This window comes from Python bivittatus, unplaced genomic scaffold, assembly GCF_059951505.1.
Source record: "Python bivittatus isolate LINGU-HERP-01145 unplaced genomic scaffold, Pbiv_v1 ctg000700_np1212, whole genome shotgun sequence".
In the NCBI taxonomy this organism is placed as follows: domain Eukaryota; kingdom Metazoa; phylum Chordata; class Lepidosauria; order Squamata; family Pythonidae; genus Python; species Python bivittatus.
In genome coordinates this window covers 97,390,833-97,462,921 of record NW_028277098.1, presented here as the reverse complement: position 1 = coordinate 97,462,921, position 72,089 = coordinate 97,390,833, and the positions used below count along the sequence as shown (strand labels likewise).

The 72,089-nt window shown below is 42.7% G+C and overlaps 1 protein-coding gene across 1 annotated transcript; it reads right to left on the bottom strand.

Moving 5' to 3' along the window:
* Nucleotides 1-37,380: 37,380 nt before the first annotated feature.
* On the bottom strand, nucleotides 37,381-69,232 carry SLC17A9 (solute carrier family 17 member 9). Its single transcript, XM_025172456.2, has 14 exons — nucleotides 68,651-69,232; nucleotides 68,322-68,480; nucleotides 56,880-57,077; nucleotides 56,056-56,195; nucleotides 55,423-55,522; nucleotides 53,836-53,966; nucleotides 52,448-52,547; nucleotides 50,790-50,886; nucleotides 47,866-47,953; nucleotides 47,232-47,266; nucleotides 45,455-45,570; nucleotides 44,568-44,623; nucleotides 43,555-43,584; nucleotides 37,381-41,346 (listed from the first exon to the last, which is right to left on the bottom strand). Exons 2-14 carry the CDS (start codon nucleotides 68,471-68,473, stop codon nucleotides 41,183-41,185), a joined length of 1,407 nt encoding a protein of 468 aa, XP_025028224.2. The 5' UTR covers nucleotides 68,474-68,480; nucleotides 68,651-69,232; the 3' UTR covers nucleotides 37,381-41,182.
* Nucleotides 69,233-72,089: the final 2,857 nt, after the last annotated feature.

Sequence of the window (72,089 nt, the reverse complement as noted above, 5' to 3'; positions counted from 1 at the left end):
AGACACTTGGCAGTCTTGAAGAATAACAGATTTATCAAAGCACAGGTTATGCCACAAAATCCTATGCCTGCTACATTGGTTAATCTTAAAGGCACCATACGACTTTTATTTTTAGGTGTATTTTTTCTCACTGTTCAGCAAAAAGGCTAACAAGGGACCTCATTGGTAGAACTGCAAAATTTAAACATTACAGTCAAAAGGGATTGCAAATTCACTTTAATCAGCAATACTGGTGAACAGTGTTGAGGGGGGAGGGAGGACAGAGAGATACAACATGAAGGTTAGAAACTGCCCAGATACTATGAAAAGTAGGCTAAAAAATAAGTAGAAAAAATAAAATAAATAAATAAATAAAATAAGTACAATGAGGGAGTTGGAAAGGCCATGGAGGCCACCAGATCCAGTTGCCTGCTCGGTGCAAGAATAAAAATTGAAACATCCCCAACAGAAGGTTGTCCAATAACAACATACATGGAGCGGGGGGTGAGGGGGGGCAAGGGGAATAAATGACACACTGTGATGTACAAAAGGGGTGGAGCTTGGATCATGATAGTGCAACATTGCTTCCATTGTGGGTTTTTCTGCCATCCAGTCTCCCTGTCAGTGTTCCTCAACTTCAGCAACTTTGAGATGTGTGGACTTCAACTCCCAGAATTCCCCAGCCAGCATGGCTGGCTAGGGAATTCTGGGAGTTGAAGTCTACACATCTCAAAGTTGCTAAGTTTGAGAAACACTGGTCTATGTGAACCATCTAATGAACCATCATGTCTCTGGATAATTGGTTTCACAGTCAAATGAATCTCAATTTTAGGAAGTTTCTCAGCTTCCTAGAAACAAAATCTGCTTTCCTAAAAACTTAAAACCACTATTCCATGTCCTGCAGTCTGGAAAAATAGAGGACGGTCAGTGTTGTCTGCAGGGTGTGGTCAACAAGTCAAGATGGCAGTTGTTCATCAAAATTTCAATATTTTGATAATGCAGAAGATGATTTTTTTTTATCCCACCTGGTTTAAGCTGATTAAGTATGTGCAACCTTGACATCATAACTGTTCACTATCCAGCTTCCTAGCTAATTTTATTACATAAGGTTCTGTGTATTTTGCTTGTATATTCTCTTCACTGTACGGTCAGTGAAGTTAAATAAACTGCTGCTAACTGGGTTTTTAAAAAATTATTTTAAAAAATCAGCTGTCAGAAAGGAGATAATGGGGGTGAATTCCCTGCCTACATGATCCCAAGCCATGCCAGACATCGAAGATCCTGCCTGAGATAGGGAGTCCGAATCCCCTATTGGAAAAGCAAGCTGTCATGCTTGTGAATGCCAGGTGGCATGAGAAGAATGAACCGTGAGAGAATGAGTGATTAGAGGGTTTTCCCCCTTATTTAAATCCCCACTTTTAAAAGAAAAATACATTGCTGACATGGTACATCTGCTTAAATCCTATGGTCATCGGCCACTCTTTTGCCTATAACTGGGTTGATGTAGAATAACTTTGTGCCCGCTATTAAACTAAATAGGCACAAGCGTATATGGGGAAACGTGCACTGATAAACCACAGTTAGGCACTTCAAGTGCAATGACTGTAAAAAGAAATCAGTAGAAGTTAAATTCTTCATTAGGTGCTTAAGAGCCAGGATTTCCAATAAGCTGTTGTTGTTGTTCAGTCGTTAAGTCGTGTCCGACTCTTTGTGACCCCATGAACCATATCGCGCCAGGCCTTCCTGTCCTTCACTGCCTCCCTGAGTTTGCTCAGTTTCATGCTCATTGCTTCAGTGATGCTATCTAACCATCTCATCCTCTGCCGTCCTCTTCTCCTTTTGCCTTCAATCTTTCCCAGCATCAGGGTCTTCTCCAAAGAGATCTCTCTTCGCATTAGGTGACCAAAGTATCTGAGCTTGAGCTTCATTATCAATCCTTCCAATGAGCAGTCAGGGTTGATTTCCTTTAAGATTGACTGGTTTGACCTCCTAGCAGTCCAGGGGACTTAAGAGTCTGGCTGGGGAATTCTGGGAGTTGAAGTCCACTCATCTTAAAGTGGCCAAGTTTGGACTACACTGGCTTAGTTCTTTAACTGCAGGAGTTGATGTCCAGGTTGCCAGGCTGTATTCCTCCTTCATAAGTAAACCTCTCCCCAAAGTTGCTAACGGTTCTCGTGGACGGCTGGATACTGGGAGTCCTGCAAAGAATCTTCTTACCTCCACCGGCTTAGATTCCTACATGAATTCCCATGTGTCTACAGGGCATTCTTTGCACATACAAAGGATGTTGTAGGTTTTGCTTTGCTTTCATACAGAGCAGCTGCGCCACCTGAAGAGGACAAAAGACACTACACGAAGAAATTGGTCGTCTCATTTTCATGATTCTCAAAACATAATGGAAGGTCAATCTGAAACTTACCAAGATTTCCTGTTGGCTGTTGATCAGCCCTTTGAGGTTGTCCAGACAGGAAACCAAAACCATGAGTACTAACAAGTACCTTTACTGTAAGTTCACAGTAACAGAATCTTGCATGTCTGAAAACACTTCCCCCTCCCCTGCCTTTACTTTCCTGAAGACTAGGGAGGGTCTCTTCTGAGATGGTTACTCTAACCCCATTCTTCCTTTGGTCTCAGATTTTGTTTTCGGATCTTGTCTAGGCTGTGGCTCTTCCTCCTGTCTCCCAAGGTTATTCTCACAGCCCATTACACAGCCTTACCTGAAATAAGCTATCTTTCAGATATTATTTCCCCTACCTGATCCCCTTTGGATGGGCTACAATTCTCATCACCCCGCTAGCTAGCATGCTTATCGGCCGTGTCATTCTAACATTTCAAGGATAACGTACCCTGCGTAACCAACTATCAAGTCCCATAGTGCAGGGGTCATGCAGGCTTCAGTGCAAAGTCTGAGTGCAAGGGATAAGGTACAGAATCTTGGAAACCATAATAGGAACCTTCAGCCCTCTTTTAGGGATGAGTTCCTTAAAGTTGAATCTCTCTGAACATTGTCAATTTCTTCTTCTCAGGCTTGATGAGAAGCTACTAACAAACTGCTGTCCTGTCTGTGGAATGTGTATGTCTGTAATTCCTCCTGTTTCTTTCTCAGCCTCCTCACAATCTCTCAGGCCAGCCATTGCTCCTACGGGGGTCAACTGCCTTCAACAGCTGCCATTTCTAAGCACTCTGTAAAGGCAGTTGCCCACATAGCGTGCAATGCAGTAGGATAACCTGGATGTGACTTAAGCTTGGGTAGCTACAGATAGATTTTTTTATAAAATGGATAATTGAGAGCAGAACCCATTTTAAAATCCTACTTGCATTCTGGTCTGATCAACTGTTTGGCCTGGAGGTGGGCAAACTGGCAGGCGACTGCCAGTTCTTGCCCAGACTTGTAAGTGCTTTGGTGACTCTTCTTACTTTGGCCAGTACCTAAAAGGCAGGTTGACTAAAAGAAGAATGAGCAGAAAAGGGTTTTCCCCTAGCCCCTGTAACACCTTATTTATTTATTTATTTTTTTAAATTAAATTTTATTTTATTTTATTTCAATGATTTATATGGCTGCCCATCTCACAACAGGGGCTCTAGGTGGCCGACAAAGTGAACACAACATTTTACATCCTATATCCCATTTTCAACTCGGAGCAGATCTGGATTTAGACAATCTCGCTAGTGTTTTTGACGATGAATGTTGCTCTCTTTCGTTCAATACGTTATCCAGTAACAAATGCTTGCACTTACTTAATCAACTAGGCTGATTAATTTACCTTTCAAGCTGGTCGATTTTACTCTTTCTCTGCCCACTCTTGATTTTCACAATCTCATCTTTGATTTTCCTTTGCCCCTTCTTTATTAGACAGCACACCCACTAGGAAAAGAGGGTATTGCTTCTAGATTGTGTTCAGTTACGAAGTAGATCTTGTACATATTATGCCCCCAGAGCAGTAGTAATCAAGTGTGACATGTTTGGCGGCTGTGATCTGGCCAACACAACCTCACAGCTGGAATATATGGAAATTATGCCATGGCTGGGCAGGTCATCATGGACTTCCAGTGCGGTACTAGCCCAAAACAAATTGCCCGTCCCCTCCTTGTGAACATATGGGGAAGTCCAACTGAAAGATAACAACAGAATAAACCAACAAACAAGGCTTAGAAAGAGCTACTGGCCATTCCTCAATATTGGTTGCCCGGGAGATTCTTGCTCACAGAATGTTTCTGCCATGTGAGGAGCCATGTCTGGTGTGCCTTGAAGGGCAGTGATTGAATTGGTCTTATCTGTGAAGTGACAAAGAGGAAGCCGTCACTAACAAGCGTCTGTCCAAAGAAGCTGTTGTAGCTGCTGGCAAAATGGGTTGGAAAAGATGTTAATTGGGTGTTAACCCCTTTTGTGGCTCTGGAGTTTGCAAACTTGAAGCTGCCAGGTGTAAATCTAACACATTAGCCCAACTTATCTCCCCTGGCAGTGACATCTGGAGAGTGATCATCCTGAGCCGGTGGACGAGATGGCCCTGTAAAGCCAGCGCCGTCGTTCCAAACCAGCGCTTGGCATTCCACTAATGCCTTTCATTATCATGATGGATAGAGACTCCCGTATCATGTCTTGCAGTTGCCGATGTTCATGGAACTGCAGTAAATTACACCGCCTCCAGATGTGGTCTACAAGCCCAGGCACGAAACAGCTGAGAACCCTCAGCAGGGGGACACCAGCTTCGACATCCAGAGCAGGAAAGAAATCATTTCGTTGGACTTTGGGGAGCCCTTCCTGAACACCGATGGCCGGTGGCATGTCCGTGAAAAAAAAGGATACGTGTTCCTTAAGAAACAGAACACGGGCAAAGCGTGGGTGCTATCCGTTAAGCACTCGTGGACCGGAAGAGGTCTTAAGCCGATCGTTTTATCTAATTGTTTTATTTACCTACCGAGGGCCACGCCTACAGCAGGAGCCACAGACACGACTGACCTTCGATGAGCACACCAGCAGCTGCCTTTCAGGAAGAAGTGATTTCAATAGCCTCCGAATGTATGGGTTGCAAATGACCTGGGAGATCATGGTGTCCACCCGCCCCCCTGCCCAGGGTGGGGCTTTGCTGCAATAGCATCGCTGACAGGTGGTCGCCCAGCCTCGGGTTAAATACCTCCAGCGAAGGAAGGCCCACCACTTTCTCCGACGTTCTGTTCCATTATTGAACAGTTCTAAATGTGGGTGTAATTTGCACCTAAAGGTAATCAAAGTTCAGTTCATTGGGGGGCTCTGAGCATTGCAGGCCCAGCTTTTGAGAGTGTGAAGCTTTAAAATATAGCAGATGACAACAGTTCTTCTCAGGGTTTTCCCAGATATATGTGCAATGTGGAGGAAGGCTTAACCTGTTGGATTGGAAACTGTGGAAGCCCCTCAGGACGTGAAAAGTGGGGGGCGCCAGTTTAAACTTAATTTCTCCTTCCCCAGATCAGCCAGCAGTTGCTTATTTACTATGTATTTATTTATGAATGAATGAATGTTCCGTTATAATTTCCACAGGAGTGTTTAAAGCCCACACGGATGCATTCTGGTACTGACACAGTACCAGAACTAGGTTTATTTACAGGGGTTTCAGCTCATTTGCAAGGCTTTCTATTTCTTTTACTCTGTCTTTCCTCTGATCCCAAGACGAAGTTTCATAAATAATTAGCTTTAGAAATTGTGCTCCAAATGAGGATAAATTTAATTTCAGACTCAGAAGCTCATGTCAACTCTGGCTGTCTCTTCCTCCACATCAGGGAGGGAGGGAGGGAGGGAGGGAGGGAGGAAGGAAGGAAGGAAGGAAGGAAGGAAGGAAGGAAGGAAGGAAGGAAGGAAGGAAGGAAGGAGAAGGAGAAGGAGAAGGAGAAGGAGAAGGAGAAGGAGAAGGAGAAGGAGAAGGAGAAGGAGAAGGAGAAGGAGAAGGAGGGAGGGAGGGGGAGAGAAGGAGAAGGAGAAGGAGAAGGAGAAGGAGAAGGAGAAGGAGAAGGAGAAGGAGAAGGAGAAGGAGAAGGAGAAGGAGAAGGAGAAGGGAGGGAGGGAAGGGGAGAAGGAGAAGGAGAAGGAGAAGGAGAAGGAGAAGGAGAAGGAGAAGGAGAAGGAGAAGGAGAAGGAGAAGGAGAAGGAGAAGGAGGATGGGAGGGAGGGAGAAGGAGAAGGAGAAGGAGAAGGAGAAGGAGAAGGAGAAGGAGAAGGAGAAGGAGAAGGAGAAGGAGAAGGAGAAGGAGAAGGGAGGGAGGGAGGGAAGGGGAGAAGGAGAAGTGGGAGGGAGGGAGGGGAGGGGAGAGGAGAAGGAGAAGGAAGGAAGGAAGGAAGGAAGGAAGGAAGGAAGGAAGGAAGGAAGGAAGGAAGGAAGGAAGGAAGGAAGGAAGGAAGGAAGGAAGGAAGGAAGGAAGGAAGGTAGGAAGGAAGGAAGGAAGCCATCCCAATCTGTTGTGACTCTGGGCACCTTACAAAATACAATGATAAACCTACTATAAAAACACAGTCATCGAAATCATCCAGATTTAAATCATTTAAAAACCAACACACTATGCAGGGGGCCATCAGCCATTCTAACTCAAGCCTGGAGAACAAGCCAAGATTTATGCCCTTACTTAAATAAGGCCAGGATGGGGACTGTACAAATCTGGAGGAGGGAAGGGTGTTCCAGAGGGCAGGCCTTGCGTTCATTCTCTGTTAGGTCGATTGACAGAGGAGGTCTTGACCGAGAAGGAAGGGGGTGGCTATGGAGCTGTAGAAGAGCTAATATGGAGGGGTCTGGGGGTGTAATTTGCAGAAAAGCTGCGCTGAGCCTAGTTGTGTCTCCCTTTTCACAATTTTGCAAGGTCTGGAGTGAACAGTTTGTGTCAACTGTTGTTTGATTTACAGGTAGACCTCACTTACCAACTGCCTTGTTTAGCAACCATTCAAAGTTACTACAGCACTGAAAAAGTAACATTACAACCAGTCCTCGTGCTTATGACGGTTGCAGCATCCCGCAGTCATGTGATCCCCATTCTCATGCTTCACAACCAGCTTCCAACAAGCAGAGTCAATGGAGAAGCTGGCAATAAAATCGCAAGTCGCAGTCACGTGATGTCTCACGTTAACAGACATGGGAGATTCACTTAACCGCAGTGGAAGGGAGGTTGTAAGCCCATTGCGGTCATGTGATGTTTCACTTAGCAACTGTGCCGCTTAGTGACAGAGTTACTGGTCCCAATTGTGGTTGCTAAGCGAAGACTACCTGTATAGCTCACCTTTCTGCCCAAACAGGCTTTTTGGGGAGCCCAACATTGTGCAGTGGTTAAAAGAGCTGGACTAGGAGCAGGGAGACCCAGCATGAAATCATGGGCTATCCACAGATCTGCCTAGCCAGGGAAAGCCAAGGCAGTCTAATGGCTAAGGTGCTGGACCACGATAAGGAGGTCTTGTTCTAGTCCATCCTTCCACATGGAAGCCAATCTTAGACTTTCTCTCTCAGCCCAGCCTACCTCAAAGGGTTGCTGTTGTGGGGAGAAATAGGAGGATGGAATGTGATGTATATTGCCTAAAGTTCTAGGAAGGAAATAGGGTGTAAATTTAACAAATAAGTGACAAGGGAGTGAGTGTGAGGAGCTGTGCTGGATCAGCACAGACTTCATAGCATAGGTTCGAAAGTCTTCAGCTCCCAAACCCATAATTCTTATTCTTATTTAAATTTATGTATTTATTCATCCATTTATTCATTTGATTTATACAGCACCCATCTCATATATGTGACTCTGGCCGGCTTACAATAAAATAGATACAAGCAAATAAAATGCATAATGTAAAATAAAAACAGATAGCAGCCGAGCTTCACAGATTCGTATTCCACCCGACTCCAAGGACCCTGGGTGCCTCACAAGTTCCCCAACACATTTCCAAGGCCATAGAAGGGTCCTTGTGTTTCAGGATTCCCCAAAATGCCTCTCTGATTCTGGCTAGGGACTTTGTGGGGGGGGGGGGTCAAAGAAGTCAGGATGGCGCCAACCACCTTGCCGTCCAAACCTCGCCCCTTTCTTAGTGCATTGTAAGAGAAGGGGTCTTTGATCACATGGTTGTAGCCACCATCTTGACCTCTTTGACCTTCCCTTCTGCAGAAACCCCAATTCTGGCTCTAGACAAGATGCTTTTTGACCGGCCCCTCCTAATCGGATGCTCCCTCCTTTGCAGAGGATTGTAGGAGTGTGCATACATATACAGATATATTGATTCTATAAATCCCCTGTTATTATCTTTTACTGGTGATAATAAATGTCCGTATTAATTAACTTAATGGTTTTAACTGCAGTAATGACTTCATATTAAACGAGTGCACGTTCCACATTCCCTATCAAAGCTCTAACAATAAAAATTGGGCTGTGGTATTTTTTTAAAAAAAACCTTCCATCCCATTGAAGCAAAGCAAAGGGTCTGCTGGAATATTCCAAGCGCTTTGATCAAACCATTAATCGGACTCCAACGAGAGTGCATGTCATTCCAGAAATAAAAAGCAAGAGGCTGTTCCAGAAAATTCCAGCCATCTTGTCGAGGATCAGTCCAATCCCAGGCGCTGCTCTGAGTTGTTTAAACCAAAATATTTAAACCTCAGGTTGAATTTTTTCCTTGCAAAATGAAGTGAAGAGGTGTATGTTCAAATGCGACAGCTGAAATTCAAGCAGAGGAAACTTAATTATACTGGCTGCTTATACAGATCTGTTGGTTTAATGGTAAATGCTACTATTTCGTGCTATAACATAATAGCTTTCCAGTCTGTTCGCATTCTTGTCTAAAACGTAGGGCAGGGCATGATAGGAGCATTCGCGGGGTGGGGGGTCCAAAAAGAAAGATGGTGGCCGTGACTGTGCAATAGAAGCTCCGCCCCTTTTTATGTGCATCACGCCGCATACAAAAAAGGGGTGGGGCATCAATCTCCCAGGGGCGGCTGCCATCTTGATTTTTCTGACCTGTTCCCTCCCCTGCAGGCATTCTGAGTTCATGGACTTTCTCAGCTACTTTGTGACTGAAATCTTGTCTTGAGAAGTTGCCCAAATCTGTTTTGATTTGTTCTCAGAGATGGATGTTCTGCTGGGTAGGAACTGGAAAAGATGGAATTATTCCATTATCTAGCATGGGCAAAAAAAAAAAAAAAAAGAATGATTAATAGTGCCTATATCCTTTTTTTTATCAGAACAGGATTCAATTAGCAGAGAAGTTAGACCTCCACGGAGGGAGGCAACTCGCCAAATTTGATAGAAATCGATGCCAATATTTCCAAAGTACCGTCTTTTGACTGTAGCAGAGCACGGATGGTCATAAGAAGGTCCATCTTCTTCTAACTATGGAAGATCACTGGCTGACTTTGGGCCAATCACGTTCACAAGGGGGTTGTGAGGATAAGATGAAGCCAGATCCTCTGAAAGCCACAGAGCTGTTGGAGAAATGGCAGGATAGACATCAGATCAATAACATAGCAATTGTTTGTTCAGATCACGTCTACATCTTTCTCAAAACTCCCCAGTAATCCTTTGATAGTGTAATTTGTTTTTTTACCCCCATCTTCCCTGTGCTGATCTCTCCCTTGATACTGCTACAGTAAGAGAGATACTGATCCGTGGGGCCTGAATAGATCAGAGAGGATGCAGACTCTCATACATTTCCTATTTTACATAGGAAAATAAAGCTAATTAAAAAATGAATGCCAGAGGAATAAATGAATGAAAGAGGAAGACTAAGTAAAGACTAGGAGGGAAGGATGGATGGATGGATGGATGGATGGATGGATGGATGGAAGGAAGGAAGGAAGGAAGGAAGGAAGGAAGGAAGGAAGGAAGGAAGGAAGGAAGGAAGGAAGGAAGGGAGTGAAAGGAGTTAGTTGCAGCACCTGACTAACCTTGTGTGGCCTTGGAAGCTAACTAGGGTTCAGGTCTGGTTATAGAGAAATCTGCAGGGTATGGTCAAGAAAGTCATGATGGTGTCCATTTAGGGCAATCAAAACTCTGCCTGGTTTTTATGTGTCCCACACGTTTATTACACCCTGCAGAAACCCCTGCCTACTTGGATGTGAGACCACAAGGTAAGGGATGGGAAAGGAGGTCAATAAAAAGTTGGATAAACTGTCAAACAGAGAGGATCCAGTGATGGTGCACCAAACAAAGAATGCTGCACATCTGGAAGGAAAGACTACAGTGAACTTTACTGCATAAAGAGCATATTATTTTGTAGCTGAAGTCCAGAGGGGACACTTAGAGCAGGAAAACAGGAGAGATTCCTCAGTCTAAATGAAGCCCACCTTATACTGAGGTGTCCTACATGAATCTGGGCAATTTTCGCCTCCTTTAAAAACAAAGAGTTAAAAGCAAGTTTCTTATGCGATGCATTCTGGCTCTTCAAAATCTGTTTTATTTTCTGATAGCTGCAAGCCAGGTACTTAGTCTGGCAGTTTTATGTAAATATATTTTAAGTGGCGCATCTGCCTGAGTTATCACCAGGCACTTTTGGATTGCTAATTGTTTAATCGGGCAGTAACGATCAGCTTGTGTAAATCAAGGGGCTGCAACTGAACAAGCTTGGAGGTATGGAGGTAAACCAACAGTGTTGGGGAGGACACAAGAAACCTAGCCCCCCCCAATTCCTTTTCGCTGTCCTTTTCTTGATCTCTTCTAGATTTTCTAGACCCCTGGCACCCTGCAGACACCCAGAATTTTCTTCCCTGGTTGCCCCCCCCCCCACTTCTGGATTCACTTTCTAGACAGCTGGTTCGTAAGCAATGTTTCCCAGGACCAAGTTGTCCTTCCCGAATTTTACCATGCCCGCCATCCTCATAAATATTCAACGCCCCTTCCAAATAAGATCACAGTCTTCCTTTCAAGGCTCAAAGTGTGGATTTCCCAGCTGAAACTATTATATTCTGTGGCTTACGCCCACTGTAGAAGGGGTCTGCAGCAGAAAATATTGATCAACACTTGGTAGAATTGGAGATTGCTCAGTGACAGATGGGCCTCCCCTTGAAAACTTCAGCGTATGCAAATCTCCATACAAAAGAGCCCAGGATGTTTTTAATTTTGCACTCTTGCCTCAGGATATGTTTTGAAAATCCCCGTTTACCCGAAGTCCTTGGCTTTTTATCAGTCAAACGCCTTAAGCGCTATGCCAGCGTGGACATCTGGCCTCATATGGAGGTGGGAGGAGAGGAAATCTTTATTTGCTAAAATATTTAGTGATGTGACATAGGTTTTTGCTGGGGAATGATATTGCCAATGGCATATGTTTCATTCTCAGCAATGGCGAGATCAATCTCTAAATACAGGCCACAGTTTATGACCAGAAATATCACAAGTTCACTAATTGTCAAAGATGATCTATCCCCGTTTTCTTTTGATACACGTCCCCAAACTTTTCTTTAAAAAGAAATGTGTAGACTGATTCACTCATCAGGCTAAAGCCATAATGAAATTTGCTTGTTTGTGGCTTGTGATGTGGAAGCCCAGCCATTGTGGTTAATAAACCATGGTTTGAGTCTTAGTGTGATGTGTGCCTGAGATTTATTCATGGTTAAGGGTAGAAGTTTCCACAGGATTCAGCACTGTTCTTATTTTGTGTGTACATCATGATGCATCAACATGCTGATTCTTTCATCATCGGTCCCGCCTTGACACACACACATACACACACACACACACACACACACATATCCCTGTGAATCTCTTTGGTAAAGGGTTAACTTGGTATGTGACCTTTTATTTTCAGTTCTTTCTTGGAAAGTTAATGCAAAGAACTAGCACTCGGTAGAGAAGCCATGAAGGGCTTGGAAAAGACATTCAAATGCTGTGATGTGTCTATACCTACAAAGCTCAGAATCATGCAAGCCATGGCATTCCCTGTGACACTCCATGGAAGCAAAAGTTGGACTCTGAAGAAACAGGATAGGAAGAGTATTGAAACTTTTGAACGTTGGTGTTGGAGAAGACTCCTGAGAATACCATGGACAGCCAAGAAAACAAACAAATGGATCATCGAACAAATCAGCTCAGTGTTCTCACTTGAGGCACAAATAACCAGGCTCAAATTATCCTACTTTGAACACATTACGTGAAGACCTATCTCCCTGGAGAAGGCTCTGATGCTGAGAAAGGTGGAAGGAAAGAGAAGAAGAGGATGACCAGCAGCAAGGTAAATGGTTACAGTTACAGTGGTGATGGGTGTACCATTGGAAGACCTGAAGGACCAGGTCTGGGACAGATTGTCATGGAGAAAATCCATCTGTGTGGTCACTAAGAGTCAATGCCAACTTGATAGCACATAATCAATTAGTCAGGAGTACAAAGTGCTTTGAAATTTCAAATCTTTTTCTTTTCAGTTGCAAAGTTATTTACAGCTAGTTTCCATGCTTTGTTTTGTTTCCAAACTCATAGTCATACAACCAGCTGAATTTGATGTTAGAGGCTTGATAATCATGTGTCAGTTTGGTGTAGAGGTTAAGGCATCTGACTTGAAACTGGGAAATCTTGAGTTCTACTTCTAATTTAGGCATGAAGCCAGCTGGGTGACCTTGGGCCAGTCCCTCTCTCTTAGCCCTAGGAAGCAGGCAATGGCAAGCCACTTCTGAAAAACCTTGCCAAAAAAACTGCAGGGACTTGTCCAGGCAGTTGCCAGGAGTCAAAAATTGACTTGAAGGCACCCCCCCCCCAAAAAAAAATCATGAGAAGGTAACAGCTGTGAGTGCTTTAGATATGGCGACTTTAATGAGCTGCCAAACTATTCCAGAGCCCTATTCTGCTTCCAATTCTGTCATTTCAGATTCAACTTATGCCATGGGGGTATATAATATATATCACATGGTCCAGATCCAGAGGAAACTGAAGCTAAACATTAGGAGAGAGGAAAGAGTAGCCAACTCGGTCATTCAAGTTAATCATTTTCTGCAAAAAGAATGGCACCCCCAGCAGACAACTATACTTAACATTCTGGGGTAGAGCAAGGCCTGAAGTGGGTGGGCTCCTGATGCAAACTGGTACTTCAATGTCATGCCCTTTGGACTTTTCTCTTCCCTAGGCTTTTTGCAGAATGATGAGATGTCCTTCATTTCTTTAAATGTATTTGGTCTATTTGATGGCTTACCCTACAATTACCATGCACTTCCCATTTCAAAATGGCTGCAAAGTAGGCTGACAATTTTGGGCAGGTGGACTACCGAAATTCAGCAGTACAGTTGGAGGGAGAAGGAGGGTCGGCATCACCTGAGGTTACCCTGGTTAAGTTGTAGCTGCCTTTCCTTTCACACATGCATGCAATCCAACATTTTCTTGCCATGCATTCTTTTCACTACTCAGGGTGCAATCTCTGGAGACAATATATCAACTAGTCTTCTGGACTAACCTGAGCTCATTGCAACTAGCACTGTTAGTGGATTTCAACTGCACTTCAGCCAGGGTCTCTCAGGACTGGAACCACCATTTTGCATAAATCTAATTGTGAGGAAAATAATTCACGGCAGCCCCTAGTGTGGCGAGATCTAGCTACTAATACTTCGATGGAAGACTTCCAGGAATTTCTTTTCTAGAAAGTAGAATAAAATACCCTAGAAGAAGACAGTTTCAAATCTCTTCCATACCATTGCCCAGAAAACTGCATGGATGACTTAATTCAACAAGAATTAAGATGACTTAATGGAGTCTTTTCTTTTAAAGTTACCATAGGTGGCAGTAGGTGAATGTGGCTGAGCTTCGAAAAGTCATACAGGGTCAGACTTCATTGGACCACCAGGAGATCTCAGGGCTACAGGCTAGACCAGGAAATTAAAAACAAGAAAGGGATGAATGGCCTTCTGCATTCACACCCAGGGGCTGAGCTCACCTCAAGGGAATCCTCACTTTTATCATGAAGAATCACACTTTTGTGTCAGCCCTTGCACTCTGGACCTTATAATGATTGACCATGCATTGCAGACCCTTGTCCTGGATTGTATGAGACCAACTGCAAATTGGGTTGTGGAAAGATTACACCTTTGCTCTGCAGAAAAGAACAGATAACATCTTACACATTAAAAAAAAAAAAGCCTCTCCAATTGTGAACATATTTTCGCACCTGAAATGGCACTCTTCAGAAAAACGTTTAGTTCCCAAAGGTTAAAAGTAAAAGGAAGGAATGTAAAGAAGGTTTATTTGATCAAGGTTAAAACAAGATATGTTGTTACTTCTGGCAACCCTTTATGGACTTTCTGCTGACACCAGGACTGAAAAGATGATATTTTATGGATTTGTTTATAGATACAAGATGGGATAAGGGATGAAAAGATAAATGTTTGCAACTTTAGACAGGGTGAAGAGTTACTAAATTTGCTTATACTTGTGATGAAGGTTGGAAATCACTTCTCTGTATATATTTTTTCTCTTTATTATATTCTTACTTTTCCTTTTCTTCTCTTTTCTTCTTTCTTTTTCCTTGCACTTTTTACTCCTTCTCCCTATTCTTTTTTCTTTCTTTGTTTAGTTTGCATTAGATTTTACTATCAAAATTCTTTTGATGATAATAGTTTTATACAAGTAGAAACAGGCTGTGACTACCCCAACCTTTGGCAGAGCACTGATACACTCAGATCATTTTGCATCCTGGGGTTAATCATACTGGGGACGGCCTCATGACTACAAAATAGATGATTTGCCAGAAAGGCAGCCTGGGTGCACAAGATCCTTTGTGATCATTCTGTGGAGTGGGATCCTGCACTTGTTCCAGTAGAACCACGGTGGACCCCTCCCTTCTTCATCCCATTGAAAAAACAGCAGTTCTGCAGTGGGTCTATTGCTTTTCCTTGGCTAAGAAGGAGAACACATGTTGCTTTGCCAGTAGCATGATCCCTAAAGGTAAATTTAAAAAAAAACAACCAATCTGGGTACATAAATATCATTGGTAGCATATTAATACTACCTGGAAGTAGTATTACTTGGAGCTTACTGCAGGCAAACAGAACATGGTACCTAAAACTGCAGGGCATCCATAACAGTCATTGCCACATCAATCAACCCATGATGTGAGAGCAACTGAAATTAGCTCCATCAGTTCAGGTCACGTGGTAGTGCCAACATGGTCCGGAAGGAAAATGTTGGTGTATTACTGGCAGGTATGGATGCCCATCTTCACAGAAGCTCACGGTGTGCACTGGAGGAGCTCTGCAGAACGCTGGGCCAGGGCAGAGGCATCCATAGGTGGACTCAAGATGGTGGCTACGACCATGTGATTGAAGCCCCAGCCCTTCTCACATGCGTCACATGTCTCATTCATGCACACGTACACCGCAGATATTCCACCCACAGATGTTCCAGGTGAGGGACTAGTGTTTTACTCCTATCTGTGCAATAAGGAGAGTTAGAAGTATTTAATGTTACATGTTAAAACTGAGTTTAAAACAAGAATTTGGTGCTAAATTCTACCCCAAGTTGCCACATTTCCTATGAGCAAATGCAGAGAATAACCATCTCTGTAAATTGAAATATGAACTACACCTAAACTTACTTTCTTTCTTTCTTTCTTTCTTTCTTTCTTTCTTTCTTTCTTTCTTTCTTTCTTTCTTTCTTTCTTTCTTTCATTTGTAGGCCACTCATCTCACCAAGTGATTCTGGGCGGCGAACAAAATTTTTTAAAAATAAAAACAATTACAATAATACAAAAATCAAAATACATAGCAGCCAAGAATAAATCACACAGCTTAATCATAATTCTCTTTCCTCCCTCCCTCCCTCCCTCCCTCCCTCCCTTCCTTCCTTCCTTCCTTCCTTCCTTCCTTCCTTCCTTCCTTCCTTCCTTCCTTCCTTCCTTCCTTCCTTCCTTCCTTCCTCTAAATTAATTTATTTTTTTCACTTTCCCCCATCAATGTCATGTCATTTTGGTTTGTCTTTTTTGTTTCTCCAGAAGACAGCTGGTCACTATATTTTTATAAAGTATTAATATGCTACCAATGATATTTATGTACCCAGACTGCTTTTTTTTTTAATTTTACCTTTAGATGTTCAACAGCATGAATACTCTTATTTTTTATTTAAAACTAATTTGGAGTTTTCCCTCTCCAAGGGGCTTATAATCACCAAAAAGAGCCGGAGGCATGAAATGATTGACAGGAAAATGTAGCAGCTTCTGAAAAGTAAATTGGCTATTGACAGAGCAATATACAAAGGAAAATGCTAAATAATTATTATTTATGAGCTATTAGGGGAAATGTTATTAGCATCTGTTTCCCACATGGGCAAAAACACCTGTCAGACATCAGGAAACTATAAAACAACGCACAGTTAATACTTACTTTGTTTTCAAAAACCCATTAAAATTGAATGCCAGCGAAAACTTAGGAAAACATTTGTCTTCAAACAACTTTTAATCTTGAGCTTCAAAACAAAGCGACCTACCACATTTTTTTTTTTTAATTTCTGGAAACATAAGGAAGGGAAAATGCTTGATGGCATACCCTAGCCCATAACAAACTGCCAAGTGGAGAACAACAAAACCAAAAAAGAATTTTATAGCAGACAGAATGAGCAAGGTCAGACACTGGTAGGATCTTTTGTTATAAACAAAACACAACAAATATTAATATTAACATATCAATCATGCAAAAATATAAATAAATTAGGGCTCCTGTCTTCCAAGTGTCACCAAAATCGTTGCAATCTGTGGAACGTATCCAACTTTGTTGGACTGGAGATTCATTCGGTCTAGTGTCATCTACTCTTTAGGTGGAGGAATGAAGAAGACAAGTGGTTTGTATCAAATGTCACATGAGTAGAAAAAGGATGTAGAGTTTTATTAGTTCCTGAAGGATTGATAGCAGAAGGAGCTTTTGGCCTTCTGAAGCTGGAAGGAGCTGCAGAACAACTCATCTTTGGGGACTTATAAGGATGGGCCAGAGAGGAGGTGGTGAAATCACTAGCCAAGGATTGGTTCTGAAATGTCCCAAACTTCTAAGGTGGTGACTTAGAATACCCCAGGGCATGGATCTTCTTACTGAACAGCTTGAAACGTCAGCTTCCTGGCATGAGCTACAGTATAAACCTTTCCACTAACCCAAAGTCTTATTCCCCAAATCCTTTTTAGTGAAGGGAAGCACAATTCTCCTTAGTTCCCCTTGAAATGGATCTAAAACAGTTCTACTCCTTCTTGTAAGGGAACTGGAGAGAGTATCACTGTGGTCCATGCTTGGAAGACTGACATCCATCTGCCAACCAGTTCAACCAGGCAATGACTGGTCCACCTGACTGCACAACTACCTAGGCATCTGTGACTTGACCATACCATCAGACAGGTTTGGCATTTCCCCTTCATATTCTGCACTACAGAGCCAAACAAGCTCTAGAAGGACTTGCAGAATGACTCATATAATGGCAATAACAGTCAAATTGATCAGGGTTTCCACAAGAGTAGAAGTTCTACACTAGTATAATGACCACACTGAACCTAAGGAAGGATTGAACCTTAGAACTTCGGGGTTCAAGGAGAGATGGGGCCATGTTAATATTAAGAGGTTCTTTTCTGATACACCTCATGCATAATATCTCAGTCCCACCATAACCCTTCATGATCCTTTGGCTACAGGTTGTCTCCAAGAAACCTTTGAAGATTAATATCAGTGCCCTGCCTGCCATCAAATTGGCCATGGTGCTGTTTTAATTTTTAATGAGTGGCATGATGGAGTTTGGTTGTGTTATGACAAGGGTGGTGAGCTCCCTAGAGACACACTACTGTGGAGGAAGAAAAATGATGGAAAATGGATAAATAAAATTCTTGTTAGGGGGCCCTACATCTCAGAATTAGGGAGAGAACTCTCTTCCTAAATGTAGCATAGTTGCCGACCTCCTCTTAGCCTAGGATTAACAAGGCTAGATCCTGTTCAAAGACTTGAAGCAACATGGCAGGAACTAAATATTGTAATTCTGGAGAAACAGCTAGATGGTTATAGTTCCAGTTTTGATGGCCACCTGGGCAGTTGTCTCTCTTTACTTCACTCCACGTGGACAGAATTGTTCATATAGATAGCTAAATGGTGAATGGGTTATGCCCAAATTCTCACTATTTGCTTTCACAACTTGGATGTAATTTGACTTGAATGAAATGCCTTGTAAAACAAAGAAGAAGGTTCTCCCATTATCATCTCTACCCAAGACAATTGGTCTACGTAATGGGGGTGGGGGGTGGGGATTGGATAAACTTATGCAGTCTATCTACTGAAATCCTGGAAATCTGCCATATCTAGGACCGACCAAGACTTCAAAACTATGAAAGCCCAGCTCTTAACTTTGATAAAGATTGGAAAACAGAAGAAAATTATTGCTCTTTTTCTGGGAAGTGGTTAGGGCATTTATTCACAGATCTATTATTCCTATCGCATCAGCAAAAAAGAGACAAGAGATTTTAATATAGAACTGGAAAAGAAAGTTAAAGACATGATTTTCTCTCATGCTACAAAACCCCACGGATAAATTATTTCAAGTAAGGTTAAATTGGAGCTACTACATTCAGAGCAATCTGAATATTCTTTGAATGTATTAATCATATTTGGAATCAGGAGGGAAAGCTAGAAAGTTATTGGCTCGATGTAATGGTATGTGGGAATGACCTGGGGAGACAGGGGAAGAGCCGGACCCAGGGGAACAGTTGGATAAGAGGCAGCTTAGCCCACAGCTGGATAATGAACAGGGCAAAAGGCTCAGAAGGGACCCTCCCTAGTTTTTGGGGCTGTAAAGGTGATGGGGGTAGAAATGTATTTTCAGACTTGCAAGTTTCTGTTAATGTAACCTTACAGTAAAGTAGAATTAGCTCATCTGGGCATGCTTCCTGTCTGAACTACCTCGCAAGGCTGGCACTCACTGGCTGTAACTACAAAAACAGCAGAATTTTGTATCTCGGGTTCAGGTTGACAATGGTCAGCTATGTACTGAGACAGAATCTATCAATTGCCAATTGTATGATTTTTATAGGCAGCTTTATAAATTGGATACATCTGTAGCTGAACAGCAAATTATTAATTTTTTGGGAAATATACTCATGAATGTTTTTAAAACAACTGGCTCGGCCATTGGCATTATAAATAAATATATAGACAATACAAGCCCCTGGTTCCAGTGGTTTAAGCACTTACACTGTTGGGGTTTAGAATCAATCATTTAATTTTTTTATATTCCTTCTGTTGTTTTATGAGATTTATGTTGCAGTGATATCAAAGCCTGAGTAAGACTCTACTAGATGTACAAGTTACAGACCACTATTTTTGCTTAACGTGGATACTAAAATATTAGCTGCAGCACTAGCCAGGAAGCTATAGAAAGTACACCATTGATCATTCATCTTTCTCAATTTGAATTGATAAAAAATAGACAAGCAACTGCTAATGCCTGTTTGGCAACTGATATTTGGGACATTGTGGCAGATAAATTAAAATTGGCTATTCTAATCCCTTTGGCCACTAAAAAGTCCTGTGTTATGGTTCATATTCAATTTATGAAGGGTATTCCCTGAAGATACAGATTTTCACCATCTTTTGTTTATTGGATTACAATTTGATATCTTCACCCCAAACACAAATGGATTTGTTACTTGAGCCTTCAAGCTATATTGTGACATCCATCAAGGATGTCCTTGTCTCTTTCAATTTTTAATTTGGTTCTTGAACCTTAATTTCTTTCACTGGACAGTCTCAAGATATTAAGGGCCTGGTGGCACTTGATGCTACATATAAATACCAAGGTGATTTTGGATAATGATGTGGTGTCATTACCAAAGTTTATTGAAATTCTACAACAACATGGTTTATACTCTGCTTACACTAGAAAAAGTCTAATTTACTGCCTTTGGGTTCTAAAATATCTATAGACTACTATGAGAAATGTGGATTTACAATTTGTACAGACTCCATAAAATACGTGGGTTTATATTTTTCTCAAAATAAATCACAATATGTTGAATTAAATACTGTACATATGTCTAAACATATAGATACAATTGCACTAGATGTAACTTGATAGCAAAACTTCCATTAAGCCTCTGGGGCAAAACAAATGTAATTAAAATGAACATTACATCAAGATTGATGCATGTTTTAAGAGGGATTCCAATGTTAATTCCGATTTGCTACTTTACAGATAGACAGACTAGTAAGAACATCTTTATGGCAGGTCAACACCCCTGAATATCTTTGACCACACTGAGTTTGCTTTATGATGAAGGCAGCTTTAACTCCAGATTTCAAGTATACCATTGGGCTTTTATTTTAATATCTATATTTGTTTGGCATGATAACTTGTTGAACATTGTCCTCTCTGGACTTCTCTGGAGAGCAAGCATATAATCCCACAGAAATCTTGGCAAGTTTTAGGGTCCAAGTATGTTAAACAGGAATCTTTGCTTCGAGCCTTGAAAGCTGTTAGATATATTTGGTTATTAATAAGTAAGTGATTAAGTTTTCATCCAGAACCACATGGGAAATTGAAGTTGTTGAGCAACCCAGCTTGAAGACAGTGGAGAAGATGTTCCATGGAATGCCTGCAACAAACAAAGGATAAATGCCTTAAAGTTGGCAAAATATACAATTGAAATAGGTACTGACTAAACAACATGGTCCAGATGCTTTAACAACCTCAGAAATTTCTGGAAGTTTAGGATCTTTAAGAGGCTGAGTGCTCGAAATGAAACCAATGATTCGATTTTTCATAACAAATGGGGGGGTGGGGGTGGGAATGGAATGAAGGTTAGCATTAGCTATATATTTGAACTGTGGAATGAAGAATTGAAATATCCAGAAAATATATGGTCCAGGTTTTAAGAAACATAAAACATACTTCTTATGATTTAAGAATGAAATTAATGAATCATAAAATACTATTTCAGGTCTATTAGTTCCCTCAATGAATTTTAAAAATGGTTTGACATCAGATTTTGGGTTCTGATGTCGAAATTTAAGGATTCTTAACTCATATGAGTTGATCTTGTCCAACCACAGCTTTGTTTGTTTTCAAATCATAGCATATGTTAATAGAACTCTGGAAAGAAATATACTGTATAAAGATATTTTTGGAAAGTTTTAAAAATAAGAAGATGAAGCAATATGTTTCCGTTTGATCTAGATTTAATGATATGCTTCAGGACTGAATTAATTCTGTATTGATATTAAATGGATATTATATGGATGTTTTGTCCTTTAATTAGCCCCCCCCCCTTTTTTTTTGCTATGTTTAGTTTAATCTGCAATATATGTAGTTCTTTCCTCACATCCTCGGCATTCGTTGGCAAGATCATATCTCCAACATGAAGGTCTTAGATTGTGTGGAGTCCACCAGCATTGAGTCCCTGATTATCAGAGTTCAGATGCAGTGGGTGGGACATGCCATCAGAATGGATGACCGCCATATGCCTCACCAGTTGCTCTGTAGTGTAGTGGAGCCTGGGAAGAGATCTCAAGGTTGACCACACACATGCTACAAAGACATCCAGCCAAGGCAACTAGAAGCTGCAGTTGCTGACTGAACCCACTGGCGACCCCTGTGCTAGGAAGCCTCTGCCGTTTTGAAGACAGGCACCGCCCAAAACTGATAGAAAACCATGAGCAGTGTCACAGAAGAACACCCACAGTTACTACAACCATGGACTTCCAGTGCTCCCATTGTGCTAGACTCTGCGCTTCTAGATTGGAACTACGGAGCCACCTCCGTGTCCACAGATGAACTGCACAACAGCGTGTATTCTTCAAACCCAAAGGACTAACATCTGTATAACCACTACTGTATTTTTTCTTGTTTGTATTGATTTGAGATGGTTTTTAATCACGGAGTGGGTGGGTGGTTGATACAGAATGTACACCCCCTCCAACTTCAAATCCAACATGCTCCTTTCCCACATCTCTACCTATGTAATAAAGCTTCAGCCTGCCTCTTCTATGCTCAGTTATGTTAGGAGTTTCTCATGGGAAGAAATGCATTTCACTATCTTCAAACATATTGTTATGGCTAACAGGTTAGGCTCAGCTGCAAATTGTTGTTGTTAGTGTGCACATATACTGCTATTCACTGCCACCTATTGGCGTCTGTATGCTAGTTACTCAAGGGGTGGCAATAAAACGGGAGGATTACATGCCCAGCTGCTCAGTAGAATTTTAGCCATCATGTAATCAGTTTTATCGGTTATGTAGTAGTAACTAATAACCAAGTAGTGTACCTCTTCTCGGAGAGTTTTTGGCTAGAGACTTTGTTAAACTTGTGTAGTAGATAAGTCTTGGATGCCACATATATGAGAAGAAGTGATTTTTTCTATTTTTTTGCATGAAACTTGTATTTTATGTAGTTTTGCATTTTTTTTCAATAAACAACCAGATATTTTATATTTTCTGGCTGGATTTCTTTGGAGAACAAGATAAGGACATTGCATTCTTTAAATCTCTCTAACACTGGTGTGTATTTTTGGCATGAACTGTGCTTATAGCTGCACTCTGCATAACAGGTTACTGATGGCAACTACATGTTTACATTCTCTGCATTCCTATCCTGAGAATCTCTAGGAACTAACAGAACCCTGGCATCACTCTTCTCACTGGTTAGGAATGAGCAGACTGAGGTTCAAGGCCATAGCCAACTTCCAAACCCTTTTTCTACATCCATCTCTAACCATCCTGAATCCGTTTTTAGCAGAGTTCAATCTTATTAAAACTATGAAGAAAATCTGAAATTCCTGCAGCCATCCATGGGGATGACATGGGCTCACCCCTTTGTATCAATGCCTCCGCCTATTGAGCCCCAGACTTTCACAGAGGACCAAGCTGTGCCCCCAGTCTCCAGATGTTTGTGTCCGCTCATACCAGGGGCGCAAATGTAACACCCATCTTGCAATCTTACCCATGCCAGGTCAAAGTTGTGTTTTTGGGGTCATCTGGAACTATGGCATTTAATTCTTATGTTATGAAGCATTTGGTTTTCTTTTCTGTATTTTGATACAACTTTTTATGGCCTTGCTCACGGTATACCACCCTGGTCTCTGAAATCATGAAGGCCAATTTTAAAGTAGGTTTTTTTTTAAAAAAAAGATAATAATCAATGTAATTTAGGTATGACATTAAACACTGATTTATTGATCAAATGTATGACTCGCATTTTCATTATAAAATGATTCCCAAGGTAAGGATATTGTAATAAAATATTGGAATTAATTTACATAAAAAACAAACATAATCCACAGTAAACCAAAAGCAAAAAAAAACCTTGTACCAGGAGGGCAAGAATGGAGAAGGAGACAGAAAGTAGCAACAGGAAAAAGCTGGAATGAACAAATGTCTTCTGCTGATTCCATCTGGTAGGATAATCTTCCCTTGTATTTCTTTAAAGTAAAATGTTAAGATAAAACTTTACTGTAGGATTTAACTTGATTGATCTTTTCTCTGTTGGGCTGTTTGCAGAATGTGGTCAAAAAAGGCAACATGGTAGCTGCAACGGTACAATTGAAGCTCTGCCTGTTTTTTTAATGTACACAGCACAGACAACACACAAAAAACCCCAGGCAGCTTTGATCACCCTCCTGTGGCTGCTATCTCGGCTTTTTTGACCATATACCTTGTTTCTTTTGGACAAACTTTGGTCAAAGTCAGATGCTACTAATCCCAGTTTAAATGCCATAGTGTGAAAACTAACAAAATTAACATCAGAGTCAGTTTGGAGTTGGGCGAATTCAATCAATCAATCGAAAACGAATTCAATCAATCAATCGTAGATGTCTGCAGGAGGAGCCATTTATGACATGTAATGAAGTCATCATGCTAAGGATACAATGGATGCAAATTACATAATTGCGTAATTTGTGCAATGATATACATCATTATTCTGATGTCACCATGGTTTGTAATGGATGCTGGTGATGCTATTATAGGGGTTCAATCACCTTTTCCAGCACTGGAGACCCATGCAGGATTTGACCTGAAGTGATGGGCACTATTTTAAAAATACAGCTTAGTCCTCGCTTACTGACTGCCTTGTTTAACAACTGTTCTAAGTTATGACGGTGAAAAAAACCAACTTCGTGACCAATCCTTACATTTACACTGTCACAGTGTCCCACAGTCACATGATTGCCATTTGTGTGCTTTGTAACTGGCTTGCGACAAGCAGAGTTAATAGAGAAGGCAGGAGTAAAATTGCAAGTTGCTGTCACGTGTGTTTCGCTTAATGACTTCAGTGATTTGCTTAATCAGTAAAGGAGTAGTGAGGTCACAATCCTGTCACACTCACATCATGTTTCACTAACCAACCATGATGCTTAGCAACGAAGATGCCCATCCAATTGCGGTCGCTATGTGAGGACTATCTGTATATTTGAGGGACCGCCTCTTCCTGCTCACATCTACCAGTCCCATCAGGTCCAGCAGAAGGATATATTGTGGGTCTCATCTGCTAAAAAGTTCCATCCGATGGGACTCAGGAGATGGGCCTTGTCTGCGGTGGCTCCCATCCTCTGGAACAGGTGAGGTCAGCCCCATCTCTGTTAGCCTTTCGGAAGGCCCTGAAAATGTGGCTTTTCCAGCAGCCTTGGGGATCCCATGATGGTTATGTTGTGTTTACATGGATGTTCTTCTACTGCAATCTTGCTTTTATTGAAGTTTTTAACACGTGTGACATTGTTCTAATGGTTGGTTGTACGCCGCCCAGAGTAACATTCAGCGAGATGGGCAACAATACAAATGTGATAGATAGATAGATAGATAGATAGATAGATAGATAGATAGATAGATAGATAGATAGATAGATAGATAGATAGATAGATAGATAAGGCCCAACCTTGCAAGATTTGTCGATTCTGTCACAGACTGACCCGACAGACACTGGAAGTGTGGGTGTCCAGTAGAAGTGACAAAAAGATGTCGCGGGAGGCATGAGGTCATTGTGCCAGTGACCCAGAGTATGACATCTCTACGCCCTTGATGCCCCTTGCCCCCTGCTGTTGGCACCCCTGTGGGGAACTCAGACCAGCACAGGAAGTTCCTGTCTTGTCCAGGCTGAATCCAAACTTGTGCTACTCCGGTCTTTTTTTTTTCCCCTCTTGCAATAAATATCACCCCTTGCATCTGAACGACTCTTTTATAGGAGAACACACCTACTGCTGCCCGGTTAAAAATGCCAAGGAAATATAACGTAAAATACTGCCTGTCGGCTTAAATTACTTAATATTATTAACATGAATTGCGGTGCCCTGATTCATTTTTCTCCCTCCCACAGCTTCTGCAGGCAAATTTAAACTTTAAATGAAATGCTTTCCCTCGAAAAGGAAATTGCAGGTGGGCACAATTTTTCTTCTCAGCCCAGGCTCACAGGTGAACCATGAGGAGAAGGCCAAAAGTTGGCAGGAACGGGACATCACCTGATCTGATTTAACCCCAGGTACACTTCATTTCATTTAAATAAAATTCAGATGCCATTAATAATACTTCAGATGAACTTAACCATTTCTAACTTCGGACACATTAAAACTTGCCATTCAGTGTATAGTGGCAGAAAGCTGTCCTTTAGATTTATTTATTTTACAAAAAGTCACTTTTGCCCTTTATTTTGGTCATTTAACTGTTACTGTATAAAGGGTACCACTTAATGCCCAGTCTTTCCCATTAGTGTAAAAAATATGGAAATTGAATTGTCTTTTTTAAATGCATTTACATATAATGTTTGATTTTAGAATTTTTTATCAGAATATGCGTTTTTGTAATGTTTTTCTTGGTTTGCTCTTGACTTTTCCTTTGTAAAGCAACGTTAGAAACATAAACAATTAATTTTTTTTTATCCTTATCAACCTCTTTCTGATTTGCCCCTTTTACAGGTTTGTCCTTGATTTTTTCCAAGAAAATAGGGTCACTGTACATTTAGAGCAATTTTTGCAGGGCTGTGGACTTCACAATTAAGGTCTTAAGCTGTGCATCCTTGTCTTCAGAGCAGTTTGCAGGGTGGGGTCAAAAAAGTCAAAATCGCAGCCTGGATGGGGCAATTGAAGCTCCATCTGTTCTTTATGAGCATCACATGCATTTTACATATGTTGCACCTAAAAAACAGACCGAGGTTTAATCCCACCATTGTAGCCTTCGCCTTGACTTTTTTGACCACACCCTGCAGATACCATTTGGCAGGAATAGAATAAAACAATGTAAAATTTGTTTTCAACTGCTACAGGCTGAACACCAAAGTACAACCAGCCACAACCTTAAAAGAACTAATACGAAGAAGAAGAAGAAGAAGAAGAAGAAGAAGAAGAAGAAGAAGAAGAAGAAGAAGAAGAAGAAGAAGAAGAAGAAGAAGAAGAGGAGGAGGAGGAGGAGGAGGAGGAGGAGGAGGAGGAGGAGGAGGAGGAGGAGGAGGAGGAGGAGGAGGAGGAGGAGAGAATATTATAAAAGGTGGAGAAAAACTCTAACCTAGTGTGAAAAGCCACCACAGGCATTTTCATCTGTGACGCTTGTTTCCCCCTCTAGCTACTATTTTCCTTCAACACTGGAGCATTTCATTCACTAAGTCCCTAGTACCGTTTAGAACTTACTTTCAATTCCTATCTTCTCTTCAACTACAGAGGAGCTTCAACTGCAATGCAAAGCCAGGAGAACTTTAAATGATTTTAACCAACAAAGAAGGCCTTTAAAAATGAAATGAAATACCCCAAAATAAGCAGAAATGAAATAAAATTAAGATGCTGCATGCTTGGCTTCCTTTTTTTTTTTTTCTTTTGGGGAGGGGGAATATATTTGTATGTTCCTTTTTGTCAGCCTTTTAATGGAAAGAAGGATGAGTTTGTTTTCAAATGATCCAAAGAAACAGGGAATGGTGTGTGTCGTGTTTTCCCATAAAGCTCTCTGAAGGTGTAAGGTCAGCGGCAGAGCTGGTATTGTTACCAGAGTTGCAAGCACAACCCTGTTGCCACTTTGCCCCTTCAGTGAATGCAGGGAAGATACGATGGAAATCCGCTCTGGTGTTCTTCAAAATCCAGATGTTCTAGCCTTGACTGTGGAGGTCAGAGCTCGAAGGATGGCGACACTAGCTGGGCTTGGATCTACTAGATCAGGGGTCCCCAAACTCTTCAGCTCATCGACCCATTCATGAAGTTTTAGATTGTTCATTGATTTATCATATCAACATAATGTATTATATGAAAATAATTTAATAAAGTTAAAATAGTATTTAACTAATAGTACTATGAAGAACAACAACAATGGATCGTCCCATTGAGTCTTGGGAGCCGATATTGACGACTTTGGAGAACCCTGTACTCGGTGAAGACACCAAGACTCAAGATCACATTAATGCAAAATCTATTTCCATGAACAATTTCCTTTCTGCTTTGGTATCCCAGGCATTTCCAGATGATGGGAAGGCATCAGATCGCTAGGCAATGTACCAGTACGTGTAACTGGTTTATCTCTTTTCACAAAGCATTTTGCTTTCGGCCTTGGCAGCATACAAGCATAGCACCCACGATCGTCTTTCTTGAGGTCTTCTATGCTTCCCACCCAGTGTATCCTTAATCTGTTATGAACACACTGGAGGAAATGGGCCTACACTTTGATCCAGCAAGACTCTTTTTATCCTCCTGCCTGCAAGGACCTAATTAAATGAAGACAACGCTTATCTGCAACTTTCATTTCAGCCCATCAGCTTTTTGAGGGACATTACAGAGGAAGAACAGGTTCCCCCCAGGTCCTATGTGACTTTCAGGGTAGAAGCACCCGGGATGGTCAGGTTAGGCTGTGGCAAAACTCACCGAAGGCCAGACTGAAGACATGGAATGATGAGACATGCATCATGATACCACAACACAAGCCCCTCCCCTTACATACCAGCATGCAGTGACACAAGCCAAGTTCACAAGAGGTGGAATTTGTACTGCAACATCCTAATATGAGTGTCATCATTTGCCCCCCTCTAGAGACCCCAGGGTATTTGCAGGGAGGGGTCAAAAATCAAGATAGCAGCCCAATCATGACCAGTCCGTTTATTTTTTTGCATATCGTTACACATGTAAAAAAGAGGTGGGGCTTCCATTGCAGGTTTGTGGCTGCTGTATTGAGTTTTTCGACCCCCTCCCTGCAGACACCCCTGGGACACCCCATGCAACCAGGTTAGGACAAGAAGAGGCGTGGCAGAAAACATGAATCCTGATTCGATGTGGTCCCTTTGGCTTGGGCTGAGCATGATGGGTGAAACTAGTCATTATGGTTTGTAAACCGTGATTTATGGTTTGGCATTCTATATGATCCCAGCCATTATGGCTCAGGCAACGAACCCTGGCAAAATGAATCCCGCTGTAGTGCAAAATGGAACAAGAGCGTCCTTCCATGCTCCTGTCTCCGTGCTTGCGCGATCGCGGCTGGTGGAGCCTCGCGCCAAAACCGCTTTCGTTCTTCTTTTATAGACCTCAACCTTTCCCCCACCCTTCCTCTTATTTCGGCTTTCCTTCTCGAAAGTTAGATCCATCTTTTGTAGTCTAAAAGGCCAAAGGGCCAAAGTTTGCCTTTTAATTAAAATGCATATTCTGTAATTAAAGGCCCCATAACACATGAAGGGCATTCATTGAAATACGATGGGTGACATAGTCATTACCCCACTGTTAATTACTAATTAATGAAGCTATTTCAATTAATAGCTTCCCCACTGTCACTCTCGCTTTGACAGGGCTGCGTGCTGCGAACTGCTGCAAAATCAGAGACCCTCATAACTCTGGCACATCACCAAAAGGCCTCTACTGAATATTCATGTCAGAGGACTTTAACACTTTTCAATTAAACATAATAAAGGAAAATCTCTGTCAAAAGTGTATATCAAACATGTGTCAGCTGCTTTCTTCCCCCTCTCCTCACAAACCCCGTCCGCCTTTTCCTCCTCTACTTTTCCCCGACTTTTCAGAAATTGCTAAAGAAAAAAAAGAAGAGTTTGATGCATCTTTCTTCTCCGTTTCGGGTTCAGCTGGCAAAGACAAATACATGGTTTGACCACGTTATGCCAGAATTGGGGAATAAAACTGAAACTGTGTAGAGCTGGGATTCATACGCTAACCTGGTGCTTTTCAGGTGTGTTGGGCCACAACTCCCATCCTCCGCAGCCAACCCAGCCATGGCACCCTTGGGAACCAGGATGGAGAAGGCGAGTTCTGGTTTGACTGTATCACTTGAGATTCTTCTAGTGAAATATATCATTAAAAACCCTGCTTCCTTTCTCATTTATCTGATTTCACATGCACGGACCCACCAACCCACACGCACTCTCTTCTGTGACACGCAGATCGGTTTCCACGCTAATTCCTCCCCTTTCCTTTTCCCCAAGCCAGTCAATCTGGAATTGATTTGATTCCTTTTTGTAAATCAGAAAGAAGCCACACCTTTTCCCCAAATGTTGGCTCTCAGATTGAATGAGGAGGAAAAAAGAATCCATCAGAAATGCTGAAATTGACAAGAGCAATCAACACCCCTAAAACGGCACTGTTAACAAAGATGTGCACCTACTGAAGACTGAAAATAGGTTTACAGACTCCAAGGTGGAAACTGCTAGTGTGTTTGACTCTTTTCCCATTTTTCAGTCTCCCCAGATCTGTTTCGCTACTTTGGCAGACAAAGACAAATCCGAACAAGATTTCTTCTAGCGATAAGGAGAGAGGAGGAGACATTTTTATTTCGGCATTCGTTAGATTTATATCTCAGCGTTCCTTCGGGGGATCAGACGGCACACGCAGGGCTTCCTACTCCTCAGGGGTGTCTGCAGAGTATGGTCACAAAAGTCAAGATGGCAGCTTCAATGGTGCGTTTGAAGCTCTAAGCAGGTCTACCTGTATTAATTCCCCACCTCCCTGTGCAACCAACCACCAGCCTTCTCACCTTTTATTCTTGGCATCTCCCCCAACACACAAATCTTAGCAATGGAGGTGAATATGTGTAGCTCAGGGTTGAACTGTGGAGTCCTTGGGGTTCTCTGAGCTTGGCTGTTTTCCTGCAAACATTTCGTTACCCGGCTAGGTAACGTCTTCAGTGCTAAAATGGGATGGGGTTTGCTCTCTATTTATGTGCTGTGGTCTGCCTCGGCAGTGCTGGTGGGGGTGGGGGGTTTGTTTTGATCCTCTGGCAGTTCTTTGATTGGTATGTGTTTGCTGCTTGATTGCGTGCCTGGTGGTGACCTTTGCTTATCTGGGTGATGATTGCAGGAGATGATTGCTGGTGATTGCTGGTGAAAAGCAAAACAGAACCCCCACCCCCACCAGCACTGGCAAAGCAGGCCACAGCAGATAAAGAGAGAGCAAACCCCATCCCATTTTAGCACTGAAGACGTTACCTAGCCGGGTAATGAAACGTTTGCAAGAAAAGAACCAAGCTCAGAGAACCCCAAGGACTCCACACAAATCTTAGTATAGTTACATTCCACATCTGCATGTTATTCTCCATTTTAGCTTTTCTGACTCCAAGCAATGAGTTTGTCCACCTTAGTTATCAACACCTACCTCCATTTCTAGAATCTCCTTTTAGCTTCTCAGCAAGCTTCCAATTCATCCATACAGGCTCCTTCCAGCTTGTCCCATTTTTCCTTCTCGCGGAGATATTTTGTACCCACGTGTTCGTTTTCTCACTAGTTGCCCTTTTTGCTAAGATCAAGTGTGGGTGCAAGGCATCTCGTTTGTATTTTCCATCCTGCTTTGGCTTATTTATCCTTTACGATTACAAACCACCTTTTGCGTGAGTTCCTTAAAATCTGCCTTACTGTCAGCCCTTTGAGGTAGTCCAGGCAGGAAGCACAAATCGTGAGTATGAACACAACTTTTTTTGTAAGGTTACAGAAACAGAATCTTGCAAGTCTGAAAGCATTTCTCCCCTTCTTTACTTTTACTCTCTGGAAAACTAGGGAAGGTCCCTTTTGAAAGGTTTCCCACACCCTCCTCCCTCTTTCTGTGGGCTGAGAAATCTTTCACATGCTGGTTGTCCAGTCTGCGGCTCTCCCTCCTGTCTCCAAAGGTCATTCCCACATACTTGTCCAAGATAGGTGCCTCTCCCCTCTCAGCTTTTCCTCCCTAAGTGATCTTGAAATGCAACATGCTTGCATCCCTCCAAGTCCATTGACCCTGAAATCTTCAGTCCATTGACCCATTTCTCTCTCTCTGTTACTCAAGATTAGGTCCAGAATAGCTGACTCTTCCTTCTTTCTTCTTCTGAAAAATGAAATGGTCAAGGAAGAGCGATTAGAATCTGTTGAATCTCCCACCTCCAGCAGAGATAGGACTGGGAGGGAGGGTCAAAAAAGACAAGATGGCGGATGCCACATTGCAATGGAAGCCCCCTTTGGTAGGTGCATGCAGCATTGACCCACGTACCAAAAGGATGGGGCTTTATTATGGTGCCATGCCCACCATCTTCCCTTGTTTAACCCACCCTGTAGAAGCCACTGGGAGGTTGTTTTCCAGCAGATATCAGGGTAGGTAAAGTTTCCCAGTATCCTTAGAGCCTGCTGTCCTGAGAACTTGGTAAATTGATTTAGAAAGTCATTGTTTAAACCCTCTGTAATAAATTCTCACAACTCTTTGTTTCTTATTCCTTTTAATCTTACCCAGTGGCCACTCTGCGTGCCCTACTTTACAGATGACAGTTGTCTATTTGAAGCACTGTTGGAGGGTGTAGATCCACTGAAAAGCATCCTCCATTTAAAAGACCACCCAACTCTTGTTGAGTGAAAAAAAGGGGGGGAAACATGCAAAAAGAGAGAACGTGGGTCTGAATTTGCCCCATGTGCATTAGCCGGTGTCTAGGAGACTTCAGCAGGCAAATAACCCAGTTCTGGAGTCAGGCTTTTGGGCAGGTCACTCAGGCTGGAAGTGATCTTCTTCCCAGGCATGAATCACCCGGGATCTTCTTAACAAGATTTATTGAAGCAAAAGATAGGATTACAAGGATTTTGGCAACTGAACTATTTCACAGAATTCATTTATCTCCAAAGATGTTTGGGCAGAGCCTTTTTTATCACTGGGAGACAGACTTGTCTTCTCACTGTTTTTCTACTGCTTTTCCCATGGCTTTGAATCCTGCCCACATACCCCCAAACCAGTTAAAGTTAGGCTTAGAGTTAAGGTATGGATGACTTTTACAGTTAAGAGTTGGAATAGTTGGAATACTCTAATGACAAGTCTCCCTTTGCCTGAAATAATGTTCCCACTATTTAAATCTGGGGTACACAAAATGATGCCCCTCAAATTTCCAGGTATGCCCCTTGAGATAATCACAAGGTAATGCCAAATTATAGCTTTAGTGTGACCAACAGGGAACATTTGAAAAATACAGGAAACAATAGTAGTAACTGCATTTGATTAATTTAATTTAGTGTTCATTCGCTTGATTTAAATTACATGAATTCACATTTCATTTTGTCTGGGGTCCTGCTCCCTTTTAAGAGAAAAGCCCTGCCTGCCACTCAGATGCCCAACACAGCCCTTAACCTCAAAGAGGTTGTACACCCCTGATTTAAATTATACTAATCATTTCTAAATTTGCACCAATGGGTATGTATTAGCAGATGGCAAGGCTATGTAAGCATGGAACTTTTACTATTATTTGTCTTCTTTTTTGCAGGACTGCTTGCTTATCTCTTTTTCATTGACACAGAACTTAAAGAGAATGTATGTGTAAATTATATGGAATTCCACAGTAGGAATCTTAAACCATAACCATTAACCGAACCTTCTCCCTTCTTCATTATTTTTAAATCACACCTTGTTTGGAATGAAAGATAAGGTCTGTATTGAACTGAGTTCTCAGTTCCTACTGAGTACATGGTGTTGTTTTCTTGGTGACAACACAAAAGGGATTTGCTGTCGCACTGGAGAAACAACTGGTTGAATCCCAGATAGAGGAACTAGCAAGGGAAGACAATGTCCATGGATTGATGATTTTGGGTCAACCAATATCCATCCTCTGATCTGGATGGATCATAACAAGAGACAACTCACAGGACTAAAAATAATACTCAACTTTTGTTGTTGCATTTCAGGGGGCCAACCAGCTGGATACTACTTGGAGATGCTAATCTGAAAGCTATTTCGCCATAAAGGTTTGATGATAAGAGCTCCAAAATGTCTGTGCTAATACATTTTCAGGGGAAACATTTAACTCCAAACCATGAAAGGCCATTACTTGTTTGAAGGCCTCTTCCATGGAAGATTCTTTCCATGACAGAGTTCCTGCCCACCTACCTTCTGATCACAGCCATACACTGGAGAGATGATAAATTAACATTTTTAGAGGAGGTGGGATGTCAGAGAAGGGGGGGAAATGAAAGGAAGTTAACAGCTGCAATGAGCCTAAAAGGTAACCATGCAAAATCCCTTGTCAATAGTTTCCTGTTTTCTATTAATGAGAATGCAAGACAGGTTCCTGGTAGCTTTATAATTCTCTGTATAGAAAGTCATAACATGGATAATTGTTACACATGTACTTCACCACCGTCTCCCGTGATTTTTAATTCTTCCTCTCCACTAGCTTTGGATCAGACTTTAGTGGAACTGAAAGCAATTTGGTGAAGCGCTGTTAATAACAAAGGGTTAGCAATATCTCAAATTGACTGTGCAAGTCTTGTTAAAAACATGTATTAATCTTAGTACTAAGAATGTCCAGATGTCTTTCTTCTTGGTGTCTTAATGTGGCGGGGGGGAGTGTTCAAACTTTCCAGGCCACAAAACCTGTTAGTTAAAAAAAAATTCTTGACACCCCTGATTAAGAAGCAAAGCTCTTGTTGTAGAAAATGGGCTGTGCCCAAGTCAAACATCCTGGCTTAACGGTCTTGGACAGGCATCCCTGAAGGGGACCTTCATTGACTAAACCTCAAAATGGCACAAGATGTGTCTGCAGAGAAATGCATGCACTTGTGTGTGTTTGGGCTAAGAAACTGAACCCAGTTTGTCCTTGAAAGAACTGAGATAGAGAACCACGATAGACATTCTCTGTCCTGAAACTACCCATTAAGTTATGCAACTTGAGATCTTCTCTGAATTGAAATATTATTGTCAGGCTATTAACGGTACTGGTAATGTTAATGATGATACCGCTTGCTTTTTATTTATTTATTTATTTAGCATATCCCATCTTGATTTCTCCAAATTGTGGCAATGAGGAGGAGGAAGAGGAGGAGGAGGATTTGGCAGCATTTATAATCCACCCCAATTCAAAACGACCCAGCTAACAACGAGACGTAAAATTAAAAACCATGATAATGCAAGACAAAATAAAGACAATTAGCAAAAAAGGCAGTGACTGTGGAAAGTTTGGACAGCCGTAACGAACTAGAAGGGGGCCACTATAGAAAGTTCCACTCCTAACAACACGGACTATTGGTGGATGGTGTATCTGAGTGGAAAATGAGTATTCAAATGGTTCTGGGTCTACCACTTTCCTTGAAGGACATGAAAGTGATGTCTATGGCGTATTTCATGGACCAAGTTTGATGTGCCACTATGGCCTCTGCTAGGCAGAGATAAAGTGAGACCAGCTTTAGCAACCTCAAGGTTAGACTTCCCCAACTTCTCCCAGTCTGGCACTCTTGGGTGTCATGCTGGGAATTCCAATCTTGACCTCTCTGGGGGACGCTCAATGGAGAAGGCCTGGTTCCTCCAGTATCTTGTACACGGGTCTACCTCAAGAAACTGTGCTTAGTCCAAAATACAACCACATACTCCAAAAACAAATAAGTATATTACCATCACCACCTGCCCCCCGCCAAAACAGATGGTTAAAAGCTGTGATCATCAATCCATTTATTATCGTGACTCCAGATCATAACAAAATACATAAAAATGAAAAAAAAGTAAGAAGAAGAAAAAGAGAAAGAAAAAATAACAACGAAGGAAAAGCACACAGGGGAGTTAAGATGGGACTGATACCAAGCTTAAAAAATCCTTTTCTGAGTTTAAAAGAAAGCATGGCTAACGTCAGCTTGACGGCTAACTTTGGACTCAAATCCACAAAACGGTAGCTCAATTGTTTAATATAAGCCTGGGAATTCTTATGTTATACCTGCAAATTTATGAATAATGTTTGCAAGGCCTCGTTTTACAGCCCTTTAACAAAAGAGAACCAGTTTAGTGTAGTGGTTAAGGGAGTGTTTCTCAACCTTGGCAGCTTGAAGATGGGTGGACTTCAACTCCCAGAATTCCCCAGCCAGCCATGCTGGCTGGGGAATTCTGGGAGTTGAAGTCCACCCATCTTCAAGCTGCCAAGGTTGAGAAACACTGGGTTAAGGTGTTGGCCTAGAAACCAGGAAACTGTGAGTTCTAGTCCTGCCTTAGGCATGAAAAACTGGCTGGGTGACTTTGGGCCAGTCGCTCTCTTTCAACCCAACTGACCTCACAGGGTTGTTGTTGTGGGGAAAATAGGAGAAGGAAGGGGTATTAGGCATGTTTGCTACCTTGAGTTATTTATAAAAATAATAAAAGTGTATAACAACCCAACCTATTCAAGACAGTTAAAAAATATCAATTAACCGAAGCAGCGCTACTCACACCAGCATTAATAGAATCCACGCAAAATATTATAAAGGAAGAACCTTTGGAATTCTGAGTTGGATTTAAGATTTAAGAAGTGGAAGTGACCCTTAATTCTGTCACGAGCTGCTTTTAAACAGCCTTTCAGCCATAAGACAACAAGCATTTCGGATCAACCCAGATCTTGCAGCTCCCTCTGCTGGAATCTGCAAACGCTTTGAGCAGCTTTTAAACGCATTATAACCATCAGGACCCAAATATAATTCACTGTTGGAAATTAGCAAAAGGATCAGTGTTTTTCATTCCCAGCAAAATTAAATTCATCATAACGGGAGGAGTTATTTCCGGAGCATGAAACCACAATGTGACAGATCTCTGTTTAGCAGACTTCAGATCCAAGTATCTGCCTCGACATTCCCCCGAAATAACAGATGAAACGGTTGCATTCAAAGTAGTCCAGATAAGAAAATTACACACACGTGGTTTTAACACCATTTGTAATGATTTAGGTAATTTGCATTATGACATCATTACTCAAGTGACTACATTAATTGCTGCAGGGACATTATGCAAATGATTGAGGCCTTTACCTGGTGATGTCATAATGCAAGCAATTACATCATTCACGTTATGCTGCTGTTATGCAAACAATTGGGTCATTTGCCCCCATGATACCATTACACAAATGACACAAATTGCCACAAATGATGTAATGTGCAGTTTAATGGACAGTAACAGGCATGCCTCTTCCAAACCGGTCCAGTAAATTAAGACCGCAAAGTACATTTTTCCCCAGATGATCCTGATTACTGGGGTACTGGCATTAGTCGATGCCCCCCCCCCCCAATGAAGAAAGGCATTACACTGACTGGGGATTCTGATTCAGCAAGAACATGGTCTAGAAGGTCACTCAAGGATCTCTAAAAGGTCCCGATCATCTTCAACAAAATAATACAACTTCTTCAGTTATGGTGCAAATGCACAGCAAAACCACATAAAAATGTTTGGCCAAGCCAAAAACAATGGTACAAGGTAAACAGGCTCTATAAACCCAAACTTCAAAATAAAACTTGGTGAGATAGCTCCAGATCTCAGTTCATACACCCGTTTCACTTCGGTGAGGTTTACAGAGAAGACAAACCTCTAGAGACCCATTTTGGCACTGCTAGACCAGAGTTTTAAAATTGTTGAAGAGTTATGGATCTCACCATACTAGAGTTACTAAGGTTCTTTGAGGGAAAGCTGTCACAAGCCTCCTTCTGACCTGGTTAATGTGATTGTGTGCAACCACTTATGGAAACCACCGATAAGGAGCTCTGGGAAAGTTAACTACAGACTTATCTGTGTTGTGGGAAGAGGGTTGCTACGAACTGGCAAAATGTAGTATATGTAGCAATCATCAATATCTTCCTACTTATAAATATTTAGGGACAGAGACAGTGAAACGCAGAAACAGGAATGCACAATTGCACAAGGGGTTGCATTTTAAGCAGGTTGATTTATTTATCACAAGTCTACTCCAAGCTGATACACATAGGGGTTCTGCTTTCATTTCACCCTTAGGAATAAATAAAGTGCTATCTTGTGAGGGGTTTTTTGGGGGGGGCACTCACTACTCCCTAACAAAAGTACTTGTTTTTTATGACTTGACCATCATTTTGACATGAGGCAGAAGTAGGATTACCTCCTCGGGTTTTAAAATATTTCTTGCATTTTTTTTTAAGATGTAAGAAATATATCTTTTTTAAAAAGTCATGGGAGCTGGAGTTTTATGTTATTTTATCACTGTACCCTTGACTCCTGCACTTGGACATTTCACTGGGTGGAAGAAAAATTGCTTAGACTAGTGTTGTCCAAACTTGGCCACTTTAAGATGAGTGGACTTCAAGTCCCAGAATTCCCCAGCCAGCCATGCTGGCTGGGGAATTCTGGGACTTGAAGTCCACTCAAAGTGGCCAAGTTTGGACAAGACTGGCTTAGACAAATTGGAGGTCCCTGTTCCTCCCCTCCTATTTCAGCTGTCTCCCCAGAGTCAGCACGGCAGAGTTGCCAATAAAGCTGCAACCTTGAAACGGGTGGGAGGAGACGGGTGTGTTTTGGAAGCTCTGCAGCCACCAGCAAACAGAGTAAAGCAGCTGAATAAAAGAAGGTGAGGGTTTTTTTCCTCCAGAAGGAGTGGATGGTCCAGAGGAAAAAGAAGAGGTACAGCACAACGTGGAAAGGTGCAAATGCTTTTACATGCTGGCCTTTAACAGAGAAGAAGAAAGTCGAAGAAATCCCAGAGAGAGGAATTAAAGACAGAACAGGCTCTGTAAGAGGAAAATGTTGCTCTGTAATAGTAAGCTATACAGACATAATAGTAGTAGTATATAGTGTAGAGAGAATTGTAATTGGATAGTAGCAACGGTATAGGATAAGATAGAGGCAATGGAAAGGGCTCACGCATATATGTTTGTAAATTTCACATTTCACTTTTGTATCTTGGTTTTTTGTTTTTTTTAAATAAAACATCTCCCCAACCTTTATAGGGAGATACAGAAAACTACCCTACTACCAGGATCTGGTGCCTTTGTGGATCTTTTGAGTCTGGGTCAATCCAATTGGGTACAATTTAAAAAAAGAAACTGTGACACAGTGCGATTGTAAATTGCTTAGCTGTGTGATGCTCTAGCCCTAACCCTGACTGAGTGATTATGTATCATCAGGTCAGAATCAACTCTTAGTGACTGCATAGATTTTCTCCAGGAGACTCCGTCCCCAACCTGTTCCATCAGATCTTCCGATGGGACACCTAAACATTACTATAGTGTTGTCCAAACTTGGCCACTTTAAGATGAGTGGACTTCAACTCCCAGAATTCCCCAGCCAGCCATTCTGGCTGGGGAATTCTGGGACTTGAAGTCCACTCATCTTAAAGTGGCCAAGTTTGGACAACACTGCATTACTAGGCCAATTAATTGATCGATCAATAGGAAGCTGTCCTCCTGAGCCACATTTTCAACCCAGATTCTTCTATTCTTGAGCAAAATGGAATCCAGCAAGGTTTGTTGGGTTTAGGTATTTAGCAGCTTATTAACAGAAGACCAAAGTAACATAAACAGTAATTACAGTCCACCATAGCTCACATCTGATGGAAAACATCTCAACTTTTATTTAAATAAAACTTGGTTTTGCTTGGAATTCTCTCCATTCTTTTGGCAGATAAAATTCAGCAAGAACCAAAAAGATGCCCTATGTTCTGGCAGTCAAGTATACCATTCTCAAAAGGCACAAAAGGTGAAATCCATGTGTCCACAGGAGGCATTAAAAAGGGGTTAAGTGAGGTAATTATTCAACTAATAGCTGCAAACAGCATAACGAAGGCAGGAGTGGGAACCGGTGTTCTTAGCAGCTCTGGGCAACATGATGAGGGATGCTGGGAAATGAAGTTTTGGTGATATCTACAGGATCATAGGTTGCCCACCCCTGCTGGAATGAAACATGCAAACAGTTCAATTATGAACAGACTCTTCAGGTCTGAAAAGACATTGCAACAAACATGAGGCTATTCTTTCCTCTCTGTAACATATAATACAATTTAACCTTTATCAAGTCATGACTAGTCACATTTTTCCACTGACTTCCACATCACTGACCACTACTGGTAGAGTCAGCTGGAGAAACATAGAATGGGGTTGAAGTCAGGAACCATAAATAGAACAAGGTGTTTTGGAACCCAATAAATAGATGCCATTTTTAGAGCATCCAGTTGGATCTTCACTGGTTCTACAACTCTATTCAAGTACTAAGACATCAATATGACCTTCCTATGCCTAGAACACACAGGAAGATTCTTTCAACCTGAGACCATCATTACAAAAGAACTTCTTGCATTGTTAGTGTCAGCAATCTGAGAAGCCCACCCCTACCCCTGGTCCTGAACCTAACATCCAAATATTTGTACACTTGGCTTTTATTATTCCAACAAATGAATTCCAACAAGAGGGTGAGATTTTAGTATCCTGCTGTTTTATCATCCTGAGTTAATATAAGCACTGGTGAGAGACAGAAATCCTGGAAATAATGAAAATTTTGTTAAGCTAGAGCAGCTTTGTAGGTGTATTGGGTTACATATTCCAAGTCCAATACACCTGCAGGGCACCAATTGCAGAAGGTTGACCTAGAGATGCAATTCACCAAATCCAAGGTTCTCATCTCTTGATTTATTCCAACCTCTCCTTTGTATGAAATTTGATCTGGATGAAACTGTTCTTCCAGCAATCAGAATGGCCTGTGACAATTCTGGTGGGAACACTCTGGACTTTTTATGCTGTCCAGATCCATTAGACATCCCAGGAGGCCCAACTAAATTGGGCTGCTTCTATCTCTCTCATGATGAGAATGAGAATAAGTAGGCAATCTGAGCTCCCTTACTGGATATTACGTGGAATACAGTCATATAACTGTAGTTTGGGCTTTGCATAATCTGCTCACTCATTCTCCATAAGGTCGTATTTTTTCTGAACCGAGGTCCTCCAGACATGCTGATCTACGGCTGCCAACAATGACAATGGGCTTGGCCACTGGGGTGACAGAGCTGTAACTTTAAACATCTGAAGGATCTCAGGCTGTGAAAAACTGATGGATAATATTGCTGGTACTTGGCCAGTCTCCCACCCCATTGATTTTTTTTAACAGAGCTGGTCCAACATCACTGTATAGGTGTCATACATGTTCATAACTACAATATGTGCGGGTGTCCGCATGTATATGTATGTACACTGGAACAACATGCAAATAATTTATGGATTTGAGAGATTTTGCAGTAGATCACAAGAGAAGGAGGAGATTTTGCAGGATTTTGCAGGAGATCTTAAAGGAAATCTTATGAATTCCTGGCAATCCTTTTGGTCAGCGTGTGAGGATGCCTGTGGCCAGAACTTCACCAGCCTTTGACATATATACATCCCTTGAGTCACACAGCTAAGCAATTATGAGATCTACATGTATGTCCAAAGGAAACAAAAGAAAGAGAAGCCATCATCAAGAAGTCTTAGAATTACAGAAGCAGCAGCTCATACTAAGTCTGGGGTTTGTGTGTCCATAGGACACTTACAACGATGGCTTCAAAACTCCTAAAAACAGTATCAAAATATATGTTAGAGTTTCTGCATGCTTTTGCTGTCGCCCAGATGATCATCATGAATGTTGGAGAAAATAAATATTGTTTTGGGGGGGGTGGATATGAATGGGTCTTTGCCCTTCCTATCACACAGGAAAGTAACCAGGAGCAAGCTCTACGTGGCTGCACATTTTGGGTGCATGCCTGCAATGTAACAACCTGCTGCTGCAAAAAGCATTGAAGCCAGAGTCAGCATATTTAAACTGTTTTCTCAGGTCATCTCACACAATTTGCCCTGGTCTCTCCAGATATACTGGATTTATACTGGATTTCCATAATCCCCAACTAACACAGCCAACGTAAGTTTAATGTTGGCTAGATCTCCAATGCATGGGGGTGGGGGGAACCCACTTTGGGAACGATGGGGGAATAGCACCTAATCAAAGAGGTGAAACACATGCCAACCATGTGAGAGTGAAAGATTAGTAGATCACTAGGTAACTCTGGAGCTAATTTGTTAATGCATGGACCTTCATCACTCCATAGCCAGTATGGTTTCCCTGGAATTCTGCTTTTTTAAGTTCTCCATTCTGGCATCTTGACACCTCCCGATAAGTCTGTGGATATGTTTATAATTCTATGTAGACGGGGTCTAGGTCCATTCTTTGAGCTTTTCCGAAGATGAGAAACGTACAAAGTCCAAGGGCATTCACTATCGCCACGAGATTGAAAACAGAGACCCAAGAGCCTGTGCTCTCAATGAGGTGTCCAGCTAGGTACACACAAATGACACCTGTGTGCAGAGAGAAAACACAAAGGTCAGTGTGCTGGTTCTTCTTTTTTTTTTTAATAACAATGCCGTACAACCTTGTTTCCTCTCCAGAAAACCCTGAAGTTCTTAGTTTTGGGTATTCCGCTGACAACAAACAAGTTTAGATTACTATAACTGGCTCCACCTGGGGCTGCCCTTGGTGGCTACCCAGAAACTGCAATCAGTACAGAATATAGTTGCCCGTACACTAATGGGAGCAATCTAATACTGTCATATTACACCAGTACTACGGGAGCTGCAGGAATTGGTGGTTTGTTTCTGGGTACAATTCAGGGTGCTGGTTAGAGCTGGTAAAGCTCTACGTGGCTTGGAGCTCTGGTTATCTGCAAGACTACTTACTCCAGCTAGAATTTGCCTGTCCAAGGTGTCCCAGCAGAGGATGCATGCTGAAAATTCCTACCGCCACAAGGTGCCACAAAAGGAGACACAGAAGCAAGTATTCTCTTCTGGGGCTCCCTTTCTGGGGGATACTTTACCTCCAGAAATAAGAGTTGCACCCTTAGGAAGTTAGTCCAGACCAGGCTTTTTCAGAGAGCATTAGGGGCTGAAGAATTGAAGAGAAGAAGGTCCCTGAGATGATTGATGGGTGTTGGTAATCAGGGGGATCCACAACAGTGATCACTGGCTTCAAAATAGGAGGCATAACCAGGTGAATGAAGCCCTGTCCCTTATTTATTTATTTATTTATTGGATTTTTATCCCACCTTTTGAACAAGAGTACAGGAAGCATGCATAATGCTCCTTTCTCCTATTTTGCACCACCGCAACAGCAATCCTGTGAGGTAGGTTGAATTATGAGAGAACAGCTGGGCCACAGTCACCCACAGTGAATGACTAGATACATGTGTGTGTGAGTGTGAGTGTATGCACACACATGGAATGCAGGCAACACACATTAAAAAGAAGCTGGGCTTTGAGTGCCCAGTTGTGCCCGTCATTTTAAAGCCAATGACCTGGCTGATAATAGTGACTGTTCCATTGGTTTATGGTTGATTACACATTTTGCAAGCCACTTAGATTCAATTGACTGAAGTAACGTAGAAGCACTTATCAATAAATAATAAATGGATTTCCAATTTGGAAGAGCTTAGCTGTTATAGCTTCCTTAAAAGGAGCATGGAATTTGGGCAAAATGCAGAGGATGCCTGGTTCCTGAATGAGGTAGAGCAGTGTTTTTCAAACTTGGCAATTTTAAGCTGTGAGGACTTCAACTCCCAGAATTCCCCAGCCAGCCATGCTGGCTAGGGAATTCTGGGAGTTGAAGTCCTCACAGCTTAAAGTTGCCAAGTTTGAAAAACACTGCCGTAAAGGAGGAAAGATGGGGTCCTAAATGAAATCTTGAGATCTAACTTCTGACTCCCCACATCCCTTAAGCACAGTTCAGCTGTGGGACTTTGTCCACATGTAGGGACAACTACAACTTGGATACTCCAAAGTGGGAATTAGATAAAATCATGGATAATTTATTCATGTATTTGATTTTGATTCTGCCTTAATTTTTGCTCAGCTCAAGGCAGCCTACTTAGCTAATGTTCCTACTTCCTATTTTCCCTACAACAACAATTATGTTGATATAGGTTGGCTGAGGGAGAGTGACTGGTCCAAAGCCACCAGCCAGCAGGAGCTACTGGGCTTCATGGCTATATATTTCCTCCAGAGTCATGGCTGCACAGCACTTTGGATTCAGCCCCCCAAAGATGCACTGGAGCATGGGAGACTGGGAACCCAGCACCCAATCTGCAGTGCCTTAAAGCAAAAAGCACAGCTGTTCTATTCATGCTCCAAAGTACCCACCAAAGACAGAATGTAAAGGGTGGGATAACTTTAGCCAGTGCACCTCCTAATCTAAACCGGAGAATGTTACTGCCCTGACATCCTGCTTAGAGATTTTCCACTGGAATCTTGGCTGGGGGAAAACTGTCCTGTTCTGAATAACCCAGTGGTGTGATACTATAGGGCTCCTGTGTTTTCCTAATCTTCGAAAACCAGAAGCTAAAGGAGCCATTACAAAAGAAGGCCATTTAAATCACCCGGCTGGATTATCTGTTTGTTATTTCCTAGCTGTTGGCTCAAAGCTCATTCCGTAGGCCACACAGTTGGCCCTGTGGATACAAGTATACCTGAAAACAGCCTGGGGAGGGATGAATGGTTTATTAAATCATAACTTACCTAATAAAGCTCCACCTGTATTTGCCACACCTAAGGAAAGATAAAAAAGAAGGTGAGGCGTAATTTCAAAAAGTATTTGATGCTTCCAGCCTGACGTCTTTTCTGTTGTCTCTGGCTCCATCAAGCGCATCACCATTTTCTTTAGACTCTCAGTAGTTTCTTCCTCTGAATCCTCTGAATCTATCACTCTGCTTTCCCTTCAGGGAGTCCTCTTCACCTTCTTTATAGGGAAGTTTCCTTGAACAATTATAATTCCTCTAACTTGACCCTCTGCTGACATTCATTGTTGGCCAACCCAAAGAGGATCAGAACTTATTCCTTCCCCCAGCTCCTTCCACTCAAATCTCTCTGATAAAATCATCAGAAGGGAAAGGATGTTTCTCTGAGATTTCATCACTACCTATAGGCAGTCCATTCACACCCTGCAGGAAACCCTGGGTGTCATCCAGATCTTAAGGGATCATATTAAGAAGGCAGGGGCACATGATTTTCACTGCTTAACACAGATTAGTTAACTTATTCATGCTCTTTAATTATTCTTGGCCAATGGGAATTACCTGCCAGGATGGCTAGAGACTGTTTCAACGGCTGCAGTAATCTGTGTTAATCCAGACCTTCACAGAATGTCAGAATCTTTGCAATTAAGAAAACTGGGTTCAAGACCTCATGCTGACCAGTCTCTGGCAACCTTGCCTTCACATGATATTTTGTGCTTATATAACTAGAGGTCTTTTTCCTGATTTTGTACAAAACAAGGATCTTAGAAGGAGCTAACTGAACATGACTGATCTCAAAAGATAAGAAGGATTAAGCCAGGTTAATATTTGGATGGGAGCCCAACCAGAAATCCCAGGGCATAGTCTTCACTGGGAAGTTGGAAAAACATCCCTGAAATGGAAAGCTACTTCCAGATTGTTGCCAAGAAAATTATATGGACCCAACCATGAAGTCATCAGGAGTCCCTACTTGACTTGATACGTATTTTATATTAGAAAGAAGTAATTTAATCTCACCAAACAATAAACCAGCACATGAAGGAGCCAGGTCCTGAATATTGACTGAGATGCCACTGCACAAAAAATAAAGATGTCTTACAACCAAATCTCAATGAGCAATTAAATTGGCAACATTTGGAAAGAGTTAAAATCTGACAGCTGTATTTGTAGGCCTACCTGTTGAGTTATCTTTGTAGTAGAAAGTAGCTTTCCTTAGCTCAAGAGAAGATTAATCTCAGGCTGTAAGGCTACAAATGACCTTACAAATTTGCTACCCCCAGGCCATCACTGATAGTATTTGCTAAAATTTAGAGGCCCAGTTGTCTGCCATTTGGTAGAATGGACTATGCAAAAGCTTAGGGTATGTCCCTAAAACAGACTTGAAAGATAAAAAGGTCCTCCATTTGAATTCAACCCCTGGGGACATGATGTTGTTTTCCTAAAAAAAAGGTCCCACCCCAATCACATGAAAAATTTGAAAATGAGAACACCAACTATGTATTTGACATAACTTTGTCCTTCAGTGATGATCCTCATGGCCACTGGGTCCCCCCAGCTTCACAAAAAAATGATTGCCCACCCCAGCTTAGATAACTGCTTCTTGCATCCTTCCTCCAAGGAACATAGTATCACCTTTCTTCACATCTGCCTCACATCTGTGAGGTAGAGTGGACAAAACAATAGCAACTTACTTGTGTCCAGCCAAGCAGAGACATGAATTTATGTCTCTCCAGCCTTGGCCCAGACACCAAGGCTTTACATCAATGTTTTTCAAACTTGGCAACTTTAAGATGTGTGGACTTCAACTCTCAGAATTCCCTGGAATTCTGGGAGTTGAAGTCCACACATCTCAAAGTTGCCAAGTTTGAAAAGCACTGCCTTACATTAAGAGGGTGTGCTGTTACCTGTGATTGAAAGTCTGAAGTCCAATACTAGCTGAGGCAAAGACCACTGCTTGGCAAAAGTTGGAGGAGTAGCCTATCCCTAAGGCAAAGAGACTGGATACCCCTGAGCCAATGACCTCAAAGGAAATCAAAAGACAGAAGTTTAGTTGATGTACTGGCTATTATTTATTTACTTCCCTAAGCTTATACGCCATTCCAATCATGCCTGACTCTGAGCAGCTTGCAGACCTCTGGAAGAGTAATAAGCTTAAAAACTGAATCTAACATTAATAAATAACTCCCCAAGCACCATGGAAAAAAAAATCAGCACAATATTGTCCAGAAGAGATTACAGTAAGAGAGATATGAAGACAGGAACAGAAGGTATAATGGGATATGAGAAGGGCCTTGAGGAACAGGAGGAAGAGCTGCAGCCAAGGCAATGATCAGCTAAGAGAAATCTGAGTCCAAAGCAGGAATGGAATTTGAGAAAGCGTCTCAGGGAGAGAATTTGACCCTCCCTAGTTCTCTTTAGGATAAAGCCAGGGACGGGGGAGGCACATTCAAAGTTGCAAGATTCTGTTACTGAAATAAGAGTTTCAGGATTCATGACTTTGGCATTCAAGTCTGGTCTACTACAAAAGGCTGAAAAAAGGGCTCTGATCCTCAACACAGGGGCAGCCCAAGTGGATTTACTAGGTGATGGAGGACAACCTACCCCTGCATACTGTCTCTCAAGGGTTGCTACCCTAGTGGCAAAAGAGCTGCTATGTGCCCTTCAGCAGGCCACCAGAGGTCTTGGTCTGATGCATGGGGAGCTGGCCATGGTGACTCTCCATGCAAGCAGAGATCAAAGCTGCCCCCCCTCCTTTGACTTGGAGGACTTCTCTCAGCAGCACAGATGAGATGTTGGTCAGAGCACAAGCCACCCTAGGCATCCTCTCTATGAGCAAAAATTGCCGCTGAGCCCTACATGCTGTTATGTTTTTAACTGTGATTTTGGTTTTGGTTTTCAACTTGTGACTTTATATATGACGATTTGTGAGAAACTCGGAAGCAGGCGGGGAGGACATGTTACGGTTGGTGTGAGAAAAGGCAGCAAAGCCTAGATGTGAGGGCCATAGGAAGGAAATCTTTCAAAGAAAGTCTACCTTAATGGGTTGGGAATTTACCCTTACAGTTTTCAAGATTGTGTTTTCATCCCTGATGTAGAGAGGAAGGAAGATGACCTTGCCAGAAGTATGCAGGAATTGTTCCCCAGGTAAGAGGGACTGAAACATTTTTCAAGTCCAGAATAATAAAATAACATTTGGAAGCATCCCTAATTCACTGGAGTATAAGAAAAAGAAGGTTAGTTAGTATAGATAACCTCAATAAAAGAGATTATGTGGAGTTGATTTCCTGGTCTGGTCTACCTAGTGGGGCTGATATCAATCAAAAAAAGCTTCAGCTCTTTTGCATAGGCAAAAGGTCCTGTATATCTCCATCAAGGTCATCTTCCTTCCTCTCTACGCCTGACTAGTATTAAAGATGCCTCTCTGAAAGCTGCATGGTTCTCGCTACTTGTGTTTGCCAGCTACGTAATCCTCTTTTACTGTAAGCCACCATAAGTCATTCTGATTTGGTGGTATATAAACCTAGTAAATAAATAAATAATACAAAAAAGGCCCCAGATTGTTCTATGAGTCATATAACTAAGGATACCAAAGTCTCACAAGGCCCCCCTATCATTGGCACCCATGGAGATAGCCTTTCGTTCTTTCTCTGTAACAATATTAGAATATTTTTTTCCCCTTACCTGCATAAACTTTCGAGCAGTGATTGGTTTGCACCCTAAAAGCAGAAAGAGAAACCATCAACTGATCAGGACAGCTCCGTTGTTCATTGCTGGCGAGGTCTTTTGCCAGCTATTTTGGACAAATCCACCACATAATATTGCCACAGATATTTGTAAACATTTTAAAAGAAAGCACATACTTTTAAAGATAGATTTTCTCCAGGATGATTTAAAAACAAAGAGGAATACAATTCTGGAAGACAGTGTAAAAACTAGGGCTATGTATCCCTTTGGAGATGTGGTTGCTTTAAAGAGCTCTTGAGGTGTGCCAGATTTGTACCACCTGCGTATTCTGATGTACCAGTTTGAAACTGCATCTGAAGTGTTGCAAAACCTTAGTAGAAACCATGTTTAATTCTCTTTTGCTTTTGCTATTTGTCATATCCTATCCTTCATCCACCCCTCCTCACCCCAGTTAGAAGCAACATTCCTGCACATTTTGAAGTGCCAAGAAATAAAAATTAAGGAGAGAAACATTAAACCACTGCAAATCAACAACACTGTTTTCCAACATTCTATATGTAAACAGTAACAACATGTCACTGTTGTGTTCTGAATGGACAACTCAAAACTAAAAGAATAAAGAACAAAGTACCTTGATTGATACACTGATCGGAGAGGAATCCAGCAAACAAACTAGTTGGAATTGCCACCAGCCAAGGAATTACATTAAAAATCCAGCCCTGGAAGGAAGATAGAAACAAGTATCTGCAGAGCTTCCATGTTAATAAATGCCAAGAAAAAAATCACTTAGGGTCAGTTAAAAGCTTAAAGCATTCACTACGTTGATTGATTAAGTGCCATCAAGTCGTTTTCAACTCCTAGTGATCACATGGATAGATTTTCTCCATGATGATCTATCCCTAACCTCACCTTTCAGGTCTCTTGATGGTGTACTCATCACTCCTCCATTCACTTTGCTGCTGGTTGTCCTCTTCTCCTCTTTCTTTCCACCTTTCCCAGCATTACAGCCTTCTCCAGGGAGCTGGGTCTTCACATAATATGTCCAAAGTAGGATAATTTGAGCCTGATCACTCATGCCTCAAGCAAGAACTCTGGGTTGATTTGTTCAATGATCCATTTGTTTGTTACCTTGGCTGTCCACAGTATTCTCAGGAGTCTTCAAAAGTGTCAATACTCTTCCTACTTTGCTTCTTCAAAGTCCAACTTTCACTTCCATAGTCTCACAAGGAATACCATGGCTTGCACCATTCTGACTAGGTATTTAGGTTATGGAATATAGGAGATGTCTTTACACAACAAACTAGGCTAAGCCTAATGGTTTAAGCTGTTTTGAGTTTTTTGTGGTTCAGTGTGTTGTAGGAATCCAGGCCTTAAACATCTTGAAGACCACACTGATATAACCCAGGGGCAGAATTAATGAAATTCAGCTCCTTTCTTCCATTACTATTCTAAATCCCTCCCATGCTAAAATACAGGCTGAATAAATCCAGCCATTTACCTCCTGCAGTCCTGTAAAATGTTGGGGAGTCAATTACAGCCCCAATCCCTCCACAGGCACCCACTTTTCTTAGTAAGTTGCATGAAGCAGGCCCCAGAGTTAAGCTGTAACGTTGTTTATTGGCCTGAGGTACAGAATGCTATGTAAACACAAGAACTGTATTTTGTTAACCTGGGTTTAGAGGTAATGCAAACTGGCAAGGATGTTACCTTAAACTGAGTAAACTTAATGATCTGTTTACCTCAGTATTAAGCCTAACAACCAGAAGCACTTTTCTAGATTTTCAGACAAGAATTGGGCGTGCCAATGATTAAATCTGAAATATTTGTATGTAGCATATTGCTAAGTAATACCCCTTTCTTTTCTATAGAATGTTTCTTTGGCCCTGTGCCTACGGAAAATATGCTTTTTAAGCATCTAATTCAGGTTGCTCCCAGACAAAATTCTTATTCTTCGGACACCCTGTCTTCTTCATAGAATTTTAAAATTGTCTTTCAAGTGCCATGTTCTCCTATTGCTGCTTCTTCCACCACTTTGATTTAGACCCTCAAAGACATACATACAGAACTCAGTTATAGGAGGGAAAATGTAATAGCTTTTTTGACTAGTAGCACTAAAAATCATTATTCTGGAAGAACCTGGGTTGCTAGAAAGTGACACACAGGCACATCCATATGACAAAAAAGGGGTGATTTTGTCCTTTGCAAGTCTAATCACTGGGTGGTGCTATTTTACCACAACAAGGCTTCCTATCAAAGTGTTAATTTACCGCCACTGTCTTCCTGCTTCGCTAACCTTAAGCAGATGGAAAGTGGAGGCAAACTCCTTTCGTACCATCTTCACGACAATCATTTGTCTAGTTTACACCGCTGGCATTCATGCTTATTTGACTTTCTATGAGCACCAAGGGTGCCATAAAACAGAAGGCAACCGTGAACACAAAAGGTCCTCTGATAAAAGAGTGATGGCTTTCTGTCCGGAGTTAAGTTAAAAGACAAACAAGTGAGAGCCCAACCCATCACCCCACCCCACAACTACCTTTAAATACTGCCACAGAATGATTTAACAACAGGGACATTTTAGTTGGGATTCTCTAGGCCAGTGTTTCTCAACCTCAGCAATTGTGAGATGTGTGGACTTCAACTCCCAGAATTCCCCATGCATGAGAAACACTGATTTAGGCTCAAATGCAACCACTAGGCCTCCTGCTACACCCTGAAGATTAGGTCCCATGTCCAGCCAAACCCAGCGACTTTAGCTGTGTTTGGATAACGCTGCTCACAATAATTCATTCCTCCATTGGAAACACCCTAGCAGTCCGTGATCAGAGATGCCCTAGTCCAATGTTTCTCAAAGTGTGGTCTGAGGACCTCTGGGGGTCCCCCAGACCTGCTCAGGAGTCCTTGAAACCAAAATTATATATTAAATATTATCAATATTGAACACTAAACAATATTAAAATCCCATCAAATCATCATGAGAAGCGGTAGCGGCAGCGAATGAGTCCAGTTTAATTTTTAATATGGTAAATTTCGATCAATATAACCCATACCAGCAAAAGTTCTATCATTTTTAAAAGTGGGAAGGGGTCCTAAGGGAAAAGACGTTTAAGAAATGCTGCCCTAGTCAAACACCAAATAGCCATCTCAGACCAGGTCCGAAATGCTGCGAAAGTGATGGTGAGCCTATCAAATCCCTGTAGATTTTAAAAAGAAAAATAGAAATGGGGGAGAGGAAGAATGCTTAAAAGTCTGCAGTAGAGGGCACAGAGGGATCCTGGAGTTGAGGCCCAGTGCCATCCAGGAGAGAATCAGGAGAGGTTTACCCAACCCATCCTTTTTTCCCCTCCATTTTTCATTATAATCCTAATTCCACCTAAGGAAAGGCACAAATAAAATTAGACCCCATCAAATGACAACACAATGAGAAAAAGCAGTAATAAGACATAGCTGTCCAGTTTCTCTTTGAGAATGCAAAGGTGCAAGTCTGCTCCAGGGGCCAGCCAAAACCTCTCGGCCCTCCTCCAGTTCCCCTTCTTGTGTAGGACGTGCACTTACTTTTGAATTGGGAAACGTTTCACTGAAGAACGTCGGCAACCAGGAAAGGAGGGTGAAGAAAGTACTAGCTGCACACAGCTGAGCAACAATCACTGCCCTGGGGAAATTCATTAGCAGATTCAGATGAGCAGGAATATGCAGATGCCACAATTTCTCAAGACCTATTGAAAGGGCCATGGCTCCCAGGAAGAGCATATATGCTCGCTCCATCCATCCATCCAATCTATGCATCCATCCACCCACCCACCCCCCATCCATCATATCTGTCTGTCTGCCCATCCATCCTTCCATCCAGCCGTCCATCCCATTTATATAGCCACCCATCTAATGAACATGACTTGGGCGGTGTATAATAAAAAAAACACCAGACCTTAAAAAAGAAACAAACATCAAAAGTTATTCCATCATAAATCTAGGTCTTCACTGCACCCCCCCGTTATGTAGACCTCAAAGGACATCACCAAACTTTGGCTCATTTTCAGCTGCACAATTTTGTGGGTCAGAGTAAAGATGGGAATGGCTATGCTAAGCCTTTGCAAAGCAAAATGTATCCATCCCCACTCTTACTCTTCTCCACTGCTACCTCAGTATCTGGAATGGCCCTTTGTAAGGGCTGATCCGCATGACCGTCTTGCCCCAGCACGAGTATGGGCCACTGACTTTTTCTCAAGAATGCATAATGCCATCCTCTATTTTCCCCCAACCTCCACCTGTCTTTTCTGTCCTGCATCAAAAGCAGTGTTTTCTGAGCTGTGTGGCTTGGGCTGTATTGTACAGCTCACCTGCCACACTTTATTGTCACTATAGGTCAGTGTCTCTCAACCTCAGCAACTTTAAGATGTGTGGACTTCAACTCCCAGAATTCCCCAACCAGCATGCCAACCAGCCAACCAGCATGGGAGTTGAAGTCCAGACATCTTAAAGTTGCTGAGGTTGAGAGTCACAGCTGTAGGCAAATGTCTCCACTCTGACATAGTAGTAGACATAGTAGTCCTATGTGCTATGGCAGGAACATCCCCTCCCCTCCAGGCACTGATCATTATCTTTGCAGCATTTTTTTTTAACAAATTCACCAATGGAATGGTGAAAAGCTGGGCTTTTTGTTATTTATCTATGTTCACAGATGGGAGAGTGCAGTGATGGACCTGCCTTTTTTTTTAAGTTCACTGACCAACAGTGAAAGAATGGATCTGGCTTTGTTTTTAACCAGGTGAAATGGACAAATGTTTTGCCACTTTCCCCTTCTAGCACAAGTGAAAGGAAACTGGTAGAACTGTGGTGTTTCCTTCCTTCCTTCCTTCCTTCCTTCCTTCCTTCCTTCCTTCCTTCCTTCCTTCCTTCCTTCCTTCCTTCCTTCCTTCCTTCCTTCCTTCCTTCCTTCCTTCCTTCCTTCCTTCCTTCCTTCCTTCCTTCCTTCCTTCCTTCCTTTTCTCCAGGAGGGCTGAATAAGCAGGGGAATCCAGCAGTCAGGACCCCATTGCAAACGCCACCCAGATATCACCATGGCCAATGCAAAGGGAGGGAGTGAAATTCCCAGATGGGAATTGCTTAAGCTGCCTTCATTTCTGGAGGAGGTGAGCAGCCTAAGGAGTCAATGCAGAAAACCCTAAAATGCAATAACTGAGCAAATTCTAAATGCCAGCATGATAGAAACTTACCAGATGGGAGGCTTTCTAAATATTTTTCTCCAAGGCATTTTGGTCTGTTTGGATGATAAGGAAAGGCCCTTTGCCAAGTCGTGTAGTGAGATTATTATTTCTACAAAATATAAACAGGTACATGGTGATAAACAGGGAAGTACAACACTCAGTGATTTTGGAGGAGTGATTTTTGCACATCCTGAGTTCATAGTATTTAGCAAGATCCTGCCCTCCCCTGAACTGCAATCTTAAATGGCATTTCAGAGACATAGATTTACCACCTCCAGTGAGAACTAGTTTGTCACAAGAGGATAAAACAAAAACAAAAAACCCCAGCATGACTGGTTCTCATCAGTTGCAAAATAAGACATTTCCAATGTAAATTGTGTGTGAAGCAAAACTGTACAACAGAGATCCAGACAAAATCCTATAGCTTTGATTTGGTCTACTCTGTGTGTTAACTTAGATTCCTGCTCCCAGCAAGGAGTTAGATGGTTGAAATGGCTCCTTCCAACTTTAATTCTATGCCTAAATCTGGGTTTGATCTAATAGACCAGTGTTCTCAACCTTGGCAACTTGAAGATGTGTGGACTTCAAATTCCATGCTGGCTGGGGAATTCTGGGAGTTGAAGTCCACACATCTTCCAGCTGCCATGGTTGAGAAACACCGCAATAGACTGTATCCAGTTGAGCAGATGCAGATTCTATTTTTTCTGCCAGCCCCACTGTCCACCAAACCTGCTCTGAAAGTAAATTACAAAAGCATGTGGAGAGAGGAGAGAAAGGAGTAGAGGAAAGTCCCAGTGCATAAGCAAATGTCAGCTTATGTAAGGTTGGATGTAAGCAACCATTTCTCTGGGTAATAGATTGTGTTTATAGTTTAATCTCTCAAATAAACACAAACAAAGATGGAAAAACTGAACTGAACATGTTCAATTTTCAAGAATTCATAAATATAACATTTGTCATTTTTCACTGCATTTTTCCATTTTGGGGGTGGAGAAGACCAAGAACAACATGGACTACTAAGAAAACAAATGGATCCTAGAGTTCTCACTTGAGGTACAAATTGACCAGACTCAAATTATCCTACTTTGGACACATGATGTGAAGACGTAGCTTTCTAGAGAAGTCTATAATGCTGAGAAAAGTGGTAGAAAAGAGGTGGACGGATTCTGCTGTGGGTACATCACTGGACGACCTGAAAGTTCAGTTTGGGGACAGTCTATCTTGGAGAAGGTCTATCTATGTGGTCATTAAGAGTCACCATTGACGTGATGGCATATAATCAACTATTTCCACAGGGGTTAGTGTCTCATGATCCTTTAAAGATGGTAGCCCCCAAAAAGTGTCAGCTAATAAGTACGACAGATCTTTTAGGATAGATAGGAAAAAATGTTATCTACCTTTTTCAGGCAGGAGAAATTTACACATGCAGTATACCCAGAGCAAGGTTAGCAGGCCTGATAAGTAGAAGACGCTTTCCCATCCATACCAATCAAGGAGCAGGGACCCAGCGACTCCCATCACCAACGTCCTGAAAGTGGAGAGAGAATTAAGATACCACACACAATTGTCAGACCAGAATCTATTACAATGTTTCTCAACCTTGGCTGCTTTAAGATGTGTGAACTTCAGCTCCCAGAATTCCCCAGCCAGCATGGCTGGCTGGGGAATTCTGGGAGTTGAACTCCACACATCTTAAAGTTGCCAAGGTTGAGAAACAATGATCTAGTAAGTATCTTGGAAGGAAATTGGGATATCAAAATGGAGAAATCACACCAAATAATTTTGCAGCTGCTTGCAACAGAGGGATGAGGAACCAGTCTATGATCTCAGGCTGAAGATCTATGGCAATGGTAGGCAACCTGTGATACTCCAGATGTTACTGGAGCTAAAACTCAAAAGCAGGGAAAGCCAGGCCCAGCTGTGCTGCTTTTGGAAGCTCTGCTGAGATACTGAGCCAATGTGGTTTGCTTAACGATGTCTAATTAGATAAACTCAGTTGGATGGGGTTATGTAATGCCTAAGCCATGAACCCTTCCTGCACATTACACAGCCCTCCCATACCGGTAGGCAGCTGTTCCTAACCACAATGAAGCCGCATGATGAAACCTGTGTTGACATCATGGCACAAGCTTCCCCCTTTTGTGCTTGTGCCGCAAAGTTGCATACAAGTACATGAGGGGCGAAATCTGTGCGTTCCAATATCATGATGTACATTTTGTCGCTTGGGTAGGATTGGAGCTTGGGTGTGATCGGAGGTCTGCACAAGGTAGCAGCACAACACTGATTTTTTTTTTAATTTCATTCATTAAGTATCTTTAGAGATTTAAAGCACAACTAACTATGTTCTAAGTGGGGAAGGGACAAGAAGAGCCCTTTAACTGCTGATGGTGGCTTTTCCCCAAAGGTAGTCATAATTAGCTTCCTTTTAACACCAGCGCATCTGCTGAGGGACCCCAATCGGCATTGGGATCTTTCCCCCATGCTATATTTCCCATTCACATTTATGCCTCCCCGCAGCACCTACTGACTCCAGGGGAAATCTGGCATTGATGGAAAAAGCAGCTATGGGTGAAGAAAGCCAACCAACCAGGAACAAGAAACCTGTCATCAATATGATCTATGCTGATTTGGAAAGAAAAAAAACAACTCTTTAGGATTTCAAGGGATCTTTCCCATCCTCCCTGATGACACAGGAGACTGAATCACATTCTGCATGAAAATCAGATCAGGACCATGGTGTTGGGGGTGGGAGGTAGGGGGGAAGAATCCTCTAAATCTGGGCCAGGCGTCATCATAGTTGCTTTTTAATAAATAAATAAAAAAAAAAACAAGTTTATACATGCTTCAGCATCACACGGAGCTGGTCAATCCTGACCATTATTCAGTTAAAAAAAAAAAAAACCACAACAACTGTACCAGATTGCAGGAAATGTATGTGTTCATGCTTTTCTTTACTGCCCCATTCTCTGCTTGAAGGAACTCACCCAAACTGAGATCCGGTTCCAACTGTGCTGTACGTCAATGCTCGTTCCTTCTCCTGCACCTTCTGGGAAAGTAGACTAGCCAAGGCAGGAAAATAGACTCCTAATAAAGAAGACAGAGAGACAGAAAGAAACGCCATTATAATCAGCAGCAGTAATGGGACAGGTCCTTTGAATGCTGCAGTTTCTCTTCATAGAGAAATTGCCCTGCTGGTCAATGGTCTTGGGCAGACCACTTTCCCTTTCAAAGCAGGACTGTTGTGAACATTCTGTAACATCACTTTCATTTTCTAGCAGGTTCTTGCAGGTCCCATGAACTGAATGAAGGCAATAAAAGGGCATCTTACAATAAACACGTTAGTCTTCACGATGCCACAAGCTGAAGTTCTACAAAATGGGCTCATAGACTGGCAAAATGCTATTGAACCTAATTCTGAATGTTGGAACTACGTATTGACTTCTGAATTAGACCATCCTTTTTCTGCACAATTGTTGCAGCAGACTTCTACGGTAGGCGTTCTCTTGGCCATGCAGCTGCTTAAAGATACTGCATTATCCTCATGACTGTGAAATCATGAAGTCCTACTTCTTTCCATTTCTCAGCTGAGTAAAACTTTTGGAAACAGATTGTCTTACCCTGCAATAGCCCCATAAGAAAGCGAGTAAAGGTCATAAGAAGCAGGTGGGCAGAGCCTAAGGAGATGAGCAGGGGGGTGATGGCTGTGATAGTTCCCCAGGCTGATGCAGAGAGGAGAAGGACTTTCTCCCCTCCTATCCTGGAAGACAATTAGGGTATTGATAGCAAGAACATTTTCTGCACACCAAAATTGCTGATTTAGTACAAAAAGCAGTGGCTGAAAACAGGAACTGGGCATGACCCAAGTTGTACAGAATGCAGCAAAAACCTTGCAGAAGGAATACATATTTTCCAATTAAGCATGGGATCAATACATCCAAGAGGTCACCTGCTTGTATAGTTTTATGTGCCATTCCACCTACATGGTCACTTTCAAGAAACCAGGTTTATCTCTTCAGAGATTTTCATCACACTCTGATATTGTACAGACTATTTGGTGATTGACATGCAGCGGAATTGCATATCTGAAAGCATTCAACAGGTGACTTCAGTGGGATTAATATGTAATTGCTGACAGTCTAAGAGGTTTCATAGTGGGCTGCTTTGAATGCTCTCTGGATAGAAAGGAAGGATATAAATCAAATAAATAAGAAGATGGTGATGAAGACGATAAAGAAACCATGAAAGAGAAGACGTAAGATCAAAATTCATATTTAAAATGCAAATTCGTCCATGGTTCATTTAAAGGTGAGTGGCACATTCTTATTACTATAATTAATTAATTAATAATGATTGAATATTAATTTTATTGAATTTTGAATAACAAATAAATAATCCAATGCCAAAGCGGTCCTAAGACCACCTAATTCAGTATTGTCCATACCGGTCACTCAGGTGGCCTCCAATAACTTGAGTTAGGCAATAACCCCAAAAGAAGCTGCTCAGCACGATTCCAGACTGTTTCTTGTCCCAGTCAAAGCGAGCGCTCATGGTGACCACACAGATGGGCATTAAGACCCTTGCACAGTAAAGCAGACAGGTTCCTAGCAGGAGCATCATGGTCCATAATCTGGATTCAGGCCTGTTAATATCAGAAGGCAGAGAAGGTTAGTGTGATGGATTTAAGCACCTCCTTTAAAAAGTGGGGAATCTTTCTCCAAGTCTTGGGGCCTAACTACGTTCTAATCTGAAGGATCACCTCTTCCTGATTACATCTACTGGTCCCATCAGGTCCAGCAGAAGCAGTATATTACAGGTCCCATCTGACAAGGAGTTCTATTTGAGGGGACCCAGGAGGGGAGCCTTTTCTGTGGTGGCTCCCATTCTCTGGAGCATCATTCCCCCCAAGGTGAGATTGGCCCCATCCTTCTGGAAAGCCCTTAAAACAGGGTTTTTCCAGCAACCTTGGGAATCCTATGGGAACAGAGAGCCTACAAGAAGGTTAGAATGTGTCCATTCTCCTGCGATCTTGGCTTTTTATTTATATCTAATTGTTTTTAATAGTTGTTTATATTTGTTTTAAACTGTTTTGTTGTATACTGCCCAGAGTCACGTTTGTGAGATGGGTGGCTATATAAATTTGCTAAATAAAATAAAATAAAATAAATAAAATAAAATAAATCTAATAGGGAATGTAAATTGGTTTCTTGGGGAGAAATTATCATCCCACATGCATTCATTCTTTAAAAGGCATCCAGAGAACTTCAGGTTTTTTTTATTCTTTCTTTTCTGAAAAAAAGAAAGGAACACATTTATAGCCTTTAAAACTGGAAACATGGGCTTAGAAAAATGCAGACATTACCGTAACAGCTAAAGATGTCAATGGCAAGGCAAACACAGTGTGAAAATTGTCAGGACAAGGTCTTAAGGACTAGAATGTTTGGGAGAAAACATAAATAAAATGAAAAGTAGATTCTCAGAAGATTGAATAGTATGTATGGCCAATTCCAATGTCTTCACTTATGTGGTTGAAGCATAGATAATACTCTTTAGGGCAGTGTTTCTCAGCCTTGGCCATTTTAAGATGTGTGGACTTCAACTCCTAGAATTCCCCAGCCAACATGCTGGCTGGGGAATCCTGGGCATTGAAGTCCATACATCTTCAAGTGGCCAAGGTTGAGAAACACTGATATAAACCCTAAAATAGACATATAGTTAAAAAAAGAAAAATCCCCACCTGGGTGAACTGTCCCATCTCCTCTGCAACCCTCCACTTCCCCAAAATGTTAAATGCAGCCCTTGGACATCAGAAAATATCCTTCTCTTTATTTGGCAAACATTAATGTCCTTGTACCCATCTTTCTCTCCTAGATCCCATTCTTCAGGATTGCGTACTAACAAACTGCTTTTCCTCTTTTGTTACCTGTGTACACAAGTGTGATTTAAAAAAACCCCAATAGGTCTGATTCCTATGCAGTCCTAATACTTAACCATGGTTTATTGAAAAAGCTGGATTCACAGGATAAATTCAGCCTGGATTCACATGCAAAATAAGCCAAAAAACTTAATTTACAATCCATATTGGGCTCAATTCACATAACACACTAAGCCAGTGTTTCTCAACCACAGCAACTTTAAGATAGATGGACTTTAACTCCCAGAATTCCTCAGATGGACTTCAACTCATGCTGGCTGAGGAATTCTGGGAGTTGAAGTCCATCTATCTTAAAGTTGCTGTGGTTGAGAAACACTGCACTAAGCCATCAACAAGCCAATGAAATGTAAGACCGAGTGTGCTGTGCAGATCAATGCGTTGATCCCCATCAAAGTGGGTAATGTTGGGAATGGAAATGGCTGCTTCTTACGGTAGTGCAAAACCTACAATGCGCACACTGTACATCTGGAAAAAGCTCCTTAACACTTGAATCTTTGTACACAGGAGAGTTGCACATAAGCTTGTAAACAGAGGTTCTACAAGAATACCCCAACTCACATCTCAATTTACTTGTTTTGTTAGAGTTTGTTCTCCCTGAAGTCAAAGCACCATACCACGTATATTCATATATAAGCCCATCCACGGACAAGCCAACCCTCAAATTTTTAACCAAAATGCCATGAAAAATGTGCCACTCGCAGATAAGCCAATTCACATTTTTCATGATATTTTGATTAAAATTTTGTGGCTCGGCTTATCTGCGGATGGGCTTATCCGTGATCATATACGGGAAATACAGGTACTTTAAAAAATATTACTGTATATGCTCACGGATAAGTCCATCCATGGATAAGCAGAACCCGATTTTTGGGGTACTTTCTAGCACCTAAAATTCTTGGCTTATCCACAAATATATATGGTACCTAAATAGCTTTGGACCTGGATCTTCCTGATGCCAGTCCACCATCACTGCACTAGGTGTTGCTCTCTCGTTGTCATGTATGTCCTACATCCCTCGGTTTGTTACACCCAATCTGATTCAGATCACGTCACACGCCCTACACAGGCCAGGCGGCTTTGCCTCGGGGCCTCCGCCGGTCCGACTGGCCCCTCTTCCTGTAGCAGACCTGGCCTCCAGAAGACCTGCCACTCACCTGTCATTCCAAGCCGACGTGGCAGGACTCCTGCAGCGGGGGAAGAATTAGCAACCATTTGGCCTCAATCCCATGCTTTTGCAGGGGAGAGAAAACGCTCTTATAGTAACCTTACCGTATCAGATATATACATATATCACAGTGGGCAAGCGACGACCTCTCCAAACATAAATCCCACCAAAAAAAGTCAATTCTATGAGTATTGAACTAACAGTCTTAACAGGACACCCATGCACAGTTGTTGGCTTCTGAAGTTAGGAATTTCGTTCAGTGGATTTCCTCTCTCTGCTAAGAAAGATAGACAACATTTCAGGAACAGATACATCTAACCCATTGTTTCTCAACCTGAGTGACTTTAAGATGTATAGACTTCAATTCCCAGAATTCCCCAGCCAGCTGGCTAGGGAATTCTGGGAATTGAAGTCCACATATTTTCAAAATGGCTGAGGTCGAGAAACACTGATCAAACCCCAAATCGTAACTGAGTCCCAAAGATTTTAAAGGCTGTTTCTAGTTTAGATCATGGGCCTCTGTTCACATGAAAATACATAATTCTCAGAATAATACATAAATCAAGACAGTACATGGGTGTGTCCAGGAAGGCACCAGGAGCTGAGTTTGTCAAAGGTGACTTTTATACTGTAAAAAATATAAAGCACAGCCCTTCGGCTGAAATACTATACGTGGGTTGTAGAAATGATCAAATTACAACAAGGAACAGCAAGGAAGAAACAAAATAGGTATGGAATCATGCATTGGGCTCATAGCTAATTTGATGTGGTTATTTGCTTTCGGCCTAAACTGCTGTATCAGTGGAGTCCTTGGGGTTCTCTGAGCTTGGTTCTTTTCTTGCAAATGTTTCATTACCCGGCTAGGTAACGTCTTCAGTGCTAAAATGGGATGGGGTTTGCTCTCTATTTATGTGCTGTGGCCTGCCTCGGCAGTGCTGGTGGGGGTGGGGGTTTTGTGTTGCTCCTCTGGCAGTTCTTCGATTGGCATGTGTTTGCTGCTTGATTGCGTGCCTCGTGGTGACCTTTGCTTATCTGGGTAATGATTGCTGGTGATTGATTGCTGGTGAAGCGATCTTCTGGTCTTTTGTCTCTTTTAGAAGAGTAAAGAAAAGATAGATACTGAATGGCTGCCTATCCCTGGATCAGAGGGATGTGTAACCCAGCCAGTAAATCATATTTAATAAGAAAATAAGAGTTCAGGTGGTTATGAGCTGTTTGCTAACAAATGATTAATATTATGACCCAAATCCTATCTTTAAGTGTCCGTGAACTCAGACTTACTTCTGAGTAGACCCACTTAGTAAATGACACATAACTGCAAAGCTATACGTAATTAAGTTAGTGTCATCGTCATCCTCAGGAATCGTGAAGCCTGATCTGCAAAGCTGATGGGCTGAGAAACAGCCTAAATTCGTAGTACAGTACACCTTGGCTTCAGAACTCATTTTCTGGGGAAATGAAGATTAATGCATCAGCTCTTGCAGGTGACAGGCTGCAAGAAGCCTTAGGCTTTCATCAGAATTATACAAGTATCTGCCAGTTCAGACCTTGTCCCAACGGACCAGAAGGAGACTCCATTGAGAAGAGCTGTCTTACAATACAAGGAAGACTTTGATTCAACTCTACTCTAGTTTCCAACTCTAAATAATACAATGCAAAACACACTGCCCCACATTTTTTTCCTTCATTCTGAACAACTGCTCTAAAACTTGGTAAATATGTTTTATGGGGTTAACTCTGCTTGCAATTCAAATATTAGCTTCCTCTTGCACGGTTGAAAGAATGCATAATCCATCTCAACACACCACCTAAGCCCTAATTAGACAACCTAGGGCAGTCCAGATGTCGCTGTATTACAAGTCCCATCATCCATCATCACCGGCCCTAGCTAAGGAGGATGGAAACTAGAGTTCAACAGCACCTAGAGGATCACACACTGCCCATTCCTAGCCTAAAAAAGGGCTCTCCCATATTCAGCTGGTGCACACAAAGCTGATGCTTCCCAGCTGTTTTGTGAATTCCAAGCCAATATGGCCGTCACCATGCAGGCAAGGAATTCTGGGAATGGCAGACCCAAAACAACTGGAGAGCACAGTGGGAAGGCCCAGATATTCATAAGGAGACCAAACCTTCCTGTAATTGCCTCTCACAACTTTACAAAGTTAACAACACGTCCAGCTTTATCCTCCTCCTTCCCACAACCTCTTTCCTTTGCTTAGAAACATCCAGGCCAAGTATTCAAAAGACAGGTCACCGCTTGGTGCCATTTTGGTCCCTGTCTCAAACCCTCCATTCCATTCATCCTCCCCCAACTTGGAAAGATGGGGGGGTCTGAACTCCCAGAATTCCCCAACCCTCCCAGCTACTGCTAAGCATTCTGGGGCTTGAAGTCCACACCCCTGGAAAGCAACCTGGCCAGGAAAGACTGGCTGATCTAGTCAGATTAGGCCTTTCCTCCAACAAGCCCAAAGCAAATTCTGTGGATCTGCTCCAGCCCCATCTCCATTCCCTCCGTTTCTCTGCTGTGACAGTTAGTGGCCATGTTGGCTCAACCCACATAGCCTCCTCTGGGTTAAACAGAGTTAAGCCTCTAACCAAGGAAAGAGACACCAGGCAACACGGCAAGCCATGGCTGGCTGCAGCTTCCCAGGTCTCATCCTTGGGGGGGGGCTATCCCAGCATCCTCTGGGGCTGCTGGCTCTTCCAGCTGGCTCATTGTCGGTTGCTAACAGCCAAAAACGAAATTCAAAAGGCTTGAGCTGGCCCGCTTAGGATCAGGCCCACCAGCGGCATCTGAGAAAGAAGGGCAGCCTGTCCTTCGCTCCTTCCGGCCTGTTTGTCTTCCGCCCAAAGGCAGGAAGCCAAAAAAAAAAAGGAATTGGGAACCACTGACATGCCATCGCAGGAGAATAGTTTGGTTTGGTGTCAGTTTCCTGGAGGATTAATCAATGTATCGTGTCACTGATTGCGCTTCCGAGCTAGCTCTCGCCTAGTTTAACTCCCCCACCCATAACAACAACCCTGTGAGGTGGGTAGGGCTGGAAAAGAGAGAGGATGGCCCAAAGTCATCTAAGGAGGTCCAAGTAGGGATTCAAATCTGGCTCTCTGCAATGCAACAAAGGGGTCACTACATCACACTGCCTATTAAAAGAAAGAAAACTAGCCATTAGGCTGGACTGGGATGCTATATTCTACAGGTGCCAGTGCTGAACCAAGAACAGACCTTGGGTTCAGCTAAACCATGGTTCTGGGCTTGGACACTGCAATGTGACTTAATCTACCCCATAAATGTGCCCAGTTTTCTTTATGGCTGTAGGCGTAGCTCTGCTGTAATTTTTTTATTGGATCAATATACCTGGACAAGTTTGTGGGGAAAAAAATGGGGAAGGTGTTAAAAAAAATTACTGCATATAAATTCCTGCATCTTCCTCCTCCTTCTAGGACACTCCAAAGCACCTTTTCTTGTTTGTCTCCCTACCTTCAAAGCACACACACTGTAATCTTTAACTAAGCAGCAGAAAACCCCATCCAGGGAAATTATTAACCAAATAACAGCCCACAGTCCCATGTTGTTATCCCTGCTTTTTAGAGTCAGGCAAAGATGGGCATGGGGAAGCATGAGAAAGAAAGATACTGAACTCTTGTCAAACTCTGTGTGTGTGTGTGTGTGTGAGTGTGTGTGTGGGAATGAGAGACAGAGAGGTATTCAGAAGTAGATTTCTCCCTTCTGTCTTCGACATTGACCTTCCTCTTCCCATTCCAGCCTTGCTCATCATTGCAAAATCCAACTCAGATACATGTGAATGATCTGCTTTTATTTAACGTCACAAAAAGAGTTGGGAAACAGATCTCAGCCAACCAATGCCGTTTTTCCAGCTGCTCAGGAAAGACTTCACAGCGGAGGGTAAGAAACAACTGCTAAATTGGTTTCAGACAGCAGTGATAAAAATGAAGATAATCAGCCGTTGCTCAACCAAGGCAGGCTGATGAAGGCAGTCATGGCTGCATTTACATTATGGGTTTTCACTAGTTTGTCACTGACTGAATTGCATTTTCTATAGGAAGTTTTATTTAGAGACCTTCCCCATTTGCACCTGTGGCCCAAACAGGCCCCAGCAACCTTTTTTTCTGCTGTGATCTCATGATGTTGCCTTAATCTGATTCCCTAGCCATACTGAGGCATCTGGAAGAGGTCCTTAGCTGCACTGGGGTTAAAGTAGTCTTTGCCCCCTTATTCCAAACACAAGCTTTCCCATGGATATAGTCTGATGCACTACACTGACTAGTCTGTCAATGGGGCAGTCAGGTGACCCCTAGGACTGGGATCAGCCCAGCACCTGCTGGCCACTATGCACTAGTGTAGGCACCTCTTCTCTCCTCTGATCCTTGGACTTTGGTCACCAAGAACATCTGTTTCTTTCCACCAAGGCTCTCCCCTTGTACTTGTGCGCTTCCTGATTCAGAAACCTGGAGCAGCAGAGGTCTGTCAACAGTTATTCAGCTGCTTTTGAAGAAGGATCTAGTGCTCTTCCTGAAGAGTGCGAAACCCACATTCAAACACAGCTCCATGGTCAGCTTTTGCCAGCCGTGTGGAAGAACAGGCTGTGGAGAAAGAATTGGAGGCCCCTGTGCTGCCTCCCTCCTACCTGAGCCTTCTCCCCTGGGTCACCACAGCAGAGGTGGCAATAAAGCTGTAATCTTGGAACAGGTGGGAGAGGAGAGCAGAGGAGGCAATAGCAGCAGCCACCACCAAATGAAAGCAGGTGTTGAAGGTCCAAAGGAGAGGGAAGGACATATAACAGCCAAGCAAGACAAAGCACGATGGTAAAAATGGTGCAAGAGGTCTACAGGCTGGCCATTAAAAAAAAAAAGGAAGAAGAAATCCCAGAGGAACAGAGAGAGAGACTTGGGTCTGTAACAGCACAACACTGTTGCATTCTAGTAATAGCAGTAGTAAATGTGGATCTTGGATAGTGTTGTAAATTTAAAAAAACCTCCCTAACCTTTATAGGGAGACATAAAAACCCAAGTGTCTAGGATCCAGTGTTTTTTGGTGCTTTTGAGTCTGTGTAAATCAAAACTGGGTACTGTTTGGGGAAAAAAAAAAACATGACGTTCAAACACAGCTTCATGGTCAGCTTTTACCAGCACTTAAACAGAACTTCTGTTGGACCACTTAGAGAATCACTGTCCAGAGAATCCAATTTACACCCTGACACACCAGATGTAATCATGTTTCTTTCAGGTTCATGGTCATTTGCGCTCTACTGATTTATAGTGTCTTAGAGCAGCAGTCTCAAAGTGTGGTTTGGGGACCCCTGGCGGTCTCTGAGACCCTTTCAGGGGGTCTGTGAAGTCAAATAAATATTTTTAAATGTCTCAGTTTTAATTTCTAATACAGTAAACATTGATAGATATAACCCACCCAAACCAAAGCTCTTTGGAGACCTCAATCATTTTTAAGAACGTAAAGGAGTCCTGAGACCCAAATGTTTGCAAACCACAGTCTTAGAAGATCTTAATTCTAATCCTCTAACCAGTCTGCAGCAGGAAAAGTAATTATCTAAAGCAGGGTTCCTCAACCTTGGCAACTTTAAGACGGGTGGACTTCAACTTCAGGGAGTTGAAGTCCACCCGTCTTAAAGTTGCCAAGGTTGAGGAACCCTGATCTAAAGGATCTGAGAAAGAAGAACAATTGCAAAGCTTATTAAGGGCAGCCTCTAAACAATGCAACTGAAATAATGTAACCCCAGAGGCATTATTTTATTGAGACACAGTGGGAGAAGAAAAAGTTTATAAGAGTGTTCCTCCCAGCTGACCTTGATTGATCTAGAAAAGCTAAGCAAGACTGAAATTGGTTAGTATGTGGAAGAGAGATCACCAAGACATCCCAGGGCAGTAGGCTAGTGTGAGAAGCCAAAAAATATTCAGGAAAAGACAGTAGTAAATCACTTACGCACCATTGCTAAGAAGGCAATTTCACAATATCTCTGAGGACCTCAGGAATTCCCTCTCAGCCTGGGAGAACACTAACTTCATTCATATGTTTGGAAATCACTGCTGGGTATTAACGCTTTTGTAAATGTATGAAGAAAATGATGAATCTAACACTGCACGGAAAGAAATCATCACAAGTTTAAATAACTGGCAGGTTTTTGAGTCGATCCAAATCTGTGACCTTCCCTTTTGACCCTGACAAGTGGCTTGTTGCTAATAGGAAACATAGTAGAAATTAATTTGCATAATATGCGTTAATTGCTTGGTTCAGCATGGAGAAACCCGGAGAAAAATAAAGTTGGTAGAGTTCTGATGGGATTATTAGAGAGCTATGGGGTAATTATAGACACTTATTATCTTAGATCAGTTAAACTGAATGGATAGATGAACAGAGCTGAATTATAAGAAGAAAAGCTATTCATTTCTGTAGTACTGATGCTGATTTTATTGGCTTCATTAATTGCAGAGCGATTGCTTTCAACAGCAAATTCTGACTTGGCAATTGTTGCATTTGTTCTGCGAGATCAGAGTTGAGCCTGCAGAGGATCTATAGATGTATTTACTCAAGAAAATTCTGTTAGTCAAGAAACCAACAGAAGATTTGGACTACATGTCTATAAACTGGACAGCCAAGTCTGTATATTCTGGTTTAGACAGAGAAGGACCTTGTGGTCAACCTACACCAAGGCTCCAAAGCAGGCAAAATGAAAGCTGGGAATTTAAGACCACCCACAGGTGGAAGTTTGATGGGAAAGTAAGATACAAGAGATAAATAGTAATAATGCTCACTTACAATGGTACAACAAAATAAGGAATACAAATTAATGGAGAAGTCAAGACTTATACAGCCAAGTATAACCTGATCCTTGGATAGCATTATAAAGTTTCTTTAGAGCTCAGCTTGATTTCTATGGTGTTTCCATGCAGTTTTGTTCGTAATGCTGTAATATGGAAAGGATTTGCTATCACTATTTTCCAGGCATTTATTTTTTTTACTTCCCAATAGTAGCTCTGACCTTGCTTAGTGTTTCAAAGCAGCCAGAGTTGGCCAGGCACCGCCAAACTGCCACTAGCGTGGCCAGATAGCATTGTATGTATTATAAGTACCAGAGTTCAGCTCTTAATCAGGAAATACATTGTAGACTAGGGAATATACCAGTGAAGGCCATAGAAAAGACATTCAGATACCTGTGATGTGTCTCTACCAATAAAGATCAGAATTGTGCAGGTGGTGGTTTTCCCTGTGACACTCTATGGAAGTGGAAGTTGGGCTTTGAAGAAGCAGGAGAGGAAGAAAGAATATGGATGCTGTTGGACAAGACTCCTGCAAATAGTTAAAAAAAAAAATCCTGCTGGCTGGGGATTCTGGGGCTTGTCATCTTAATGCATTTAGAAGGCAGAAGACTGTTGTAACTGTAGGACTGGTTCTAATGTGTGCTGTGAAGTGTCTGCTCAACTAGAAATCTGGAGAAGCAAGAAATGGAGGATAGCCCATTAAAAAGGTCTTAAAGGAGAGAGGCCATATCCATAACTGCAATGACTGTGGTGATACTATGCGACTTCAATTCCGGAATTTGCTTCCCTCTCCCCTCCACATCCCTTTTTCCTTTTGCATCCTACTACTTAGTTTGTGAGTCTACATCAGAGTTGCTCAACCTCAGCCACTTTAAGACATGCGGACTTCAACTCCCAGAATTCCCCAGCCAGCATGCTGGCTGGGGAATTCTGGGAGTTGAAGTCTGCATGTCTTAAAGTGGCTGAGGTTGAGAAACACTGGTCTACATACAGTGCTCATAACCAGACTGAGTTTTAAATAGATGCAAACAGGGGGTGGACAGAAGATAATCTTGGCTGGCATGCAGGCAGTACGTCTTGCATTTGACTGTGTTTTTGTCTTGGAGCTCACATTTTCTTCATTTCAGTGTGTCAGTAGCTACAACCAAGGATAATTCTTGGCTCCAGGAACCTCAAGGGAGAGAGCCTTTAGATGTTGCTGAATTTCCATTTCCACAGTTCCCCACCCATTGGCCATTCTGGAGAACCTGCTCAGAGTTATCAGGGCCGCTGGCTCCTGGTCCTCAGCCAGCTATAAACTTGGGTTTCAGTTATACCTGGAAATTCTTTAGGTGAAGTTTCTTTCCAGTAGTTCAACTGTCTCCTAATTCCATTCAGTTTTCTTGGCAAGAGGGCAGAAGAGGGTTCCCACTGTCTTTTTGTAGGACATTTTCTGACTTCCCAGTTTAGTCTAAAGTAGTGTTGCTCAGCCTTGGCAATTTTAAGATGTGTGGACTTCAACTGCCAGAACTCCCCAGCCAGTGTGGACTTCAACTCCCAGAATTCCCCAGCCATGCAGGCTGGGGAATTCTGGCAGTTGAAGTCCACACATCTTAAAATTGCCAAGGTTGAGAAACACTGGTTGAAAGCCCTGGGATTTCCTAGCAGTCCTCATCCAAGGAGTAACACAAGGAGGTCCAATGGCTGCTGGTTTTAGTTTTGCTGCAACAGATTCACAAGCAACCTCTTTCAGTCTTTGTGAACGTCCCCATGTTGTTGGCGATCAGTTCAATCTTTTGTCATGTAAGCCAAACTGAAGTCGGTCACACGGGGCTGGGGCTGTAGACCAGAACCCCTCCAGATATAATAAAAAGGACCAACAGTCAATAGAAACCAGCTGTTAAACCAATATTTTAGACCCAACCAAGTTTCTCCACTGTTGGACTGGATGGACGGCCAGATGGCCAGCCACCAGCATTTACTCGGAGGCTTGGAAAAAGACATCAAATTCTCACCTGGACCAAGAGACATCTCCTATTCCTCCATCTTTTTTCACGACTTCCTGCTGGCACGGCCGGGGGCATCTTGCTGGGGGCAGCTGATGCTGGGAAGCGAGCAGACCGGCTCCCAAACCCTGTGCTCCATGGCTGCTGACACTCAAGGCCATTCAACTCCTAATTAATAAGCGGGGGGGGGGGGGGGGAATCCACAAATGAGAAAACCACCAGGCCAGAGAGCATTAGAAATTCCCATCTCCCAGGACCAGAAGGTTGATGAGGGCAGACCCTTCCGAAGGACCAAAACGAGTCAGCGAAAAGGAGAAAAAGTTTGGGAACTTGCTCACCTTCGCCACTGAAGTCTTCGCAGGCAGAGACCCGGCTTAAAAGTTGGACCGGGAGGCTGCTGGGGTTGCAAAGGCTGAGCTGGGAAGGGGAGGGGGCTGGGTCCCCGCCCTGAGGATAGTCCGCTCCAAGACGCCTCGCCCGCGACTAATTCGAGGTTCGCGCCGGAGGCAAAATACGGTAAATCATCACCTCCGTCTGTCCTTGGCAAGTGGAAAAAAAAAGTCCACGTGTCAATTTTTCTCTTCCTGCTCGGGCCCCTTCCAGGAAGTCTCGTAACCGGGACTCGGGTGTAAAGAAAACGTCCAGCCCGGGTTTCATGGGCGAGGGGAAGAAACTAAAGCGGGGGTCCCCAGGCGCCCCGGTTCAGCCTCCGGCCAGGCTGGCGCTTTGCGGGAAGGAGGGGCGATCCGGGCCACGGCTCGCTTGGCCCCGGGAGCAGCTGCAGGAGAAGGGGCCACCCGGGCGGGCGGAGGCGTCATGCTGCACCGGAGCGGCTCCCTCGTGGCCGGCGGCGATGCCGGGGCGCCCCCCCCCCTTCACCGTTAGGGGCGGATCGTTCAGCAGCGGCGGCGCCCATTCATTCATTCAGCGGCAGGCGGGCGCGCGGGCGCGCGCGGGGCTCTCTTCGCCCGGCTCCGTCGCGCAGAGCGGGAGGCGCGCGCGGATTGCGCGGAGCAGGGCGCTGCAGGAGAGGAAGGTCAGGTGCGGCACGGGGAGCCTCCCCGCCAGCGCCCGACCTGCCGGAGCAGGTGGACTCTCGCCGCTCCGACAGCGACCTTCCCAACTCTACCGCGCACCCCACTGCGCGGGGAGCCCCACATCGCCCTAAGGGCGCACTCGCTCTGCGCTCGGGTGATGCCCTGATGGGCCACCCGGGGCTTAACGTGGAGGCCTGTTCCAGAAAGTGTGTGGGGGGGGGGGGGGGGGACAAGGCGACCTGCACTATGCCAGTGAAACCAATTGACGTACACCTAAGCACTGGGCGGCAAAGTAAAAACTAATCAAATATACTTCAGTGACAGGTAGTCCTCAGTTTAAGGAAGAGTTCTGTTCCCAAGTTCTGTCCTTAAGTTGAATTTTTATGTGAGCCAGAACAGTATTATTGTATAATATTGTATAAGTAGGATTGTGTAATGAACTCCAACCATGGTGTATTTGACTTGAATTTTGCTACAATAGGCTCCATTCTTAACCATGGGCCATCTGTAACCCAGGCATTCTTAACCCGGGGTCTACCTATATTCCTTTTCTTGCCGGCAAAAAACAGGCCAGCTTACTCTGGCAATTACAAGCAAAAAGCCGGCAGGCTGGCCTGTTTTTTGCTGGCAAGCAAAGAACAAGATCATCTTTTGCAGCATCTCATCAGGTACAGTGATGTCACTACACAAGACCGATCCTGCAGTGGCACCACAGTCCAGACGTGTAAAGGAGGGGCCTGTGCAGTGACATCACAGCAGGATGGGACTTGTCATAGCATGTCCCACTTTGCTGCAGATATCGCTGGGTGAAAAGAACATTGGGGGGAGGCTGAGAGCTCAATGGGTAGGGAGATAAACTAGATTATGCCTAAGAGCAGCCATGATTGGGGAGGAGAGGTCCCACTCTTAGCCCCTACTATGTGGGGGACCACAGGCTCAGTGCTTTCTCCTTTTTAACATCTACATGAGACTGCTGGGTGAGCTCAGCTGTCACCATGGCATGAGGTATCATCAGTAGGCTGATGATACCCACTTACATATTTCTGCTCCTGGCAAATTAAGCAATTCTGTGACAGTCTTATCATGGTGCCTGGAGGCTGTGAGGGTCTGGATGGAGAACAGGCTTTGAACCCTAGCAAGACTGAGTGACTCTGGGTTTTGGGGCCCATTGGTTCCAGGATGATGCCATCTTTGATGCTCGATGGGGTGGTACTACCCCAGACAGGCCCAGTGTGCAATCTGGGGGTCCACCTAGAGTCATGATTCCTGTTCAAGGAGCAGGTGGCAGTTGTGGCTAGGAGGGCCTTTGCACGGTTTTGTTTTGTATGTCAGTTGCACCCATTCCTGGGCCAGCAGGCCCTGCTCACAGTCACTCATGCCCTAGTCACTTCCATTGGACTACTATAAAGTGCTCTACATGGTGCTGCCCTTGAAGAGTATCTGGAAGCTTCAGCTGGTGTAGAATGTAGCAATGCAGTTATGTGTGCTCCTAGAACAGTGCATGTTACATTTCTGCTCCACAAACTGCATTGGTTACCAGTTTGCTTCCAGTGCTGGTTTTAACCTTTAAAGCACTTCATGGCATGGGACTGGGTTATCTGAGGCCTCTCCCAGATCACATCAGCCCACCCCATCAGATCTAGCAGAGAAGGCATGCTGAGGGACCTACATTTGGTGGATCCCAGGCGTCAGGCCTTCCCTGCTGTGGCGCCAGCCCTTGTGGAACATTGTCCCCCCTCCCCCCAATATTAGATTAGCTCCATCCCTTTTGACTTTCCAGAAGTCCCTCAAGGCCTGGTTATGTCACCAGGCCTGGGGCTCCCAGGGAACTGGAGACATGCTTAGATGGCTTCATTGCTGAGTTAGCTATCCTTATTCTCTCTTGCCTAGGGTTCGTATATTTTTTTTTTATCATATTTATCTTTTAATATGTTTATATTTTTAACTCTTTATGTTTGTGTTGTTTTTATTGGATTGTTATAAGCCACCCAGAGTCACTTTTCTGTGAGATGGGCGGCTATACAAATTGGATAGATAAATAAAGGCCTCGGAAAAGATATTCAAATGCCATATCTTTATATGTACAAAGATCAAAATCATACAAGCCATGTTATTTCCTGTGACACTCCATGGAAGCACAAGTCGGACTTTGAAAGAGGATAGGAAGAGTACTGATGCTTTTGAACTTTAGTGCGGGAGAAGACTCCCGAGAATACTGTGGTCAGCCAAGAAAACAAACTGATGGATCCTTGAACAAATCAACCCAGAGTTCTCACTCGAGGCACAAATGACCAGCCTCAAATTATCCTACTTTGGACACATTATGCAAAGACCCAGCTCTCCGGAGAAGGCTCTGATGCTGGGAAAGGTGGAAGGCAAGAGAAGAAGAGGATGACCAGCAGCAGTGGGGATGGACTCAGTTACAGGGTGATGGGGGCACTGTTGGAAGACCAGGTTGGGGATAGATTATCATGGGGAAAATTTATGTGATCACTAGGAATTGACAACCACTAGATGGCACATAATCAAAAGACTGACACAAAAATATTACCTGCAATTTTCAAACTGGGATAATCCTAGAGTGCAGGCCTGACAAGTAAATAAAGGTAGAAGTTATTTTTCTGTCCTAACGCCTTCTAAATGTGCCTTGCAGACTCTAGTACAGAAAGTACAATAAAGCTGAGTTACAATGGCTGAAATGGAGCCAAGTCGTTGCTATGTCGTCAAAGGAATCCAATAT

Coding starts and splice junctions, on each gene's coding strand:
- SLC17A9 (XM_025172456.2), bottom strand. CDS start 68,473: ATGGCCTTGAGTGTCAGCAGCCATGGAGCACAGGGTTTGGGAGCCGGT. Junction 57,078..68,321: donor GGAGATGTCTCTTGGTCCAG/GTGAGAATTTGA, acceptor TGATATTAACAG/GCCTGAATCCAGATTATGGA. Junction 43,585..44,567: donor ATGTGCTGGTTTATTGTTTG/GTGAGATTAAAT, acceptor ATCTTTCCTTAG/GTGTGGCAAATACAGGTGGA.